General features: G+C 51.4%; 2 protein-coding genes across 4 annotated transcripts; one reads left to right on the forward strand and one right to left on the reverse strand.

Moving 5' to 3' along the window:
* The first annotated feature begins 6,190 nt into the window (after nucleotides 1-6,190).
* Nucleotides 6,191-30,950, forward strand: SLC5A10 (solute carrier family 5 member 10). 3 transcript variants are annotated; one of them, XM_033218283.1, is made up of 9 exons: nucleotides 6,212-6,387; nucleotides 13,083-13,154; nucleotides 13,520-13,624; nucleotides 13,987-14,046; nucleotides 14,870-14,974; nucleotides 23,866-23,971; nucleotides 24,156-24,236; nucleotides 25,830-26,035; nucleotides 30,835-30,950. In XM_033218283.1, exons 1-9 carry the CDS (start codon nucleotides 6,277-6,279, stop codon nucleotides 30,862-30,864), a joined length of 876 nt encoding a protein of 291 aa, XP_033074174.1. In that variant the 5' UTR covers nucleotides 6,212-6,276; the 3' UTR covers nucleotides 30,865-30,950. The 3 variants fall into 3 exon arrangements, with proteins under 3 accessions (XP_033074173.1, XP_033074172.1, XP_033074174.1); XM_033218281.1 differs by lacking the exon at nucleotides 30,835-30,950 and having other exon boundaries at nucleotides 6,203-6,387; nucleotides 25,830-26,334; XM_033218282.1 differs by lacking the exons at nucleotides 14,870-14,974; nucleotides 30,835-30,950 and having other exon boundaries at nucleotides 6,191-6,387; nucleotides 25,830-26,334.
* FAM83G (family with sequence similarity 83 member G) lies at nucleotides 23,589-41,908 on the reverse strand. Its single transcript, XM_033218280.1, has 4 exons — nucleotides 41,659-41,908; nucleotides 33,532-33,656; nucleotides 31,565-32,831; nucleotides 23,589-26,566 (listed from the first exon to the last, which is right to left on the reverse strand). Exons 1-4 carry the CDS (start codon nucleotides 41,809-41,811, stop codon nucleotides 26,261-26,263), a joined length of 1,851 nt encoding a protein of 616 aa, XP_033074171.1. The 5' UTR covers nucleotides 41,812-41,908; the 3' UTR covers nucleotides 23,589-26,260.
* Nucleotides 41,909-70,119: the final 28,211 nt, after the last annotated feature.

Raw genomic sequence — 70,119 nt, forward strand, 5'->3', positions numbered from 1 at the left:
AACCGTGAAAACATCCTAAGCGAAAGCACTCAGACACAAAAGACCATGTATCATGTGATTCCACTTACATAATATACCTGTTTCGGAAAAACTTCCAAACTGGGTTTTACCTTTGCTCTCCCACTGCAACAAATGCAGAAGACTTCTGTGACCAAATGTGGGGATGTCTCCCCACCAATAAACAAGCAATCAATTCTGCAGCAGACACCAGCAAGGTGCCCTCCAATTCAATTCTAACACAACATACCCAGGATGAGGGCTCAGTTCCCAAGGCTGACTCCTCCTTCCCACCAGACCGGGCCTCTGGAACTTCTGATCCACAAGCTTCAAGTTGGGTAACCACAACCCCCTCTTTGGATTCAATTATTTTGCTAGAGCGGCTCACAGAACTCAGTGTAACACTTAGGAGGCTTACTGGTTTATTGTGAAGGGTATTTTAAAGGATACAAAGACAGCCAGAGGAAGAGATACACAGGGTGAGGTCTGGAAGGGTCCTGAGCACAGGAGCTTCTGTCCCTGCAGTTGGGGAGTGCCACCCTCCCAGCATGGAGATGAGTTCTTGTTCACCTTCCTGCCTGCCTCCAGGGGTTCAGCCATCTGGCAGCTCTCTGGACCTAGTCTTCTTGGGCTTTTATGAAAGCTTCCTGAGATCAGCATTCCTTCCCCCAGGGTGTGGGGCAGGACCCACTCTGGAATGAGGATTGCATGACCCGCAATTAGAAAGGCAGGGGAAGATTAGAGGCCGCCTTGGGGCAGGTGAGAGGAGGGCAGGAGAAGGTCAGAGAGATTCTGTTTCCTGAGGCCTGACACGCCAGATGTGATAACAATAGAATGTAGTAAGGGCTATGGAGTTGAGTCAGGAACTCTGGGTGGAAACCTATGTATATACATAACACCACAACACCAGAGAAGGCAACTCCTACATACCTGTGATACCACAACACCAGAGAAGGGCAAATCCACAAAGAGGGAAAGTAGACTGGTGGCTGCCAGAGGCTTGGGGAGGGGGAATGAAGAGTGATGCTTAATTGGTACAGGTTTCATTGGAGGGGATGAAAAATGTTGGAACAGGCTGGGCGCGCTGCCTCATGCCTGTAGTCCCAGGACTTTGGGAGGCTGAGGTGGGTGGATCACCTGAGGTCAGGAGTTCAAGACCAGCCTGGCCAATACGGTGAAACCCTGTCTCTACTAAAAATACAAAAATTAGCCAGGTGTGGTGGTGCATGCTTGTAATTCCAGCTACTCGGGAGGCTGAGGCAGGAGAATTGATCGAACCCAGGAGGCGGAGGTTGCAGTGAGTCGAGATCACGCCAGTGCACTCCAGCCTGGGTGACAGAGCAAGACTGCATCTAGAAAAAATTAAATAAATAAAAAGAAAAATGTTGGAATAGGTAATGGCGACTTGTGCACAGCATTGTGAAGGTGCTGGAAGCCACAGACTTGTACACTTTAAAGGGGTTAAAATGACAGATTTTATGTTAAGTTCTCCCTCGATAATGATAAAAACATTATGTTAGTGTTCTCCCTTGATAATGATTAAAAAAAAAAAAAAAAAAGAATAGGCAGGCCAGGCACGGTGGCTCACGCCTGTAATCCCAGCACTTTGGGAGGCTGAGACAGGCAGATCACGAGGTCAGGAGATCGAGACCATCCTGGCTAACATGGTGAAACCCCATCTCCTGCAGTGATGTGGTGAGGGGAGACCCTGGGTCGGTCACCAGAGGAGCCAGGTGGCGGGGGGTGGGGGCAGATACTACTGTGTTGTGTGGTGGCACAGCCATAAGCCCAGCAGGGCCAGGGAGGCCCTGAAGAGGGAGGAGCCAAAGAAGCCTTCACAGAGACAGTGATGTCTCAGTTCCATCTTGAAGGATGAGTACCAGTTCACCAAGGAGACTGAGAGGTAGGGAGACTTGAGGACACCCAGGGAGGAACTGGGGGCAGCAGGAGCTGGAGCTGGGTGGGGGCAGGGCCAGGTCCAGGGCCCCTGGTGCGAAGCCCAAGGCCTTGCACTCAATCTCTGGAGCAGTAAAGGCCGTTGAAGGTAAGTTTCAAACAGGCGTGTCACGTCCAGGGTTAGGCTTTTAGGGTCTTCTGACATCCTGTGCTTGGTGGGTAGATTCAAAAGGATAAGACTGGAGGCCGGTGATCCGTCCCTCCCTGCCTGTGCTGGACGCCTGGTCTGCATCGGTTCCGTTACCTCCCAGCAGCCCTTCCCGGCTGCCTTCACTTCCCTCCACTCTGCTGCTCTGCTGGCTGAGCTCTGGGTTCTCCCATCCAGGTGCCCACTTGACCACTCCCCTCGAGGGCCTGAGGCTGGACAGTCCAACTTCCATCACTCCCCGCCCAAACCCACCCTCTCCCCAAGCTCACTGGGCTTGGCTGGGACCCCAGGATCTGAGGGCCGTGTCATTCATTCCCACTGAATACCTGTCATGAGCCATGCTGGGTGTTGGAGTTTAATATTAAAAGGGCAGATTCAAGAGCTGGACAATTTGGGTTCAAAGTCCTCCTCTGTCTCTTAGTTGCTGTGTGACCTCGAGCAAGTTCCTCTCTTTCTCTGTGCCTCAGATTTTCCATCCTTCAAAGAGTTGGGAGAGTTGAGGGTGGACCATGCGTGCACACATGGGACCGCTCAGTGGGCGTCCGTAACCATGGTAAAGATGAGGCTGTGGGCTAACCCCTGGGGTCCCAGCCGAGCCCACTGAGCTTTGGGAGGTCGGGGGTTGGATGGGGAGTGATGGAAGGTGGACTCTCAAACCTGAAGCCCTCAAGGGGAGTGGACAAGAGGGTACCTGGATGAGAGAACATGGTACTCGGCCAGCAGAGCAGTGGAGTGGAGGGAAGTGAAGGTCGCCTGGAAGGGCTGCTGGGAGGTGACCAACCAATGCAGATGCAGGTGCCCAGGACAGGTGGGCAGGTGAGCATTCAGGAAATGGTTGTCCAGGACCCACCACCCTTCACAAAGCACCTGGCAACACTCTCCTTGGGCCTCCCTATCAGTGGCAGGAAACTGCCTGACCTGGCTGGTGAGGGGAGCCCAGGCAGGGTCGGGGGCACCATTGGGGGTCAGCTTGCTGGTCTAAACCAAGGCCAAGGCCAGAGGTCGTACAAAAAAGCTCAACCCACACCAGAGCGTAAAAAGTGATAACTTGGGCCAGACACAGAGGTTCACGCCTGTAATCCCAGCACTTTGGAAGGTTGCTTGAGCCCAGGAGTTTGAGAACAGCCTGGGTAACACGGTGAGACCCTGTCTCTACAAAAAAACACAAAACTTTGCTGGCTATGGTGGTGCATGCTTGTGGTCCCAGCTCCTTGGGGGGCTGAGGTAGGAGGATCGCTTGAGCCCAGGAGGCTGAGACTGTGATTGCACCACTGCACTCCAGCCTGAGCAATAGAGCCAGACCTTGTCTCAAAAAAAAAAAAAAAAAAAAAAAGTGATAATTCTCCTTTCTCCTCTCCTTAGCAGTTTGGTGTGTGTCCTTCAAAACACTGTGACTGTTCAGCCCCTTACATTATACATAATGAGGGGATAAACATGGATATAGATCTATATTCTGTAGTTTGCTTTTTTCACTTACATCATCCTTCCATGCCATTATATAAAACCACCTCATCTTTTCAATGGTCATGGTGTTCCATGGTTTGGAGGTCTCATAATTCACTCACCACCTTCTCTGGGTGGTTATGTAGGAAATTTCCAAATTTTCTGGCTGCCCTGATCATCCTTGCCCTTGCAGCTTAGGACTGTTGGGGAGTGTTTCCATCAGGGCAGACAGGCAGACAATACTTAGCAGAAATGAATGATCAGTCTTATGCTTATTGCAAAAGCAGGAGCAACAGATAAGCTGGAACTAGACCTGGCAGGCAGGCAGAGAGAGGCCCTGGAGGGGTTCGCTGCAAGCTGCCACAGATGACTGTGGGCTCCCTTCACTCATGTGCGGTCCGTTCCAGTGCTGCCCAGCTCATCCCACGGTTGGTCATGCCTTGGTCACAATTCTGAAACACTTAAGAAAGAAACTCACAAACTCATAGATGTCCCCCATACACAAGATACAAATGGCTCCAGTCACCCTGCTTAGGCTCCGCTGACCCCTCCACATCCCGTTCCTGGTTCTTATGAGTCTGAGGGACTTCTTCTGGGGATGGAAGCGGCTTAAAGGGGGGTGGTACGGATGACTTCTCAGCTAGAACGGTCTCCATCTTTCTTGGGGTGAGTGAAAAGGTGACCCTGCTTGGTCAGGTGGGGTGGGAATGTGGGTGTGATTGGGTTCCAGGTGGCATTTCATTACAGACATGGCTGGGCTTGTCTGGTACTTCTCCCTCCATGTCCTCCGCCACCACCCTCCTCCTGTTCCCATCCTTCAGCAAATCAGTCTCAGGCCCTTAAGAGCACCTTTACTGGTGCTTTCTTTCCCTAGGCATTTTTTTCTCTTTTGTCATTTTTTTTTTTTCCCTTTAAACTCAGTGGCAAAAATCCCTAGGACTTTTGATCCAAAGACAGCAATTATCACTAAGTGGTTTATTTCCTTCTGAGACCTAGCCAAGGGTCTCAGAGCCTATGCTGCTGGTACAACTACTCTATCTTAATAAGATAGGTTGGATAAATGTGGATCCTTCCAGCTGGGTCCTTCTGATCAGTGCAAAGCAGTCTTTTATTTTATAACACATTTCAAACAATGGCTTGGGAAGTAAACACCATCTGAGACTGGCTGGCCGGAGGCAAGGGGAGATAGCAGGCAGTTGAGCTTGCCTGTGGGTTCTCTCAGCAATGACTTCCTTTTTCCCTTCCTTCTTCTGCCTAGCCCTGTATGTGAGGGGATTAATTGGGTTTTGTTGTTGTTGTTGTTTGTTTTGTGAGATGGTGTCTCCCTCTGTCACCCAGGCTGGAGTGCAATGGCGCAATCTTGGTTCGCTGCAACCTCTACCTCCTGAGTTCAAGCAATTCTCCTGTCTCAACCTCCCAAGTAGCTGGGATTACAGGCACATACCACCATGTCCGGCTAATTTTTGTAATTTTAGTAGAGACGGGGTTTCGCCATGTTGGCCAGGCTGATCTCAAACTCCTGACCTCAGGCGATCCACCCGTCTTGGCCTCCTAAAGGCATGAGCCCCCCAAAAGCATGAGCCACTGCGCCTGGCCGAGGGGATTAATTTTTACCTGCACCTCAGGGTTATCCAGTAACAGGCTGGCTGGGTTTGCAGGCCAGCATGTTCCTGGTGGCAGTCGCTCACTCATTAACACTTCTGGAAGTGCTGCTTGTCTGGTTAAACTGCAAATGCTTTGCAAAGTCATGTCACTGAGCAGAGGTGTGAGACTGCCAGCCAGCCCTGCTGTGTACACTGATAGAATTAGTAAGCAAGCATCCCACTCTGATGGAATCCAAATGGAACTGTCACTGTCACTGCGGTGGAGACGGTGGGGCCACATCTGCACTGAAACCTGCTCTGCACCTTCAACAGCTGTGTAACGGCAGATGGCCATTTCCTTGAGTGGGATGAGACATTGCCTACTTGGCGTGGCTGCTGTGAGCGTGAAATGGGATCATGTGCAGAACAGCCACACATGGTCCTTGGTGTGTGACAGACATTGGGTCCCTCTGTGGTCCCAGGCAGACACTGGGGGCGGAGTCAAATGGATGGTCAAGTTGAGGGGCTTGGGGCTGTTTCACTGGTCTAGAAAAAGACAGTAGAAACGTTGGCAGCAGGACTTTATTGTCCCACACGGGGCTGTCTCTGAGCCTGAGCTGTGTTGGTTGCAAGTGAGCCATAATGCGGGTGTCACCCTCCCAAGCCCTGCTCAGTCCACTCACAGCCCGATGGCCAAGGGAGGACATGGCTGCCCACCACGGCGGTGTCTGCAGAGGTGGGGCATTCGTCCCCATGCTCTATGCTTCTTATACAAATTAGATATAGGTGAAGCCACCCATTAAGCAACTCAGCCTTTCTGGGATTATTTGGGTTGCCTCTGGGTCCACTAAACCCAGTTAATTTTCCCCAAGCCCCCTCCGAGTTCAAGGAGGCTCCCTCCCCTCCTCCTCCCACACGCTTCTCCCAGCCTCCCTGACTCCTACGCTCTGGGATCTGCTCCCCACCATGGGGTGAGGAAACCGAATGGCATGGTGATGCAGCTGCCCTGCAAGCAGCCACATCATGGGCTGGAGATGCCACTGCCTGCTCGGTTTAATCATCAATTAGCTCCCTGCCAGGAAGTCCTTTCTGACCTGGTTTGCCCCTCAGTCCCTCGGGCTCGGACCTAGTGCCTGCGGCAGGACAGCCATGGGCGCCAACTCCACCAGCGACCTCCATGCTCCCGGCACACAGCTGAGTGTGGCTGACATCATTGTCATCACCATGTATTTTGCTCTGAATGTGGCCGTGGGCACATGGGTAAGGGGAACTGTGGTGGTGGCAGCCAACTGGGCTCTCAGGGTGGGTGCTTGGGATGGGAACCGGGGTCCAGCATGTCCCTGTGGTGTCAGCATTGGTCCCACCTGGTGGCCTGGTGATCCTTGTGGTCCTCCTCCCAGCCTGGGGCAGATTTGCTTGGAGACCTTGACCAAGCCCCTTTCTCTATTTGGGTAATGGTGTCTCCATCTGTAAAGTGAGGAGAAGGAAGGTCTCTGTAACAGGTAACTGGGCTTTTGTGCTGCTGCCCAGTTGGAGTCCTTGGGTGTGGCCATCAGCCTCCTGGTCCCAGTCTCCATGGTGTCAGTGACTCCCATCTGCTTGAACAACAGGCTCCCAGGGATTCCCTGGCTACACCCAGAGCTGCTAGATCAGAATCCAGAGGAAGGGAGGGCCCTGGGAGCTAGGGGTCTTTATTTTTAACAAGCTCCCTGGGATTATATCCTGTGGCCTAGCTCTAGATCGTAAGCCGGTTCTTTCTCCTTTTGTAAGAGTGAGAAGTGAACAGTGATCTGACCCCACGCACGGATTCCAGGGGCAGCGGGGCCCTTGGAGACAGGCTGTCTCATGTGCAGATGGAGAAGCCAAGGCTCTAGCCCTGCGGCGAGGGATGAGCTCCCCTTTGGTCTATCGTGGAAGCCTTCCAGAGGGAAGGTAGACACAGCCTGGTCCAGGTCACCTGCTCCACACTTAGTGCCTGGAGGTTGGGCTCCACTTCCTTAGTCTCAGAGGTCCCCAGGCCAGCATCCCTGAGCCCTGACAGTCTCCTGGGGAGAATGAATACTCCTTCTTTTTTTTTTTTTTTTAACTGAGATGGAGTCTAGCACTGTCACCCAGGCGGGAATGCAGTGGTGCCATCTTGGCTCACTGCAACCTCCACCTCCTGGGTTCAAACAATTCTCCTGCCTCAGCCTCCCAAGTAGCTGGGATTACAGGCATCCACCACCACGCCCAGGTAATTTTTTGTATTTTTAGTAGATACAGGGTTTCACTATGTTGGCCAGGCTGGTCTCGCACTCCTGACCTCATGATTTGACCGCCTTGTCCTCCGAAAGTGCTGGAATTACAGGCGAGAGCCACCGCACCTGGCTGAGTAACCCTTCTTATCTACCATAACCCCTGGCCTAAGCATGAAGTCCTGGCAAACAGGAGACTGATCACGTCCCCTCAGTTTTCTGGGCCTCAGTGTTCTGATCTGTGACATGGAGACACCACCTACCTGGGGTGAGGTCTGCTATCAAGAGGCCCGCACAGGACCAGACCTTGCTGCTGCCATTGGTTCTACAGTGGTGGTGGTGGTGGTTGTAGCAGTGGTGATTATAATAGTAGCAGCCGCAGTCACTAAAATTAATTATCACAGGTTGGATTTCAAGAATCTAAATCCCAAAATCTGAAACATTTTGAAACATCAACATGATACTCAAAACAAATGCTCACTGGAGCATCTCAGATTTTAGATTTTTGGGTTGGGGATGCTTCACTGGCAGGTATTCTGCAAATATCCCCAAATCTGAAAGAGTCTGAAATTCAAAACTCTTCTGGTTCCAAGTATTTCGGACCAGGGCTCCTCAACCTGTATGTGATTAAATATTAACTCACAAGTAGCCCAGTGCTGGCCATCGGCAAAGCCGAGTTCAAGTCTCGGCTCTGCTCTGTGTACTTAAGTCAAGTCACTTAACCTCTGTGGTCTTCAGTTTCCTCAAACACGCAGTGTGGGTTTCTGTGCAGCCCACATCTCAGGGCTGTTCCAAGGAGCAAGGGGCCAATGGAAGTGAAAATCTGTTGCAAACTGTAATGTGCTATATTCCTGTGGCTAGAATTCAGTGGAAGAGGTGCCCACATGGGGCAGAACAGGCAGTGGAGAGTTTCTGGATGAGGGGAGGTAAGGGCCAGGTAAGATCTGAGAGGGAAAGAGGAGGGGAGACAAGGCTGTCCTGGCTAGCACAGGTGGGGTATTTCGTCAGAAGTGCACATCTAAGAAAGTGCACATCAGGTTCTGGGCACCTGAGGCCAGGCCCTTTGTAGCCCAGTGACTTGGGCCACCAGCCCTTGTTGCCCACGACCCACCTTTCCTAGCTCAGCCTTGCTGTTTGCAGGTTGGTGCCCCTGGCAGTAGGGCTGTAGGAGTTCTGCCCTGTCCTTCCAAGCAGGCCAGGCTGGTCCAGTGGGGAATGGCTGGCCAAAGAACAGTGAGTACATCCAGAAAAGATCAGAACCAGACAGGGAGGATGCTGGAGCTGCATCCCACAGGGAGAAGCAGACAGAGCAAGCCAGGCAGGTGCAACCCTGCAAAGATGTTTAGATGATGGGCCTGGGAGAGTCTGCGGCACGAGCCTTTAAGGAAGAGATGTTCCTGGAGGAGGGGACTTTGAGATGAGCCTTTGCATTCATTAAAGTATCTGTTAACAAGTGACAGAAAACTACTTTCAAATGAGCTCTAAGATTATAGGAAATGTAGGGCAGACGCAGTGGCTCACTCCTGTAATTCCAGCACTTTGGGAGGCTGAGGCGGGCAGATCACGAGGTCAGGAGCTCGAGACCAGCCTGGCCAGCATGATGAAACTCCATCTCTACTAATAATGCAAAAATTAGTCGGGCACCTGTAATCCCAGCTACTCGGGAAGCTGAGGCAGGAGAATCACTTGAAACCTGAAGGCAGAGGTTGCAGTGAGCTGAAATCACGCCACTGCACTCCAGCATGGGCAAAAGAGTGAAAGTCTGTGTCAAAAAACAAGAATACAGGAAATGTAATTGTGTCCAGCAACAGAAAGGGCTTCAGGTGCAGTATGATCCAGGTTCACAGCATTATTAAGGATACAGCTACACCTCACTGTGGTTCTCTTAGCCTCCATCCATGTGTAGCTCTGTCCTAAGCCAGCTCCCCTCATTTCCTGATGTGAAATGACCAGCCTAGTGATTGAGCCTGAGTTAAAATCCAGGCTGTACCACTTGCTAGATGGGTGTGTTTTCATCTCTGAGACCATCAGGTTCCTCATTGGTAACGTGGCACCTACTTCATAGAGCTGTTGCGAGGACTAAGAACTCCACACAGGTCAAGCAGTTGAAGCCAACTCTGGCATAGGGGGTCCTCGGGGAGCCTTAAATGGGTATATGTGACCCCCAGCAACTGCCAGCAGCCCCCAGAGCCCTGGATATAAGAAGGCAACTGACAATGCCCACTATAGGCTTGAAAGATGAGAAGTGTTAGGAAAAAGCACTGGCTGTAACCATAGATGCTCTGAAGTTGTGCAGTGCACACCGTATACATCTGGATATGGCCATCCTGGCCAAGATGGTGAGCCTTCAGACTATGCCGCATTTAGTATAGCAAGATCACAGCACACAAAGAGAAAGTGGTGGGAGCTGGAGCTGGAGCGGGAGCTGGAGCTGGAGCTGGAGCTGGAGAGAAACAGGCAGGAGCCACATCAAAAGTTCTGAAATGGGTGTGGTGGTGTCCACGTGGTTCCTGCTACTCAGGAAGCTGAGATGGGGAGATCACATGAGCCCAGGAGTTCAAGACCAGCCTGGGCAACATAATGAGACCCTGTCTTAAAAGTAAAAATAAATAGGCTGGGTGCGGTGGCTCATGCCTGTAATCCCAGCCCTTTGGGAGGTCGAGGCAGGAGGATCACCTGAGTACACTTGGGAGTTCGGGACCAGCCTGACCAACATGGAGAAACTCTGTCTCTACTAAAAATACAAAATTAGCCGGGCGTGGTGGCACATGCCTATAATCCCAGCTACTAGGGAGACTAAGACAGGAGAATCGCTTGAACCCGGGAGGCAGAGGTTGCGGTGAGCCAAGATCACGCCATTACACTCCAGCCTGGGCAACGAGAGAGAAACTCTGTCTCAAAATAAATAAATAAATAAATAAATAAATAAATAATAAATAATAGATAAATAAAATTTTGAATGGTGAGTCCATACAATGAAGCCTAATCATTTTGAGTATAGGGCAGGGCAATTAATTCAGGAAGAAAGAGACCTGCATATTGATGGATATATTTTGTGATCCAGCCTTACGTATGTTCTGAAAAGAAATACAAAATATATGTCTAAATACCTGTCCTGTGCCCCTCTTTTCAAATTCTTCTGTTTTTTCCTTTTTTCTTTTTTTTCTTTTTTGAGACAGAGTCTTGCTCTGCAGCCCAGGCTGGAGGGCAGTGGCGCCATCGTGGCTCACTGCAGCCTTGACTTCCTGGGCTCAAGTGATCCCCCTACCTCAGCCTCTCTAGTAGCTGGCGTTACAAGCATGCACCACCATGTCCAACTAATTTTAAAACTTTTTATAGAGACGGAGTCCCACTATGTTGCCCAGGCTGGTCTTGAATCCCTGGCTTGAGCAACCCTCCTTCCTTGGCCTCCCAAAGTGTTGAGATTACAGACATGAGCCACCATGCCCAGACGATTTAACTTCAATTTCTCCCATCCAAATAGCACTAAGGAGGGGCTTGAAAAATCCATGTACCGGCCAGGCGCAGTGGCTCATGCCTGTAATCCCAGCACTTTGGGAGGCTGAGGTGGGCATATCACGAAGTCAGAAGATCGACACCATCCTGGCCAACATGGTGAAACCCCGTCTCTACTAAAAATACAAAAAATTAGCCGGGTGTGGTGGCAGGCGCCTGTGGTCCCAGCTACTCGGGAGGCTGAGGCAGGAGAATGGCATGAACCCAGGAGGCGGAGCTTGAAGTGAGCCGAGATCGCGCCACTGCACTCCAGCCTGGGTGACAGTGCAAGACTCCATCTCAAAAAAAAAAAGAAAAAAGAAAAATCCATGTATTCACTGAGCCTTATCAAACACTTACCAGATGCCAGGCACCATTCTCAGCATGCTACATGTATTAACCCACTAAAGCTCATAAAAACCCTTTGAGCGTTGGGAAGCCAACGCAGGCGGATCACATGAGGTCAGGAATTAGAGACCAGCCTGGCCAACATAGCGAAACTCCTCTCTACCAAAAACACAAAAAATTAGCCAGGTGAGGTGGTGTGCACCTGTAATCCTAGCTACTCTGGAGGCTGAGGCAGGAGAATCACTCGAACCCCGGAGGTGAACGTCGCCATGAGCTGAGATCCTGTCACTGCATTCCAGCCTGGGTGATGGAGTGAGACTCTGTCAAAATACAAAACAAAACAAAATTCATGAAGGAAGAACTTCTTAGGGCCACGTTACAGAGGAAGAAACCAAGGCACGTGCATTCAGTAACTCACCCAAGGTAACATGGCCAGGAAGCAGAGAAGACAGGATTTTACTCACAGACATTCTGATTGCAGATTTTTTATTCCATCTACATGGAGGACAAAATTCTACACTCCCCCGAAACCAAAGGCATGTGGGAATACGTGGGTAAGGAACTGACTGCTTCTGTTCTTTTTATAAAAGTTGAGGTGAAATTTACATAATATACAATTCATCATTTTAACAATTTTAATTAATTAATTAATTTAGTGACGGAGTCTCACTCTGTCGCCAGGCTGGAGTACAGTGGCGCGGTCTTGGCTCACTGCAACCTCCACTCCCGGGTTCAAGCAATTCTCCTGCCTCAGCCTCCCGAGTAGCTGGGACTACAGGCGCCTGCCACCTCACCCAGCTAATTTTTGTATTTTTAGTAGAGACAGGGTTTCACCATGTTGGCCAGGATGGTCTCGATCTCGACCTCATGATCCACTCGCCTCAGCCTCCCAAAGTGCTGGGATTACAGGCGTGAGACACCGCGCCTGCCCATTTTAACCATTTTAAAGTGTGCAATTCATGGCATTTCGTACATTTGCAATGTTGGGCAACCATTACCTGTAGCTAGCTCCAAAACATTTCATCATTCCAAATGAATACCCTGTCCCCATAAGCAGTCAAGCATCATTCTTCCTGTCCCCCAGCCCCTGGCAACCACTCATCTGCTTTCTATCTCTATAAATGTGCCTGTTCTGGACATGTCATATAAATGGAATCATACAATTCGTGGCCTTTTGTGTCTGTCTCTGTTGATGAAGCATTGTGTTGTCAAGGTCCATCAAAGTTGGGCATGCGTCAGAGCTTCATTCCCAAGATATCTGTTGTTTTTTGAGATAGGATTTCACTCTGTTGCTCAGGCTGGAGTGCAGTGGCACAGTCACTGCTCACTGCATCATCCACCTCCTGGGCTCAAGTGATTCTCCCACCTCAGCCTCCTAAGTAGCTGGGGCCACAGGCGTGTGCCACCACACCCTGCATTTTTTGTAGACCTGGGGTCTCACTATGTTGCCCAGTCTGGTCTCAAACTGCTCGGCTCAAGTGATCTGCTTGCCTCAGCCTCCCAAAGTGCTGGGATTACAGGCATGAGCTACGGCACTCAGCAGAACTTCATTCCTATTGAAGACTGAATAATATTCCTTTATATAGGATACACCACATTTTGTTTATTTACTCATCAGTCAACAGAAGTGTTGGTTGTTTTCACTTTTGGCTATCATGAATAATGCTGTTATGAACGTTCGTGTACAAGTTTTTGAGTGGATGTGTATTTTCAGTTCTCTTGGACATGTACCTAGGAGTGGAACTTCTGGGTCATATGGTGATTCTATGCGTAACTTTTTGAGGAGCTGCCACACCGTTTCCGCAGCAGCAGTCCCATTCTACTTCCCACCAGCAGTGCACGAGCTTCCAACTCCTGTCTCCTCTTTCTCTTCTTCAGTCCTCTTGTCGGGCCAGCAGGAACACGGTGAATGGCTACTTTCTAGCAGGCCGGGACATGACGTGGTGGCTGGTGAGTGCACCCTGACTTCTCACACACCCCACTTTGTCCGTGGAGCTGTGTCTGATCTCTAGGTCACCTGGCACCTGCATCTCTGAGCCAGTCCAATTCAGTGGAACAGGCCAGAGGCTGGCAGGAGGTCCCCAAGTGAGGGGCATAGGTCTGAGCTGCTAGAAATTGTGTAAGGAGCAGGGGCTTACATCCACTCCTTAGCTGTGCAGCTAGTCATGGGTAGAACTCACACCCTGGGCTCCTCATCCGTGAGGTGGGGCTAGGACCCCGCTTAGGTTTGTGAGGATGAAGGAGAAGCTGTCAGGCCCAGGATGGGGCCGGTGCAGGGAGCCTGCCGCTGATACATTTCCCTTTCTCTCCTCCAGATCAGAGCCTCCCTCTTCGCCAGCAGCGAGGGCTCTGGCCTCTTCATTGGACTGGCGGGCTCAGGTGCGGCAGGAGGTCTGGCCATGGCAGGCTTCGAGTGGAATGTGAGTCCTGGAGAACAGGCAGCCTGTGGGAGGGCCAGGGCACAGGGTGCGGCCACAGCCCTGGAAGGAGGCAGCTCCCAGTGGCTGGTGTCAGCCCATGTCGAGGTGGGCTCTGCGCAGTTCCCAGAGCCCACCTGGGCCAAATCCTGTCTTCAGAATACCAAGGTCCTGGATGGCACGACTGGCAGGGAGCTGTGGGCCTTTCCCCAGACTCAGAGAGGGGAAGGAGCCACCCAGGATCTCATGGCGAGTCAGGAGGGGTGGGGGGGAAGCCAGGCCTCCAGATGGCTCTGTCTGCTGTGTCTCTGGAGCAGAGCTGTGGGAGCTGCACCTGCAGTCCTCACCTGCCTCTGTCCCCACAGGCCACGTACGTGCTGCTGGCACTGGCATGGGTGTTCGTGCCCATCTACATCTCCTCAGAGGTGAGTCTACTCATGAGGCCTCCAACCGGGGGGCTGGGCCTTGGTCCAAGTTGATGGTAGTAATGGGTAGGACCACCATGGCCTCACATCAGGAGATGGTGAACTCTTAGGGCTGGGTTTGCTATTAGCCCAACTAACATTTCTATCAACCCACTAAGGTGGGTCCCCTCGGACCTCAGCCTGGGTGCTGTGTTGGCTGGTTTCCACGGCCCTGAGTGCTGCATCTCAGGAACAATGTCTCATCCAGCAGGGCACATAGGCTGCACACCTGGGCCACGCACCTGGTTTGCACACCTGGGTAGCATACCTGGGCTGTACACCTGGGTGGCATATCTGAATGGCACACCTGGTTGCACCATCTTCGACTCTGCCCAATCCTTCAGCCCTGGCCATGCAGCCACTAAGTCCAGTCAACTCCACTTCCCGAATGTCTCTCAGCCTGTCCCCAGCTCTGCCCCTCGCAGCCACCTCCCTCATCCAGCCTCATCATAGTACCCCTGGATTTGTCAAAACAGCCTCTAAACTTGTCCCTCTGTCTCCAGCCACGGCCCCTCCAATCCATTCCTCGTCTCAGCCCTAAAGAGCCAGTCTTGGGATCTCAGCCTGCCACTCCCCTTCCTGACACCCTTGGGACGCAGTTGGAGCAGCCTGGGATTCAAGACCAGGTGCTGAGGCTGTAAGGGGTCAGTGCCTGGGCCTTGCCCTTGAGAGGCTCACAGCTGCTTTGTGGCGGTGGGAGAGGCAGAGTGACTGAGACAGGCCCTGTCTGGAGCGCTGGGCATCGTCTGGGGGATGCTTAGCCCCTACCCATGTGCCTCCCCAGATCGTCACCTTACCTGAGTACATTCAGAAGCGTTATGGAGGCCAGCGGATCCGCATATACCTGTCTGTCCTGTCCCTGCTACTGTCTGTCTTCACCAAGATATCGGTGAGCTGCCCCCCGCTCCCTGCTGGCATAGCCTGGAACATCCCCAATCTGTGAGCCCCTCAAGTGGACCTGACATCTTCTCATTCATCTCTGTCTTGTTTAACAGCTGGGCAAACTGAGGCCCAGAGAGGGGCAATGACTTACCTGGGGTCAAGCAGAGAGTCTGGACAGGTGGTCCAGGGCCCCCAAGGTGAAGGCTCAGCAGCCAGCCCTAGTCAGGGACAGAACACAACCTAGTGACCTCTGCTTTGCCTCAGGTTCTAGACACAGAGTGTTAGGGTGGTTCTCGGTCTGAGGTCAGTACTGGGGCCGACACAGGGGTGAGCCAGGACCTCCCACTAGGGGGCGCCAAAAGCCCACGTGGTCTTGGCCCTGTCTGGTCTGCACTGAGCTGACCTGCCTCTCACCCCAAGGCTGATGGGCTCCATCACTGACACCTGTCCTTGGGGGCCTGGCCCTGCCCCACTGGCATATTAAGAGCGGGAGCACACCTCGAATGTCAGGGTCAGAAGAAGCATAGAGCTCATCTTGTCCAAGCCTCTGACTTTACAGAGAGGGAAACTAAGGCCCAGGAAGGGGAAGATTATCCCAACCCTCCTGGTGACCTTGTGGCAACACCAGGCCTTTCGCTCTCACTCCAAGTCCCTGGGGGCAGCCAGCTTCATCCAGCCCCAGGCTTCTGAAGGGGCTTGAGTCCTGGGGCTGCCTGATTCTGAGGTGGCCGACACTAGCCCCTGAGACCCTCAAGCCTCCCTGTGCCTTGAGCTCCTCCCTTGTAAGGAGGGGCAGCAGACCCTGTCTCCCAGGGTTCCTGTGAGGCCGGTGAGGGCTGCTATGTCTGTGGGAAGTGCTCTGTGAGGCCCAGCTTTCCCTCAGAGGCAAATGGCCTCCTGGGCCTTCTTCATTCAGCTCTGGGACTAGGAAAGCCCAGAAGAGGCACTGATTTAGTGGAGGGAATGGAGGCGCAGGAGAGGTAGAGGCCTCGCTGGTCAACCAGGAGCTGTGGGCAGGATTACCTGGAAAGAGGGCCCTGAAAGGGTCCATCCAGAGCCCCCACTGGGCCTCCATCTGCACTGGCGTTGCTGGGTGACTCTGAGGGGGTTCCCAGAGTGTCTCATCCTTCTTGTGGGCAGGTCTCGGCGGTGGCCAGCAGCAAACCCTGGGCCACAGTCTTTGCCAGATGCCCTTGGCTTACTGTAGGAGGTTTGCTTTCTCCGTGAGCCCTTTAGAGTCCGGAGGGACTTGGCCTTGGCCTGCCCTTAAGGCTGAGTTTAGAGTTTTCCACTCATATTCTCCCTTCCTCTCCCACATTTCTTGATCTCCACCCCACCCCATGCCAGCCACCTCCCTGGAAGCCAGAGATACAGAAATAAACAAGACCTGGCCCCGGCCTGCCAGGGGCTCGCACTGCAGTGAGCAATAGATGGATGCATGGGACAGGCATGAATTCAGCTCAGAAGAGGACACAGTGGGGCTTGCTGGGGGTGGCATTTGAGTTGGGCTCTGATGGAGACAGGGATGCCGATGGGGAGCAAATGACAAAGAGAGAGGTGAGAAGAGGCAGGATGTGTCTGGGGTTGGTCGGGTCTGGAGCCCTAGACTGTAGGGATCACTAAGTCAGACACATCCGGGGACCAGATAAAGAACAGTGTGGGGAGAAGCTGGGAGTGAGTAATAGGCAGTAGTGGGGACAAAGGCAAACCAGAGAACATACCTCAGCATTCACACACAACAGGCCCATTGCCACATTTGCCTCTCAGCTGCCAGTTTTCAGCGTCTGGCCTGCAGTGAGAGATGAGGTGAGGGAGGTCTGATCGTAAGAGGTTGAAGTATCCAGGGAGCCCGGGTGGAGCGGGGGTGGTGTTTAAGTAGGATAGTGATATGGTCGTGTTTGTACTTTGTGCTCTCTGGAATCTTCCAGAGGGTGGACTGGAGGGGAGAGAGACAAGAGGAGGCCAGGCCTGTGAGGAGGCCCCAGGTAGGTCTGGTGAGGCAGGGAGGCTGAGCCGCAGGCACAGGGTTTCACCCTGCTGGCTTCTCTGCGGTGGAGCTTATACCTCACACGGAGAGTCCTGAAAGTGGATGGCTTGGGCGGGACTTCTAGAAAGGCAGAGGGGGCCGGCACGGTGGCTGGTGCCTGTAATCCTAGCACTTTGGGAGGCTGATGTGGGCGGATTGCCTGAGTTCAGGAGTTAAAGACTAGCCTGGTTGGGAGGCTGAGGCGGGCGGATCACCTGAGGTCAGGAGTTCGAGACCAGCCTGACCAACACGGTGAAGCCCCTGTCTCTACTAAAAATACAAAATGAGCCAGTCATGGTGGCGCGCGCCTGTAATCCCAGCTATTCGGGAGGCTGAGGCAGGGGAATCGCTTGTACCCATGAGGTGGAGGTTGCGGTGAGCCAAGATCGTGCCATTGCACTCTAGCCTGGGCAACAAGAGCAACACTTAGTCTCAAAAAAAAAAAAAAAAAAAAAAAAGACTAGCCTGGGCAACACGATGAAACGCCATCTCTACTAAAATGCACAAAATTAGCCACATGTAGTGACGTGTGCCTGTAGTCCCAGATACTCAGGAGGCTGAGGCAGGAGAACTACTTGAACTGGGGAGGTGGAGGTTACAGTGAGCTGAGTCTCCAAAAAAAAAAAAAAATTAAAAAAGCAGAAAGAAGAGCTCAGTGAAGTGAGAGGATCTTAGGGACAATCTTGTCCGGCTCTCTGAGTTTACAGATGACACAACTGAGGTCCAGGTCACAACGAGTCAGGCAGGGACTATCTTGCCCGGCTCTCGAGTTTACAGATGACACAACTGAGGTCCAGGTCACAGCGAGTCAGGCAGGGACTACTGTTAGAATCCAGGCCTGTGCCTCCCGGCCAAGAGGCTGCCTGAAGCAGCCAGGACGTGGCCCTTCAAACTCCACTTTGTGATGGGAGTGATTCAGTTTACCCAACTATAAAGCAGTGAGCACCCACTCACATCAAGGCTGGGCTTCAGAACCAACGCTGGGGCTGCCTGGATGAAGCAGAGGACGAAGCTTGAGGAACGCTAATTGCTGGGCTTGGCTGCGAGAGGACTGGTACCCTGGCTGTTTGAAGTGCACATGCCCAGGCAGTCCCCAGAGGCCCTGACCTCACTGGGCTGTGCCCCAGGAATGCCTCATGTCCCAGCACCTGTCCCAGCCGCTGCCTGTGTAGACAGAGATCTTAGGGTACCTGCTGCCATCCCTCAGGCAGGGGCACTGGCCACAGGAGGACTCGCGATGGCAGGGCATGGAGAATCACCACCCTGACCCTCAGACGAAGGGACCCAAGTCCAGCTCCACCACTGTGGAGCTCTGGCCAGTCATTTAGCCTCTGGAACTGGGCGCGATGTCCCACGCCACTTGCAGTAAAGGTTCTCCACGGGGTCGCTTTGCGCCCTCACTGACCTCACCCCTCCCTCGCCCTGTTGCCCTCACCCGCTCCAGCCACACTGGCCTCTGCGCTTCCATGAACACACCAGGCATGTTCCTACCTCGAGGCCTTTGCATTTGCTGTGGCAGAAGGCCTGGAACCTTCTGCCTGGATATCCACGTGGCTCCCTCATGTCCTTCAAGTTTTCCCATTCTCTCCATCGTCACCCCCGGCCCCGCAGGCCAGCCCCCTACCTCGCTCTGCCCCCATGGGCTGGGAATTCCTGCTGGCTTGTGCTCTGTTGGTTCCCTTGCTCACTGGCGCATCCCCAGGGCGGCCCGCATGCCTCGTGGGTCTAGGTGAGAGAATCTATGCCAGGGGTCAGCTCTTTTCTTCTGCAAAGGGCCAGAGAGTAAATATTTTCAGCTTCACAGGCCACATGGTCTCTGTCCTCACTCCTCAACTCTGCCCCTGGGGCCTGAAAGTGCCTGCAGACAATACTGCAAGGCATGACTGGGCCTGGCCTGCGGGTTCTGGGCTGCCACTCCCTGCCCTATGGAAAGCACTACTTACTGTGCACCTACTGTGTGCCAGGCCCTGGGTGAGCCCCACACACCCATAGATGTTTTCTAGACATCTAGACAGAGAGGGTAAGGAAACAGACCACAGAAATCATAAGAAATGGTAAAAATGTGACAAAGAAGCAAACACGGTAGGGTGGTGGGGCAGAAATGGGGAGACAGGATCAGGGAGTGGGCTCACTGGAGACAGGGCAGTCTGGGGTGGAAATGCCAGCCTTGCTGCAGCCTTAGGGAAAGAGCTTGACAAGTCCAGGAGCGGGAAGCTGGTGGGGCTGGGGGTTCGTAGGGATATGGAGGGGCAGCGATGACCAAGAGCAGAGAGGCAATGGGGACCACTCAGAGCCTCTGGGCAGGGCCTCTGCTGGGTGGGGGTGCACCTTATTCCTAGAATGGTAGAAATGCAGAACCTGGCCAGGCACAGTGGCTCACACCTGTAATCCCAGCACTTTGGGAGGCCAAGGTGGTGGATCACCTGAGGTGAGGAGTTTGAGACCAGCCTGGCCAACATGGTTAAACCCTGTTTCTACTAAAAATACAAAAAGTTAGCCAGGCGTGGTGGCATACACCTGTAATCCCAGCTACTAGGGAGGCTGAGGCAGGAGAATCATTTGAACCTAGGAGGCAGAGGTTTTTTTAAAAACAAAAACAAAACAGAAATGCAGAGCCCCAGGTTTTCCTTGCACAAGCCAAGTGCAGGAGGGACCAGTGAGGGGCTGGCAAGGGGACTGGGCCTAGGATGGGGTCAGTAGAGGTTCCAGGGAGTGGGTGTGCGTTTTGGAGAGGGAATCCACAGTAGCGGCCTGTGGGTCACAGGCGGGGAGTGTGGCAAGGGGGAGTCCCAGAGGATGGTGATGGCCTCCATGGAAATGGGCAAGGCTCAGGGGCAGAGGACACCAAAAAGATTTGGGAGAAATCATAGTCAACTCCTAGTGTCAGTGCAGGGCTCAGACCAGCTTCTCTGCTGTCCCACCAAGGATGGGAGATACAAGTTCCATGTGGGGGCCGGGCTCAGTGGCTCACGCCTGTAATCCCAGCACTTTGGGAGGCCGAGACGGGCGGATCATGAGGTCAGGAGATCGAGACCATCCTGGCTAACACGGTGAAACCCCATCTCTACTAAAAAATACAAAAAACTAGCCAGGCGAGGTGGCGGGCACCTGTAGTCCCAGCTACTCGGGAGGCTGAGGCAGGAGAATGGCGTAAACCCGGGAGGCAGAGCTTGCAGTGAGCTGAGATCCGGCCACTGCACTCCAGCCTGGGTGACAGAGCGAGACTCCGTCTCAAAAAAAACCAAAAAAAACAAGTTCCATGTGGGAAGGTAGCCGAGACGGGGCAGGGCAGGGGCCCAGGACAGGGCAGCCGAAGCACCAGGACTGGTTTCCAGCCTTCTTCAGCCTCAGACATGTCCTGGAGTGAACGGTTTCCATCGACTGGGAGATGGAGTGAGGCTCCTTCATGCACATGGGGAGCTTGGGGTTCTCAGCTGTGCAGAGCCCACCAGATCAGCCCCATCCTGCACCACATGGCCCACACGTCCTCTTTCAGCCTTGCTCTCTCCCTGTGTATGGGGCTTCCACCCTTGCAAGCCCCCAGTGATGGCTAGATGGTGCCAGGAGAGGAGTGGCCTTCTGCCAACAGTGTGAGCTCTCTGGGAGGGCCCCTGCCATGAGGTTCCTCCCCAGGACCTCACAGGCCCTGGGGTCAGCCAGCAGGAAGGGCGCGTCCTTGGGCCCACCTCTTAGGATGGTGGGACTTTAACAAAGTCATTTCACTTCTCCATGGCCAGGTGCTCCCCACTGTGGAGTGGAGCGGATTATCACACCCACTGGGTAGGATGGGGGAGACCTGAAAGACACCAGGGCGGCATGTGGCCCAGAGGCACATTTGTCACTTGTCAAAAGTGGCCAGTCAGCAGGGCATCCTGGGGGACAACCAGGGCCGTGAAGGACCGGCAGGGTTTCTGGGTACAAGATGAAGGGAGGAACTGTGTGGGTCCTGCGTGGGGAGGAAGGAACAGGGCGGTGGAAAGGACACTTTGTGCAGGGTGAGGGTGGGGCCACATCACAGGAGCAGGCGGGCGCCTCTGAACAGAGCTGGGAGTGGACCAGTAGCTCCAGCCCCATGGGTGGCAGCCTAGAGTGAGGTCCTGGTTTGACCTGTGCCCCAGGAGTGGCTGTTCCCTAGGGATGCCGTTCCCTGGTGCAGTCTTGTTGATTTTGTTCCCAGTGTTTTGCCTCCATGGGCAAGTTCTTCTGCTCTTCGGGCCTTGACCTCCCCATCCGTGCCTTCTAGAAGCCGGAATAGACTCTGGGCCCGGCGCGGTGGCTCACGTCTGTAACCCCAGCACTTTGGGAGGCCGAGGTGGGTGGATCACCTGAGGTCAGGAGTTCGAGACCAGCCTGGCCAACATGGCAAAACCCCATCTCTACAAAAATATAAAATTAGCCGGGCGTGATGGCGCACACCTGTAGTCCCAGCTACTCAGGAGGCTGAGGCAGGAGAATCGCTTGAATCTGGGAGGCAGAGGTTGCAGTGAGCCGAGATCGCGCCACTGTACTCCAGCCTAGGCGATAGAGCAAGACTCCGTCTCAAAAAAAAAAAAAAGACTGCAGTTGGTCCTGGGTCACTGGGGAGGGAGGCACAGAGGAGAGGTGGCTATCTCAGACGGTCCCAGGGGGCATCCCGTGCCAGGGTGAGGGGGTGGAGGGGCTGCAGGGTGCCAGCAGGTATGGAGGGGCTGGGTGGCTGGCTATGTGTGCTCCACACCCACTTCCCCATGTCACAGATCAGGGGCACTGAGGTTCAGGGGGTAAAGTGACCTGCTCAAAGCCATGCAGCTGGGACACAGCAGACCAGGGACACAGAGCCAGGGCTGTGTGGCTCTTGGCATCTGTCAGGCTGAAGTTTGTCTGGGCCCACAGAGAAGAGTGCTCAGGCTGCAGGAGGGGTTGGATAGGGCTAGGTGATGTCTGACTTCCTCACCCGGGGGCTGCCTGGGAGTTGCAGGCAACTGCACACCTACTGGGCCTCTAGCAGCAGCAGCAGCAAACCTTCACTGGATGCCATGTAGGGTCCAGTCTATAGGGGAGACAGCAGTGAAAGGCCCACCCCACACCCTTGATCCTGCCATTCCTGCACCTGCGGGACTTCTCTTCAGTCTTAGGGGGCCTGCTGCCGTGGAAGGAAGGGCAGGAAGGAGGGAGGCAGGAGGGAGGGTGCATGAACAATAAACTCAAGGAGCAGAGGGGCTGGCACGGCTGTGTTTTGAAAGATGAGAAGCAGAGGCTGGAATGTTCCAGGGCAGAGGGAATCTGGTGAGCCGGTGAGCAAAACCAGGAAGCAGCTAAGTTCTGGGCATGGGATGAAGGGCCATATGTCTGGCGTGGCTAGAGCCAGAGGCCAGGCACACAGACCCGGGTTCTGTCCAGAGGCAGCCAGGGTCCAGCGGGAGTCTGGAGCAGTGACTTTAGGACAGAAGCTTGCAGGCTGCTGTAGTGGACCTTCTAGAAGTCTCCCGGTCCCTCTTGACCTTCCCTCTCCTGGCAACTCCGATCTCTGATACCTACTAGGGGCTGACTTTGGGCATGTCCTTTCCCTTCCTGGGGCCTCAGTATCTCCTCTAGTCTGATGGGGCAGGGGCTTGAAGAGTCCGTCCTGCTCTGATATTCAGCACCTCTGCACTTCTCTGCTTGGGCTGGAGGCAGATCAAGCCCCCACCCCCCACCACACCTTCCCCTGAACCACCTGCCCTTCCTATACACACACACACACACACACACACACACACAGAGAGAGAGAGAGAGAGAGAGAGAGAACCAAAGATAAGGACCAGAAGAAGGGGCCAAGGTTCTACTGAAAGCCCCTGGCCAGTTTCCAAACTGGCTGGTCTCTCTAAGACAGGTTGAGAGGCGCCTGGAGGGAGAGGTACAGGAAGCACAGGCTTTAGAGCCAGATCCTATCCCTCCTGGGCCCTGTGTCCCTGGGACTGGGGGAGGCAGTGATCCCTGCCTGGGGGAGCTCGAAGGGGCCTGGGGCCTGCACTTCCTGGGCCTCGTGCAGATGTGTCCCCACACTAGGAAGCGCAGGTCTCCAGCCTTCTCAGGAAGCTCCTGGCCCCAGAGGCTTTGTGTTGGCTCATCTCGCATCTCCTGAGTCAAAGCAGAATGGTAGATTTAGGAACTCGGGGTGGAACAAGATGAAGCCTGTTACCAGCCCATGTCCCAGACAACAGGGTCCTGCCCTCCCTCTCTGGGCCCCCACTGCCAGGTGGAGGGTGGGATTCTGGTCTGTGAGGCCCATGCCAGGCTGAGGTTGGCCTCCAGGCTAACACTCCTGCCTTTAGGAGGAGCAGTCCCAGGTTCTGTGAGGGCAGGGGCTGTGTTCAGTCAGTGTGGAGACCACCTTCAGCCTGAGACCCAGCCTCTGAGCCACCCCAGGCTTCAGTTCCAAACCAACCGGGGGGTGGGGGCAGGAAGCAAGGCTGACCCTCTGTTTCCTGGCCCGCCCAGTACACACTTTTCCTGAGGCCTACTGGTCTTCACGGACTCCTCACAAACTCCTCATCAAGGTCCCCCTGGGAACCGAGGGGACAGGGCTCCACCCTTTATCTCCTGGGGAAGGGGCCAGATTCAATAACAACGCTGCTTTCAGGAAGGGCATTGGCCACTGTGGACTTTATTAGTAACAGTAATGTCCCCTGACATCCACACAAGCTTGCAGCTTCTCCGTGGCCAGTTCTTCCCCCAACCTCACAATGGCCCCCGTAATGCAGGCAGATAGGCGAGTGGGGGTCTCCCTTCCTCATCCACAGGCCACTGAGGCCCAGAGAGGGCCTTGCCTGAGGTCACCTAGGGAGTGGCTTGCTGGAGCCCTGGGTCTAACAGCGACTTCAGCCACCCACACAAGGCTCTCTCCTCCGCAGCTGGACCTGTATGCAGGGGCTCTGTTTGTGCACATCTGCCTGGGCTGGAACTTCTACCTCTCCACCATTCTCACGTTCGGCATCACAGCCCTGTACACCATCGCAGGTATGGCGCCCACAGCAGGGAGATCCACCCAGGGGACGTGTAAAGGGGGCAGAAGGCCACCTCTCCCTACAGGCCTGAGGGAGCAGCCCAGGAAGTGGCCCCAGCAGGAACCCCAGAAGTTCCTCCCTGTGTCCTTCCTCCCTGGGGCCAGTGCCCCCTCCAGCAACCTTGCTTCCACTGGCAGGGGGCCTGGCCGCTGTAATCTACACGGATGCCCTGCAGACGCTCATCATGGTGGTGGGGGCTGTCATCCTGACAATCAAAGGTGAGGACAAGGTCTGTGGCCATGGCGGGGCTATCCCCACAGCAAGCCCTGTGGAGTCTGGCACTGCCCGGCACTCTGCAGGATTCATGCTGTTGGGGCTCTGGGTAGCATCACTGGGGGTGGGTGGGTTCAGGAGGTTGAGCCACTAGGCAGTCAGCCCCACTGCTGGCCCCTCAGTGACTGCCCTGGCTGGTAGAGACTGCCCACCCTACTGCCCCGCTGTTACCAGCTCTGGCCCTGGCAAGGAGCTGACTCAGGAACTCAGGACCAGCCACACCCACATTGGCTCAGCGCTCGATGGTGAGGTGGGGCTGGAAGCGGGTGTGAAAGCACACAATCAGGAGACCAGAAAACTGCCTGGGCGGCTTCTCCAATTGTTTAAAAGCATGTACAAAATCCCAAGAGGTGATGCTACCTCCTGCAGGACAAAGGCCAAGGAGGAAAGAAGAGAGCTTGGAGAGATTGGCGATACTAGTCTGGAACAGATAGGAAGCTCACAGGGCTGCCAGGGGAGAGACAGAGCTCACCATTCCTGGAAGGATGTAAGCAGAGCCAGGAGGATCCCGCAGAGAGTGAACAAATGTCTGAAGACTCTTCCAGACTCAGACCCTGGGACCCTGTGGTTGAGCAGTTTCTAACCCTTGAATGGCACTTGTTCATTTGCTCTGAGCCTCACATGAACCCTTGGTCTGAATACAGAGCCTGGCCTGAGCTCCATGGAAACGGTGATGCTGGGGGACCAGCATCCAGGCAGCAGGCTGCCTCTTCCATGTCCCACTTGGAAAAGGCTATGGAGTGGGGCCTGGGGTGGAAACTAGTTTCCTACATCCAGGCTTCTCCCTCTCAGACCAGGGGCTCTAGTGTCCCTAGGACCCACCTCATGAGAGGGATCCCAGCAGCCAGGCCCAGTCTGGAAGGGAGGGGAGTGACAGACACAGACAGGCCAGGGCTTGGCCATACCAGGCCCTGACCCCGAGGTAGACAGGAACAGTGAGGTGTTCTGGACTGGAGAGGAAAAGCCCCGGCTTGAGCCCACCAGATGGGCTGTGTGGTCTTGATGGAGGCCCCATCCCTCTCTGGACCTCTGTCTCCCTCTTCTCTGTGCCTCAGGGGGTTGGGGCCATGTCACCACCAGCCACTCTCAGCTCTGCTAAAATCACACCCTTCAGGTGATCAGGATGAACACTTTAGAAGCCTCAGGAAGGTCCTCAAATGTCAAGAAAAATTACTGTTGCTTCCTTGAATTGACAATCAGAAACCTGGCTGAGAACCTCTTGCCCAAGACTGATGGGTGTCCAGAGGCCAACAGTGACTCCTGCCGGGCCAGCAGGACACTGGGGTGCCCATGTGCAAAATGCTCACTTAATAGTATTATTTTAAATACAAATAAAATAGTCATTCAAATACACCTTTAAAAAAAAAGAAAAAAACCCTCTACCCTCACACCTTTCCAAACACTGGGAAAGATGAGGTGGAAAAAAACTCTAGTTTGGTGCATCAGGAAGTTTCCTGTGAGATGAAGGCAAGGGGTAGCCCGGGGAGTCAGGGCCCCCCAACCACCAAATTGTCCCTGTCCCACCCTGACCCCTCCAGCTTTTGACCAGATCGGCGGTTACGGGCAGCTGGAGGCAGCCTATGCCCGGGCCATTCCCTCCAGGACCATTGCCAACACCACCTGCCACCTGCCGCGTGCAGACGCCATGCACATGTTTCGAGACCCCCACACAGGGGACCTGCCGTGGACCGGAATGACCTTTGGCCTGACCATCATGGCCACCTGGTACTGGTGCACCGACCAGGTGAGTGCCAACGTCTCCCGCCCATCCCACCTTCCTGCCATCCCAGTGCGCTCTGGTAGGTCCGGGTGGCCCGTCTCTGCCCTCCGAATCATGAGTCTGGGCTGGGGCCTCAGAAGGTGTGGCTCCAGGCTGGGACAGGCTGCTAGGGGTCTTTGCGGTCCCGGGGGGCTTGAGCCCTCCGTTTAGAATCAGATGAGGCTCACTGGCTACCACCCGTCCTGGTCTTTAGGTGCTTCGACTGAGACAGTTTGGAGTATGGGATTCCGAAGGGACTCGAATGCTCCTCGGTGGCCTTGCCATCGGCCAACGGGCGGGCATTTCGGGCCAGTCTTGCGCTGCCAGGATCCGGCAGCAGGTGGGGTACCTGGCCTCCCTTGGCCTGCCAGTGGTGGGGGCCGGCCACGGCTGGGCCCGCGTTTCTGGTAGAGCTCTGGACACCATCAACAGCAGCGCGATACCTAGGGGTCCTGGGAAGCCGTCTTTATCCCTAGTCCCTGAGGCAGGGGCCCTGTGATGATGAAACTGCTGGGCCTGGAAGAGAGAGAGCAGAGAGTGAGGCTGAGCGAGAAGGGCCAACCCTGCCCCAGCACAGGACCCTGCTCAGGCACACAGGAGCCAGCAGGACCGGGTTTGCCTCCTGGCTCTGCCATTCACCAGCTAGTGGGCCTAGGCCAGTTGGTTTAATCACTCAATGCTTCAGTTCCCCTGTCTGTAATATGGAAATAATCCTGCCCTTTGTGGGTGTAGCAAGGCAGCTTCCTCCCAGCTCACCCCCACCAGCCTCCTCTATTTCGACACAAGCCTGGACGTGGTTGGAAATGGGCTGAATGGGGTTGTCGAAAGCAATGCAGGAGTTTCTGTTGAGAGCAGGGGGTGACTCTTGCCCTGCCCCCAAGACCCTGTCACCAGCCCTCCAGGTGACCTCAGATGAACTGCTTCCCGTCTCTGGGCAGAAGCAGATGGTGCCCTTGCTTTGCTTGTCCCAAAGGCCGTGGGCAGCTCCAGGGAGCATGTGCATGGGAAAAGGTCTGGGAAGCAGTGGGCACAGGCCCCACGACTGCCCATGCCTCTGGACCCAGCCCCAGGGGTCCACCATAGGACAAGGCAGCCACAGCCAGCCTCTGTGGAATGAACGATGACAGCGCTCACACAAGCCTTTCCCATGGGGCCTCCCCTGGGAGTAGGCCTGGCCAGCTCCATTCACAGGACAGAGCACTGAGGCCAAAGACAGAAACGAATCTGAACTCAGAGTGGAGTGACTTTTTCATGGTTCCCAACTCTGCTCTTCCTCTCCCAAGCAGCACGGGCTCCATCAGAATCTGCCCAGAGACCCTCCCTGGGTTCCAACAGTAAGAACGGACCCCAGCTGGGAGCTATCAGAAGCTCTGGAAGGCTGGGCCTCAGTTTCCCCATCTGTAACATGTGGTCCTCAAGCAAGGCCCCTTGTACTCCGGCATGCTGTGCTCACAAGCTGCTCACATCCTCCATGCCTCATGGGAGGGCTCTCCAGGGAACACGTGGGCTTACAGCACACATCTGCCCAGTTCTCCTGGGAGGGCTGAGGGCCAGCCCCAGTGGGCCAGGGGCTGGTGAAAGGTTGGCCGTGGAGAGCACAGTAGGCATGTGGTACCCTGCCAGGCTGGTACCCCTTTACAACTGCCACACCCCACTTCCTCCCAGCACAGCATGGGCCTGGCATGGCACGGGCATCTCTGGGTGGAACATCAGTCAGGAGATTTTCCCATCAAAGCCAAACGAATCTGCACACGTCCTGGCCTTGGGGTCAGTGTTGGGCGGGCCCCACTGCACAGATAAGGAGCCCGAGGCCCAGAGAGGATCACACAGGGAGGTGGAGGAGGGACACTGCTGACCCCAGGTGGTTCAGGGCACCAACCAGCATCGGGCTGTAGCCTGGCCTCTGCCCTACCTCCCTATCCTCCTCCCCTCGGGCTGGGTCTGCCTGCTGGATGCGGGGCCTCGGTCCAGAAGCCCAGGCACTAGTCCTGCTTGAGGTTCCTGGTCTCTGCGTGGCTCTCACTGACACTGGGGACTTTTAGGGGCACCTAGAGGTCTGACTCCACTTTGCTGTGGGGTCAGGGTAGCCCTCAAAGACACCCACGGTCTAGTCAGAAGGGAGGCAGCAGTTCTGTGTGCCAAGACCATAGGGGCGTTTTGCTTTTTATTTTTTTTGAGATGGAGTCTTGCTCTGTTGCCCAGGCTGGAGTACAGTGGTGCCATCTCGGCTTACTGCAACCTCCACCTCCTGGGGTCAAGCAATTCTCCTGCCTCAGCCTCCCGAGTAGCTGGGATTATAGGTGCGCACCACCATGCCCAGCTAATTTTTGTATTTTTAATAGAGTCGGGGTTTCACCATGTTGGCAAGGCTGGTCTCGATCTCCTGACCTCGTGATTCACCCGCCTCAGCCTCCCAAAATGCTGGTATTACAGGCATGAGCCACTGTGCCCAGCCAATTTTTGTATTTTTAGTAGAAACGGGTTTCACCATGTTGGCCAGGCTGGTCTTGAACTCCTGACCTCAAGTAATCCACCCACCTTGGCCTCCCAAAGTGCTGCGATACAGGCGTGAGCCGTTCACTATCTTCTGGCTCATCCATGACAAATGGGTGGCATTTTTCTAACCAGAAACAAAACCAGTAACAAAGGCAGAGGGTCCAGTGGACAGAGCCCTGGTCTGGGCTCCCATCTGGGTTCTGCCCCTGCCCCTCCCTGGGCCTTGGTGTCCCTGTCTGTGAAACAGGGTGGTGCACAGACCAGAAGGCCTCCCAGGGTCCTGCCAGCTCTGTCATCTGCTGATGCTGCAGCTCCAGGCCGGGTGCCCTCCCTTAGTCAGCAGCAGCCGCCTCAGTCATAACAGCAGCCACAGCTTTCGTGGGCAGCGTGCTGACTCCAATGGCCACACCCCAAAACTTACTCACTGAGAAAGGGAGCTCATATTCAACAGAGGCCCTTGAGGAGCCAGGGACAGGCTTGGCCAGCTACACTAGCAGCCTCACTTAAGTCATTGCAACAACTCTCCTCATTTTGCAGACGAGGAGTCCAAGGTGAAATGGCCACTCAGGGAGTGAGAGCTTCCTCAGGGAAGAGGGTCTGGCTGGGACTGGACACGAGTGCTGGGAGGTGGGGGTGAGCAGTGGCCTGCTGACATCTGAGTGAGGGGGCCAGCCTTGCTATCTGACAGTCAGGGGTGGGGAAAGCCCCTGCCCTATTCAGGGGGACTGGCAGGCCTCACAGCTCATGGAAATTCTGAGCCTCAGCTTCTCCACCTGGGGTGACAGCACCTATCCCAGGGCCAGCTGCCATAAGCACAGATGGAAATATAGAGGCAAATATCCCATCAATGGCAGAATGACATGCAGGGTCTTAGGGAAATGCTTCTCTCCCATGCACCTAGACAGAACCACCATCTAACTCTCTCATTGTCCAGATGGGACAGCTGAGGCCCAATCTGAGGCAAGGACTTCTCCCAAGTCACAGAAAACTGGCAGAGAAGCAGGAAGGACAGCAGCTTGCCCTGCATTCAGAGGCTGCAGCCCACAGACACTCCTAGCCTCTGTAATTAATGTTTCCATGACATCCACAGCTTAGGGGTAAATGCTGGGAGCTATCCGTTAAACTAGCAAGCTTGGAAAGTAAGCTAAAATCACAGAGGCTTCCTGCTGCTGAGTTGCAGGTGGTGACTTAAACTGTGGAACTGCAAAAGACGTTTCAGAGTCATAGGTCGTACAGCTTTGTGAACATACTAAAAACCATGGGAGTAGCCCGGCACGGTGGCTCAAGCCTGTAAGTCCAGCACTTTGGGAGGCTGAGATGGGCGGATCACGAGGTCAGGAGATCGAGACCATCCTGGCTAACACGGTGAAACCCCGTCTCTACTAAAAATACAAAAAACTAGCCAGACGAGGTGGCGGACGCCTGTAGTCCCAGCTACTCCGGAGGCTGAGGTGGGAGAATGGCGTAAACCTGGGAGGCGGAGCTTGCAGTGAGCTGAGATCCGGCCACTGCACTCCTCCGTCTCAACAAAAAAAAAAAAAAAAAAAAAAAAAAAAAAAAAACCATGGGAGTGTACACTGTGACTGGGTGAATTATATGGTCTGTGAATATCTCAATAAAGCTGTTTAAAAAGTAACTCTTTTGAAATAGAATCATAATATCAGTGCTGGGAGGGATCCCAGACATTATGGTTCCACATTACTGCTCCCTCCTCCCATTCTGCAAATCTGGAAAGGCCTGGTTAGGATTTGCTGAAGGCGCCCAGAAGGGCCGATGACCTCAGGTAGCTTCTAGCCTCCCTCTTCTACTGAACTGCAAGCTTGCCAAACCCCAGGTCTTAAAGCGCCTGAACTCTGCCAGCCATGCAAACACAGTTGGCACCAATGTCTGCTCCTGGCATCATGAATGTACCAGCTGCTGTCATGAGGGTCCAGGAGATGAGGGTAGGGGTGGTGTCCCCATACTACCCCACCCAGGGTCTCCTCCAGCCCTGACAATTGCCAGGGGTGGTGGGCTGGGCAGGATCCACACCTCCCCTATTGGCAGGTCATGGGACTGAGTCCCTGGGAATGAGTGTACCTTGGCTCTCGCTGCTTGGCCTGCTGAAGTGAGCTCTCCTGGTTGGTTGCTGACAGTATTGGGGCTTTGAGTGTGGCTGTTTTGGGCGGGTTGGGGGCTAATGGGACATCATCGTGCCTCATGCCCACTCCCTGAGGCCCACCAAGGACCAATCCTGACACAAGCGTCCCTCAGGCTTGGACTCACTCCGTCTCGCACTCTACCCCCAGGTCATCGTGCAGCGGTCACTGTCAGCCTGACACCTGAACCATGCCAAGGCGGGCTCCATCCTGGCCAGCTACCTCAAGATGCTCCCCATGGGCCTGATCATCATGCCGGGCATGATTAGCCGCGCACTGTTCCCAGGTAGGATGGGCTCCGGGCACTGAGCCCAGGCTGCAGGGCACCCAGGGTTCTGGGACCTTGTCCTGCAAAGGTCACCAGGAGGAGAGGCAAAGGATAGATGTGAACTGTTCCCCAACCTGGGGAGTGGGGAAGAGTGGTCTTCAGGGCCACAATCAAAGGGATTAACATGGATGTGGCTTGGTACAAGGTCTGGACAGGTATCACTTACTGCTGCGTGACCTCAAGGCTGTGAATGAATGTCCCTGTGCCCCGCCGTTTCCTCATCTGCAAACTAGGGACTGTGTCACCCACCTGGAAGGTGCCATCAAGATCCTCTAACTACAGGCATTGGAGACCTATGGGTGGGGAAACGTGCATTTCCTTAGGTTGCCTTTTCAGGACTCTGGGACCAAGAGTCTCCAGCATTAACGATGGCCTTCCATACAGCCCTGGATGGTTCCCACCCCTGCCTATTCATCAGTTTCCCCATCTGTAACAAGGGAATTGAAGTCATCAGACTCAGGCACACGGTAGCCCAGAAGACAGCAGCTCGGGCTCTCGGATGGCTGGCAGGGAGGGACTCATGATCCCTGATGTGCAGGGACCCTGACTCACCTGTGCCTCCTTGTCTGGGGAGCGCTGGGCCTGCATCCTCCTCGACACATCTGCTTCTTCTCTCCCCCGACTCTGGGCCCACGGGGAGCCACCCTGGAGTCCAGCAAAGGTCCCTCGGATTATATGGGGGGCACTCAGCTGCCGGCGTGGTGGTGGGGCTGGCCCGTTGGTCACTTGCACTGAGTGGCGCCTCCGGAGAGGGACTGAGTGCTCTCTCACCTCATAGTACTCCTCTGACACAGAGGAGGCCACTGAGGGCCGTCGGGGGCCAGGCCCACGGCCGGAGCTGCCTGAGTGGCTGTCCTGGTCACTGAGCATTATGTAGTCGTCATCATCTTCTTCTTCCGCCCCATCCAGCCCATTGGGGAGCCCCACCCCGAGTCTGTCAGGGTCATCCTGGGTCACAGATAGCTGCCCCTGGAGTGGGGTGTGGCCTGGGCCTGCCATCCTGGGTAGCCTATGGTCTGTCCCATTCTGGGGAGCCTCCTCTTTGGGGAGCTCCAGGGCCCAGCCAGTACCACTGCTGTCCTGGGCTAGTACATCTGCCACAAGGACTGTCCGGGGCTTGGGCACAGGGGGCAGTGACTCAGGGTCCCCCTGGGGGAGGCCATTCTCAGCTGGGACACCGTCCTGGGGGACACTGGGCTCTAGGGGAGGGCAAGGTTCTGGATGGGGCCTGCTGTCCTGGCTCTGCTTCCACAGCTGGTGCTGGGCGCTGGCCTGGGAGGTGTCACGGATCTTGATGCGGTTCATCTGGCTGGGCTGGGGGTTCCAGATGTTGGGGTCGATGATATTGATGTAGCCCAGGATGTCGCTGCCAGGCTCCGGGTCTGGCTCCACCCACGTGGGCAGGTACTCAAACATGTTGGCCCTCTCCAGGTGGAGCAGTCCTGGGTGGATGGGTGGCAGCAGCTCGGGGATGTCCCCTGGATGCTCGGCCAGCGCTGGGCCCTTCAGCCCCAGGGGCTTCTTGGCCTCCTGATTCTCAGAGGAGATCTTGGCAATCTCATCAACACTCTTGGCCTTGACCAGTGCGTACTTGGGGTTGACGAGCTTCTTGGCCACAGAGCCTACGGGCACCAGGGGGACCACAGAGGGCAGCACGATAGGCTCTGGCTCCGGCTCCTTCTCCATAGGGATGCCCTTGAGGCTCACACTGTGTGACATGAGGTACAGCTCCTGGAACTGCCGGTCAAACATCTCCACCACCTGGCCAGACAGCACGGAGATCACATTCCGGTCTGTCCGCGCGGCCGACCACGTGAAGCTGCAACAGAGGGAGGGGGTGCTGGTCAGGCACATGACCCTGCTTCCCCCAGCAGCCCCTGTGCACCCGCAGCTGCTGAGTCTCAGACTGTGGCCACAGGGCCCTGGGATCGAGAAGTGAATGGGGGCAGAGAACAGGTGCATGCTGTGGGGTCAGACTGAGTCTGGGATGTCAAGCAAGTTGGTGGCACCAAGCCTGTTCCCACCTCTGCAAATGGCACAGCACTGTGCTCCTCTCAGGCTGGTACAGGATTCACTAAGCAGCTCAGGAAGGCCTTGGACACCATGGGGGGTGCCGCACGTGGTGGCCACTGCTGCCATGTGTCTATGCTGCCACCAACCCCCATGTAACCATGGGCAGTGCCCACCCCATGCCACATGTGGTGGTGCCCACACAGCTGGTCCCATCCCTGAGGACAGCTCTCAGAGTGACCCCCATACGCTGCAGAAGCACATCCTAGCCACACCCCACCTCCAGGCCGGTGACATCTCCAAGCTGGAACAGCAGTGTCCTCAGACAAAGCCCTTCTCTGCCTGACTCCAGAGACAGACAGGCAGGTATGCTCCAGCCCTGCACACACAGCAGCCTTGGGATCAATGAACTGGAATAACCAGGGTATCGTAAGTTAGCATTAAGGACAGAAGCTGGTTGGGAACCAGAGGTACCTCTCCCACAACTTCCCTGAAAGCTGGAGAGTCACCTGTAGGAGCCGCACACAGCCCGGTCTCCATCCACAAACATGAACTTCTGGGCCAGAGCACCCTTGAACTTGGTTGCCGACCGCGTGAAGAACTCGGTTCCCCCGGTGCTCCGCACTCTGAGATTCTGTGTTGGGAACCAAGAGACAGAATTACATGACTGCAGCCCTGACCACACAGGGCGAGGGGAGGACGGCAGCTGCCCAGGGCTCAAAGGGGACTTTGGGGTAGTCAGGAGGGGGAAGGAAGAGGCTACAAGGCCTAGAGAAAGGAGCTGGTGTGTCTGGGACTGCAGGGCCCGGGGTAAGGAGGGAGCTGCTGAGCCGTGAAGCTGCAGAAGGGGCAGGCACTGGTACAAAGCGGGTGGGATTAGATGGTCTGAGCTTTGGCCCCAAAGGTGTCTGAAGAGCAGCATCAGGCAGGAAAAAGCTTGCACAGCCAGCCAGTTTGGGAAATGCTGCCATGGGTGGTGGATGCTGTGGTGGAGTCCTGAGCGGGAGGGTGATGTGCACATGTTTTAGAAGTGTCTTGTGCATGGCTAGGGGGTGATGCAGCCAGAGGAGGGCAGGAAGGGGGCCTGCCCTTCAGAATCTGGGCCTTACACTCCAATAAGTCTGTGGCCCTCCAGGGTGCGTGGCCCTACCAGGCCGCTCCCCTGTGCTTCTCAACACCCCAGTCTCTGCTGGGCTCTGCTCTGAAGGCAGGACTCACAGCAAACCTTTCTCCTTCCCCATGGCCAGGACACCACCCAGCACCCAGGCCAGGTCCTGTAAATGGTCAGAGATTCAATTCAGTGCCGGCTTACACTGTTTGGCCCAGGAGCAGACCAGGAAGGCCCTCAAGAGACTGTGGCAAAGGGAGATGTGACCCAAGAAGAAGAGGGCTCCTTGGGCATTAGGAGCACAGCGGGTCCCTCAACGGCCTCAGCTCCAAGGCCAGGCTGTCACCAGCCTTTTCCTGGACCCTGGCCACACAAGGGCCCTCTGTCCCAGTGTGGAGTCTCTGGAGCTGCCAAGGGCCTGTGTGTTGCAAGTTCCAGGTGCTGACTTCCCTTCCCCTGGTAGCAGGGCCTGCTGTGAGGGAGGAGCACATGGTAAAGGCTGGTGCTGGCCACGGCAGACCCCAGGAAGGGCAGGGCGAGCCTGGCTGAAACCCAGGTGTCGAGGATGGCCAAGGGCATCCCTGAGTAGAATCTCAGGTGTAAAGGGGATCTGGGGCTCATCTGGCCCGTGTCCAGGGCAGTTTGTAAGAAATGCTCCTGGGTGCCCTGAGGGTCTGACTCAGGAGACCTGCGGTCAGGCGGGGAATCTAGTTTTAACACCAACTCCAGGGATTCCTGACTGGTCTGCCTGCATGCCTCCTGTGATGGGAGGCTCACTCCCTCCCGAGGGGCTCTGTGCCGGCTGCTGGCTCTCGGCTATGACATGTTCTTTGTCAGGCTGAGCTGTGACTTACTGGTCTGTCCCCTCACCCACTCACTGGCCCCAGCTTATTCACCCCACTCATTCACACAGTCATCAGCCCCTGCCGAGGCCCCCAGCTGCAGACAGAGATGCCTGTGATGAGGATCCCCCTGGGAGGTGAAGGGGAGGCAGGGGGGTAAACGAAAACGAGCTGAATGCCCAGGATTGCAGAGGAGTAGCCCGAAGTGTGAAGGGCTGGCCGGGAGGCTCCCAGGAAAGGATGACATGGGTCACAGGGGGAGGTGGGGAAGCATTCCAGGGAAGGGACTCAAAAGCCAGGCATGAGAGGCCCTTTATACCAGAGCACCTCAGGGAAGGAGGGGTGGGTGACGGAGCCTGCAGAGCGAGCAGGGGCGGGCTTCTGGTAAAAGACCCTGCACCTTCTTAAGGGCCTGAGCTTGGCCCTGGGGCCAACAGGGAGCCATGGGAGGATTTAGAGCAAAAGCGATGGTGTTGGGTGTGCATCTCAGGAGCAGTTCTGGCATCAGGGAGTGGGTGTGTGAAGTGAATGCTATGGGAGAGGAGGGGAGCCTGAGAGAGCAGAGCCACCCGCCATGCCATCCAGCCTCCTGCCCTACCAGTCCTTTCTGTGTCCCAGACCCCTGGGGCTGGGGTGGCCCCAGGCCAGCAACCACAGAGGCGGGCAGGTGTGGGCCGTGGTTGAGTCCCTGTCTGATGCCCACCCGTGGGATAAACGATCACCTTGTCATAGGGCCCAGTGTAGAAGGCAGATAAGCTCTGCTCTGGGCCGCCCTCGCCGGCCCCCACCCCGCCCCGCAGGCTGCAGGTCTGCACACAGCCAGCTCAGCAGGAAGCTGGCCACAGCCCAGGACAATTAGCACTCGTGACTTTGTACCCAACACGGAGCACGCTCAGGGTTGAGAGGTCAGACAAAGATCCTGGAGGTGGTACAAGGCCTTCCCTGTCACTGAGCCCAACCAAACCCAGCTCCATCGCCTCCTGCAGGCTCCTGGCCCAGCCACAGGCCCCTCCTTAGCCTGGAAAATCGGCCACCAGCATCAGGACCCCTCTGGACAGTGTCCCCACCCATTCCAAACCTTGTCCTGATGAGGGCTCGGAGAGTCACCACTTCCATCTCAGAGTGACTCAGCCTCCATGTGAGGCACAGACCTTGGCTGGGCTGCTGACTCGCTGTGTGACTCGAAGCAAGTCCCGGGCCGTTGCTGGGCCTTAGTCTCCCTTAGCACACAGCAGGGCGGGTCTCCAACTCTTAGGCCCGTTCTATCTGGGGCTCAGCAACAGGTGGGGGCCTGCAGCAGAGCCCCCCACCTCCTGCCTCGTGACTGCTCCCCAGCTTGTGCCTGGATGGGCCCCACCCCACCGGGCCTGGCCTGGATGAGGTAACGTCTCAAGACTCTGGGCTCGCGTGTGCAGAGGTGGAGGATCCCACAAAGCCACATTGTCTCTGAGCTCCTGGGACACCCCCGGCAGAGAACAGCAAATGAGTGGAGGGACGCTGGGGCTGACCCAAGAGGGGTGCCCTGGGCAAGTCTTTGGACCCTCTGGGACCTCAGTTTCCTCATACATAAGAGAGGACGTCAAGGGCGAGTCACGGCAGGAGAGGATGGCCGGGCGGTGCTTCATCTGCTCTCAGAGGGTGGCAAGGTGGGGACTCCAGGGCTGGGGCAAACTACAGCACCCTGCCCCTAATCCCCGCAGGCCTCTAGGCCACATGTGCTTAAAGGACACGTGATCCAACTGTACCAAACCCGCCGGTGGGACGCAGAGGGGGCTGAGCCCAGGTGTCCCTGGAGCAGAGTGGGTCTAGGGTCTAGGCATTCCTGAGCTCCAGTCAAACAGGCTCCAGTCCTAGCACCAAATGGACGCTAACCAAGGCCATTCTTTCCACGCCTCAGTTTTCTCATCTATGAAAGGGACTACTCATCCTTGTGCTGCAAGTCTGCTGTGAGGACTGAATAGAGCCACAGTATAGGTGGGGCCCACCCAGGGAAAGTGTCTGGCTCCCAGTGGGTGCCCCATGAACTGGAAGTGGCACAGTGGGCTGTGGGGGACCAACACAGAGGACCACAAAACATTCAGGAAGGCACGGACTCCCCAGGGAGGCCAAGACTGTCAGCCATATGGGGTGGGTGGTTGGTGGGCTCAGGGAGGGGAAGTGACCTGCCCACTGTCTCCCAGTAGCCCTGGGCTGGGCCGGGACTGAGGACAGGGTTTCTTCATCACCCACCTCCTCAGGGCCCTGTCGGCATCTCCTGGCCCAGCAGAGGAGTGGGGAGGCCCAGAGATGCATCCTGACCAGGTCTGAGCTGGGAACATTGAGGCCAGGCCAGACCTAGTGTGAGGAATGCAAGGAACAGAGCCGAACATGGCAGCGGGAGCCTGGCTGCCTGAGGTGCTGGCCCCCAGCAGCCTCCCCTCTCCTCTACAGGGCCTGTCTCGATCTCTGTGGAGGGTGGGGAAGGGCGGTCAACACTCACCCTGGCCTTCTCCAGGCTGTTGTGAAGTTGGGGTGGTGGGCCCTTTGTGAACCACATTTGGCCCAAAGTATGTGACAGCATGAAGGGGCAGGGCCAGCCTAGCTCCAAGGCCCTGGTCTGAGGGGCTCCTCTCTCCCCTACGCCAGGGCTGCTCAGCCTCTGTGCAACTGATACACGTCCCCTTTTGTGTGGGACCTGTCCCCAGCAGTGTAGGATGTTTAACAACATCCTTGGCCACTCAATGCTGGTAGTACCCCTTAGGTATGACAGTTAAAAATGCCAAATGTCCCTCGGCAGAGTGAATACCCCCGTTTGAGAACCCCTGCCTTATACCGTGAATCCATCACAGACCCAGGCCCAAGTAGAGACAGCAAGACCCAGGCATCCCCGGGGACCGGGGGAACCTGGGCAGCATAAGGGCTGCGTCGGGCGTGTCCAGCGTGAGGCCTAAGCGGCAGTGATCCTCACGTCCTCACCGCGTGCCTTCCCATGGCTGATGTATCTTTGTTCATCAGAAACGGGAAACAGGTCTGGCCTTTGCCCAGGGGCTGCTTTTTCCAGTTTGGCTGTACGAAGCCAACTAGCTTTTCAGATGGCCCAGGCATCTCACGGCTCTTGTCTGTCCTAAGCTGGGAGCCTCAGGCCCAGCCTGTCTCCTGTTAGCCCGGGAGCATCCCCCCACACCCAGTATCACCCCCAAAAGCAGCCAAGTCATGCGGCCTGATCTTGTGACCCTAGGGGATGGCAGTGAAAGGTCTGGTCCTCTTCCCAAGGCCTGCTCCCCATTTGTCATTTGGGGTAATCATTTCCGTACTCCCACCTGGAAGGCCATCAGGGGCCGGCCAGGGCGACTGGCTGAGGTGCTCAGGAATGGCTGGGAGCTCCACACTTGGGGAGACACTGGTGCATGCTGCTGCCGCCTCACCTGGGGACCAGGAGTGGGCTCGGCCCAAGCAACAGGACAGAGTTTCGAGAGTGTGTTGGTGTGGGCTCCAAGCTCAGGAAGAAGGAGCTGAGTCAGGGTGAACCATGGCCAGACCCTGGCGCAGAGAGAAAGAAAGTCGCTTAGCACTCAGACCAGAGCTGCGTCTCACGGTGGGGCTGTGCCTGTCCCCAGCCAAAGACAGGATGGGAAGGCAGCTCATGACTGAAGGCCCACCACACAAATGGCCTCCTTCACTCTTCACAGCAGCCCCGACAAATACATGACCATATCCCCATTTTGCAGACAAGACAATGGAGGCCTAGAAAGATTCAGTGACTCTGCCCAAGGTTACCATGCAAGTGGCACAGCTGGGGCTCAGGACTGGCTCCTGCTATCACCCCCAAACTGGCACCTGACACCCCAAGGTCATAAGGATGACCTTACCAGAAAACCTGTACCCTGTGCCCGAAGGAGCTGGGGCAGGTTGGTGCAGAGCTGGGCAGGGGTGGCGGCAGCTGAAGGCAGGCCCAGGGATTATCAGCAACGGAAGTGCTCCTGGGACAGGTCTGGGCCCAGCTAGCCCAAGGCGAGGGAGGTAGGTGGGGAAGGTAGGCCCTCCGACAGGGTGACACTTGGCTGGGGCTGGGCTCTCAGGGCCTCTGGCCACCCGCCCAGGGCTGTGGAAGGACAAGCTCAGAGGCAAGAATGAGGAAGCCAGGGCACACTTTCACATGGAGGTGTCTAGCTCCTAGATACGTCACCCTACAGACCCTGGGGAAGCGAGACGGCCGAGCAGGGCAGGCTGGGCCACGGACCTGCAGTGCCAGCTGCCCTCCCCTGCCTGGCTGGTCACAGCCAGTGGAAGGGCTGGGGGTGGGACAGGGCAGGCCTCATACCCAAGCCCCTGCCCCAGTCCAGGGCTTGGGGTTTAGAATGTATGGTTCTTGCCAGCAGCTGTATAACTTTCCTCAGCACACAGAGCACTTTACAACCACCATCTCCTTTCATTTCACCCTCACACAACCCCGTGAGGTATCACTATGGCCATGGGGCACTCGAGGCCCAAGAGGTAGAACCACATGCCCAGGTCCCACGGCAGGTCAATGGCCAATGAGCCGTGCAGGCAGCACCAGGGCAGGCTGTGCTGACAGTTGGCTTTGATTTTATAATGGAAGCCAGTGATTACTTCCCCTGCCCATAGCGGGACGGCCATTCCTAGGTTTATTGATAGTTGAGCAGTTGGTGTGAATGAGTGGGGTGGGAGTCCTAGAAGATTGGCTCAGCCAATAAAAAGGATAAGAGAAATTAATACGAGGGATCAAGTTCATCCTTTGATGCTCTGCATTATTATTTGTAGTTATTGTTTATTATTTGCTGCTTGAGTACCAGGGATCTGCATCCTCCTTATCAGAGCTGATCTTTCACTACTGGCTTTTAGGCGCCACCCCTAAATTGTTGGGAATGGCTTTGGGCAAGGCATGGCCTCCCTCAGACCTCAGTTTCCCCATCTGTGTTGTGGGAGCCTCATCTGAATGACCTCAAGGCCCCTTCAGTCCCAGGCACTCCAGGCCCCCCACCTGCCCCATTGCCTCCGACTTCCTGGAAACTCAGAATTCTGCAAGCAGAGGAGCAGCCAGGGCTTCTCTGCTGAGAAGGGGCCTGGGGGCACTGGGTGGAAGGCGAGGTCTCTGGAGCAGCTGGTCCCAGGTTAGGGTCCCTGCTCCAAACAGATAGGCTTGCTCGCTGCCTGCGTCTGCACACTGGGGGAAGAGCAAAGCACTTGCTGGGCCTGGGGCAGGGGCACGGTGCTGGTGGGGCCCCATTGGGGTCCCTTCCTGGGCATCGAGCAGGGCCAGGCCTTCTGCAGTCAGGTTTCCAAAGTGGCCTTTCCACACTGTGGCTCTCTCGGGCATGAACTGTCTGCCACCAGAATCGATTCCCTGCGCTAATTACGTGGCAGGGAGTGAGGTGGGCGTGGGGCTTGGGGCCAATCCACCAGGGAGACCACATTAAAAATGTCCCAAGAGCTAGAGACTCACCACAGAGTGCTCACAACCACTTGAAAGGACTCAGCCGGAGGCGTTGGGGTTGGAGGGAGGGGGTGGGCGTGCTTGACAAGTGCTGACAAATTATAGTCGTGGAGCCCGGCCCCTTGTTAACCAGACTGGTGGTGCCCCTTCTCCTAGGACCACAAGCCTGAAACCTGCAGAATTCTGACCTGTCAGATGCTAGTGCTGAGCCCAAGGGTCTGGTGCTGGCCCCTACCTCACTATCTTTAACTTACTAGCGGTGACACAGGGTATGTGGCTCTATTCCCTCATCTGCAAAATGGGAACAACTCCCTATCCCACTAGGATGTTGTGAGGATTAAATTAACCAATGCAAAGTGCCTGTGACAGGGCCTGGCGCACCGTCAATGCAAAAGAAGTATTCACCATCATCACGCACGCTGATCTGCTCTCAGGGAAGTGCTCTGCACACAGCAGGTGCCAAGCGATGGCTGGCAGAAGGAGCGCTCCAGACACCAAACGCCAGGGTGTCTGGGCAGAAGAACGTTGGACCAATAAGATCCTGTAGCCCAGAGAAGGGAGGTGACATGCCCAAGGACACACAGCAAAGCAGTGCTGAACCACAGCCCACCCTGACCCCATCGGCAGCCTTCTCTGATCCACTTCTGTTCCGTGGTTTCCTCCACCCCAAAGGTTCTTTCTCCTCTGCTCTTGTGCCTCAAATTCACTTCAACTGTGCGGCCATCGAGGAAGCTTTCCCTGACTTCAGCCTCAGGGAGCTTCCTCCGTCTGAGTCAGATCCTAAAACAAGTAAATGGACATTCTAAGGAGACAGATTTTGGCTCAACCCAAGAAAGGACTTGGGAGTTGAAGCTCTTTCTGGGAGTTGAAGCTCTCTAGAAGGGCCACGAGCTACCTGAGGAGGGAGTGAGCACACTATCACCAGAGGTATGCAAGCAAACAGATAACCGATGTGGCATGGGCTGCTCTGAAATAACATGATGCAGCACTTGGCATGAGCTCCAGCACCTGGTCAGCAAGCACCTAATCAAGGCATATCTTATCTCTGCCACATTGGAGGTAGTGAGTATCCTGTCCCTCAGGGAATTCAAGCAGAGGCTAGGTGACTGCTTGGCAGGAGGCTCTAGAATTACTGGACTCTCAGTGCTTGGCATAGGACTCCGTCCTGGGCAGGAAGGTACTTCAAGTGTTTGTTGACAGACTGAATGACCCCTGTCCTCCAGCCACCCAGGCAAGTGAGGAGCCTGCTTACCTTGAGGTGTCCCAGGTGCATTCGGGCCCGCTCACACATGTGCAGGAAGTACTTGACGTTACTCTCATCCACAATGATGTACACAGCCACTTTCCTCTTGAAGCCAGCGTCTAGCAGGTCCTTGAAGATGTCCACGTCGGTGAACATGTCCATGACCACAGCTATCACCTGGGAGCAAGAAGAGAGACTGGGGCCTGTCAGACAGTGCAGCAGTGGGGATAGGGTGCCCTGACAGAACGCACAGCCCTGCCGTGCCACCAGCCTCTCACGGGTGCCCACTCTGGCCCCACTACTGGAGCCTCAGGCCCAGGCCCAGGGGCCTCTCTTGCCCTGAAGTTCTAGTTGCAGTCCCAGTTCTGGGCTCAGCCCAGGGGCCCTGTGTTGGTGCCTTCCCAGGCCAGGGCCGGCTACACTCTGCCCTCCTTGTAATACCTGGGGATGCTGAGATGAACCTGATGTGTCAATGACCGGAAGGGCAGCAGCTGGCGTGGCGGCTCCCTGGGGCCTCCCCTGCATTCCTGGGCTGGTGTGGACCTTGGCCAGTGCCTAAACCCAGGTGCTCTTCCTGTCAGCTGACAATATCTGTCCCCACAGCAGATGACCTGCTGGACCTGGCTCAGGGTGGGGCCTCAGTGGTCAGGGTATACCTACCTACCCCCAGCCCAGCCAAGCACCACCAACAGGGCAGGGAGCCTGGGTGGGTGAAGGTGTGAGGTGGAGCATGCAGAAGGACAGGATGAGGTGATATGGGCCCGGCCGCAGTGGGGCTCAGTGACTGTCAGGCCTCTCTCACACCTAGTCCCCTCCCTGTCCCTGGGCAGCAAGAAGAGGGAGTGAGGCCAGGGCCTGTGCCTGGCCACAGCTGCTCACACTGCTGATGCAGACATATGTCCCGCTTTTGGGCGGCCCCACCCCTGCCACCCTCCGAGGCTGGCACCACCATCCCTGTCCTAGATCTGAGGACCCCCTGGAGAGGAGGCAAGGGACCTGCCCTGGATCACACAGCAAGCTGGGGACAGAGTCAGGCTACAGATTACCCAGGTTTGCCAGGGAGCAGAAGTCAGCCTTGCTGGGATGCGGAGATTCAGGGTGATGGAGGCGGTCTGGAGCCTGCTGGGGATGTGTGTGCACGCCCCACAGTGAGCTCACCAGGCTGGCCCCTGCAGGCCCATCTGGGCTCCTCCTGGGCCTCAGGCCCCTGCTGACACCCATCGTTCATCTGGCACCAAAGCCCAAACTCCAGCAGAGGGGAGGGCTCCATACCTGCCCTGCCTCAGACTCACCGTGTGACCCTGAGCAAGACAGTTTTCTGGGTCCTTCTCTGGACCCAGTTTTCTCATCACTACATCAGGCTCCATCTCTCAGGAGAACTGAGCACATCTGAATACCGCAGCACCTGCAAAGAGCCCGACTGGAGGCAGTGGGGGGGCGCTTGGTGAAGCCTGTTTGCTGCCTTTCTCCCATAGTCACCCCGCACGTTACCGTTTACAGGGGGTCTTGTCAGTCTGACTCCTGCAGCCTCTCACAGGCACCATGGTGGTGACAGCCCAGCATGCAGCCGGGTAAACTGAGGCTCAATGAGGTCGTAAGGTTTGTTGGATGTCACACAGCAAGTTGGGCCAGGGCCTGGACCCACCTCCGAGTCAGGTCAGGGTTGATCTCCAGCCCTTTGCCTTGGATATTTAGTCTCGGAGGGCCTGGGAGACAGTGGTCCCCCCAGAGCAGAAGCGGAGGTGTGCAACCAGCTGAGACTCGCACAACTCCAAGGCCTAGGGTTCTCTCTGTCCTCTGCGGAGACGACTGCTGCTCCCTATCTCTCCGTTTCTGAAGGGCTGTTTTGAGGCAGAGGGAGTAGCTGGTTGATGCAGGGTCTACGACTGGCAGGGGAGGCAGATGTTGGCACCAGATGGGAAGAACTTGCTGCCCCTAGGGCTGCCCAAGGTTAGACAGGGATCTTGAGAGGGAGCTCACTCCCTGACCCAGGAGATGTTCAAGGAAGGCCAGAGACTGCTTGGAGAGGGGGTGGGTGAGAGGGCAGAGGAGACACGATGCGGGCTGGTCACCATGACCCTGGATTGAGCCACCAGTCAAGGGTGATGAGACACTGGGCAGGGGTGTGTGATGGTAGCAGGGTCCTCTCTGCCTGGGATCTCCCAGACCCAAAGCCACTGCAGCCCTGGAATCTCCTTGGTTAAGCCACTTCTGAGCAGGCAAACAGCCTCACGTGCCACCCTGGAAAAGAGCCTAATGAGGGCGCAGCAGGCATGCTTCTCCCTGGAGAGCTCCAGGGCTTGCCTACCATGGCAGATGGGGACTTGCCCTGGGCTTGGGTTGGGGGACGTGCCCCAGCAGGACCCGCGCCATGTGCGCCATTCCCCACGTTGCTCTCAGCCAGCAGGGTGCTTGATCCAGGGGACCTTCTGCTGTCAGGTTGGATTATGTTGGGGCCTGCACCCCAAAATGGATCCCCCCACATTGCTGGCTCTCCCCAGGCATTGGGCTCAGTGCCTGGCGTGGTCAGAGATGGGTTTGTAACAGATGCCAGCTTATGCTGGGGATGGGGAGGGGGTGCCTGGTGCTCCACAGGCAACCCCCAATAGCCTGGCCTGTCCATGGAGTCACAAAGGTTTCTTGGGGGCTCTTGAGTCCTGTCATGCCCTTTCCCATTTTATACACAGGAAAGCTGGGATCACAGTCCATGACTGAGGCTAGAACCCAGGGCCCTGCCCCACCCAGAGCACCTTCTGCACAAGAGACTGGGTATCAGTCCTGGGCCCTTGGGCTGCTTGATGGTTTATAAGGAGCCTTTATAACTGTTACCTTGTTCAGTCCTCACAAGCACACCGCGAGGCAGTGGTTCTTTTTCCCATCTTGCAGATAAAGAAACTGAGGCACAGAGGCATTCGCTACCTTGCGTAACTCTGTTGGGAGGCCCAGCTCACTCATGACACCGTGAGCTCAGCAAGAGCAGAGCCCTTGTCTGGGCCCAGGATGGGGCCTGGTTTAAGGAAGGTCTTAGAAAGCTGTTATCAACTGAGAACAAGACCAATTGGCTTGGTCTGGGAACGACTGCAGGAATCAGGGCACTTGGGACCGCAGCCCCTCCTGGGCCCTTGGTTTCCCCATCTGTCAAATGGGGATACGGGCCTGGCTTGCCCCTGTGGTTCCATCCAGTTCACACATTGGCAGAGCTGGCCCAAGTCAAGAAAAGTACCAGATGCTTCCCGCGGCCCCAAGCCCGCACGTCCTCTCAGAGGTCCTGGGCAGGGCAAGGGCTGTGGAAATGAGAGGGGAGGCTGACTCCAAAGACCAGCTCTGCCTGCTGTATGTCAGGGGCCATACCGGGTAGGAGGCGGGTGGCCTGGGTCCCAGCACTGAGCTTGTTCCGCTCCTGAGGCAGGAACCAGCCATGTCCATGTGAGCAGCTGGCATAGGGGCAGGCATGGCGGGCGGGCACGTGCGTGTCCTGCACCACAGGCCCCATTGTCAGAGCCGATGGGCAGCTCCCAGCCCAGCAGTCTGTAATCTGCGCAGGCCACACAGGCCAGCTCCCAGGTGAAGGAGGGAGCCCAGTGGTCCCTGTGCATCTTACTGATGGACAGGCCTCTGCTGGGCAGCCTTGAGGCCTCAAAGATGCAGCTGCAGAACCCAGGAGGCCCAATGCCCAAGACAACCATCTGGCTCCTGCCAGGGTGTGGGAGGATGACCCAAGATGGCAGGGTGTGGGAGGACGGCCACACCTTGGGGGCAGAGGCAGGCAGGCTGCACGTGCTGGGACACCAGCAGGGATGTGGGATGGGCACTGGGCTCCAGTGAGCCAAAAACGAGCCTGCGCCTGCCCCAGCCCAGGCCTCTCCCTGGGGGCTCCCTGGTGCCCAAACGCCTCCTGCATGTCTGTCCAGGGGTGTCCAGATGCGCAAGCCCTCCAGCGCCCCGCCCTATGAGCACCTCCTCCCATGCTGTACCCTCCCTGCCCAGTGGATCCGCCGGCCCTCTCCACCCTGTCTTCTGCCTGTATCTCAAATCCCCCATGTCCCTCTGTGTCCTTGGGACAGGTGAACATCTGCCTCCATGTGAGAGATGCAGAAACTGCGGCTGGGAGAGGGGAGGGCACTGGTCCCAGGTGGTGCTGCATGGGAATCCCCAATGTCCTGCCAGGAGCACCTCCATCACCCGGACAGTGACCGGAGCGGCTTGAGCTGGGGTGGAGGGGTGACAGCATCTCACACAAAGGAGTACCCCACCTGTGGCCACTGACCCCCAGCAGACACGGCCTGAAGCCCCATAACGCTGGCTGCAGGCACGGCGGGTGGGACAGGGCTTTAGGTCACAGAGGCAGGGAGCACAGGTATGCACCTCCTCAATCTCCCTCAGCCCCAGCCGGACCCCCCTGAGCAAGGGTGGAGCAGGCAGAGTGGGCCCAGCACCGGCGCCTGACCTCTAGGCTGGGCTTTGGGCAAGCCACACCTGCATTCTGGGTCTCAGTTTCTTCATCTGTCCAATGGAGAAGGTGGACAAGATGTCCAAGGCCCTTCATCTCTGATGTTCCTGCCGAGGGACCCCAACTCCTGTTCCCTGCCCGGTGCCCGGCAGAGCCTGTCTGGGCAGCTAGCACATCTCATTGCGCCCACGGGTCTGGGAGAGGAAGTGCTGGTGGCCGCACTCTCCCTGCCTCCCCACAGGGCTCCTGCCTCACAGGTGCCGACAACAGCCTATGGCTCCTGACACCCACAACAGCTGTTTCCTAGCATTCCTGTGACCACAGAATCACTCTTGAAGCAGAAGTGCCCTCGCAGGGTGAGTGGGGAGAACAGGTCTCCACACAGGTGCCTGGGGAGGAGGGAAGGGCAAGACGGGCTGGCCTGGTTCCGAACATGGTGGGAAACCACGGGTGCGCAGGCCTGGCTTCGGCAGCAGCACCTCTTCAGGGGGCCCTGACCAACGTGTCCTGACCCCTCTCCCCAATGCGTCCTGACCCCTCTCCCCGACGCGTCCTGCCTCAAGCCACCGTGTCTCCTACATGCTGTTCTCCTTGCCACCTGCCCATTTTGCATCTGCCTAGACGACTCCTACCTGTCGTTCAAATCGCAACTCCAGTGCAGCCCCAGTCTCCCGTGTCGTCACTCTGACCTGTCTGGGTTGAGCGTGTATCACTTGCGTATTTCTTCTCAGGCACAACAATGGAGTCTCCCCAAGGACTGAGTCCCAAGACTCGGGTAAGAGGGGACAGTTTCCAACCTGCACTTGACAAGCCTTACAAAGAGAGAGGAGAGAGGTGGCCATATTCTCCCTCCTCACTATGCTGCAGGCAGGTGGAGGGCAGATACCCCCAAGCCTGCCCCAGAGCCTGGAGCCCTGAAGCAGCCATAGACACTGTGCACACTGCAGACAAGTCCCTAGGCCTATCTGGGCCTCACTTTCCCACCTGAGAAGTGCAGGGGGTGAGAGAGTCTCTCATCTTGGGGTTCGTTATTCTCCAGCTCTGATGGCAGATTCCCAGAGAGTGGCAGTGCGGGCTCTGCACCCGCTGGTTCCAATCTCAGCTCCTCCTGGGAAGCTGCTCGGCCATGGGCAAGCACCTTCGTTTCCTCATGGGGACAGTAACAATCCCCACCCACAAGGTTGTTGGAAATTAAAGTGAATTCATGCAGGTGAAGCCCCAGCATGGGATGCACAAACGGCAGCTGCACGGACCCTCCTTGTCCTCCCACCAACCCAAGTCCCATCTCACCAGACCCACGGCTCCCTCTGGGGTGAACAGATCAGGAGCGTCTCACTTCCCTCCGGGCCAGCTGGAAGGCTGTAAGTGACGTGTCAGGGTTGCTCACAGGAATGCAGCAGACTGTCCTAAAGGTTGAGGTGGTGGCCATGATGACCTTGGATTCAACTTCCACTTACAGCCATAATGGAATGACAGAGATGGAATTTACCCTCCTGCCTTAGCAATAAAAAATCCGGATAAAATCTATGATGCCATGGACAACAGGCTTCAATCAGCACAGTGATCCCTGAGAGAAGAGGAACAAACCAGCTGAACCCTAGGATTGCCCCACTACTTCCAGGCTGCGGCACAGGGAGGGGCGCCCCCGTGGAGTCTTGTGGTCTCCCTGAGTTGAGGAGACAGGGTTCACTCTGAGTGTGGCAGCTAGGATTTGCAGGACGGAGTGCCGCAGGGGAGAGAGTTGCACAGAGTGAACTCCAGAGACCTGCAGAGGGTCGCCCCGGAGTCTTTGGCTGATGGCCGAGCAGCACCCGAACGTGAGGAAACTACTGAGGCTGAGAAGGGAACCACCTGAAAGGGGAAGCTGAGCAGAGAACCACCAGAAGGGGGCGGCTGGAACAATCGCTGGTGCTCACGCAGGACCAGGAGTAGTGTATGTGTCCCCAGCCAGAAGAGAAACCCCACCTAACACACAGGGCCTGCAGGGGGGTCCTCAGAAGGGTACTGCCTCAGCAGTGGACAAATAAGTCCTAGACCAGGCATAAGCAAACTTCCTAAAGAACCAGAGTGTAGATATGTGAGGCTTTGAGCGCCGTATGTTCTCTGCCACAACTACCCAAATCCGCTGGTGTAACAGAAAAGCAGCCAAAGAAAGTATATAAATAAATGTCTGTATTCTATTGTTTATAAAAGCCGGCAACAGGCTTCCTTTGGCCCAGGGTCCATAATTTGCAACTCCTACCCTAGAGTGAAGTCGACTCTGGACCTGCCTAATAAAGCTTGACAGGAAGCCACAAAAGCATTAAATGTTTCCAAGTAACGTAACTGCATCTCAGAACAAGGCTCCAAAATATTTAAAGGAGAAAACAAAATAAATAAAAACTATAAGCAGCCCACAACATAAAATCCAACATGCCTGGTATCCAATTAAAAATTACCAGACACGGCCGGGCGCGGTGGCTCAAGCCTGCATAAAGCACTTGGAATAGTGCCTGGCAAATAGTTGTGCAATATAAAATTTTACTAATATTATTATGTTAATTCACATGTAATTATCTTATCCCTGTATTTTTTATAATGTTCTTAAACTGGAAAGTCTTAATATCTACAAATATGAGAACTGGTTAGGTAAATGATGGTGTATGCAAATGATGGGACACTACAGATCCAGTAAAGCTGATGCTATAAATATTTGCTGACATTGGATGATTAATTGCTTGTGGTATAGTAATAAGTGAACAAAGTTTGAATTGATTGTATTTTTCTAAAAATTATATAAACAATGTATGGATATATATACACACATATATATTTAAAGCTATGTTTGCATATGAAATCATCCAGATAAAAATATGCTAAAATGTTAACAATGGTTCTCCTTATCTGTATGTTCCAAATATTTCACATAAATTATTACTTTTGTAATTAAAACAGGAAACATATTAAATACCTAAATTTCAATAATTTCATAAAACAGAAGACTATCAGCAAATATTCTGATATTGTAGGAAATTCTGATATCTATAGGAAAAGATTGCTTGAGAAAAATATTGAAAACAAAATTTAAAACTTCTGTAAGTCAAGAAACTACAAAGCTCAAATACAAATAGCTACCTTGGGAAAAACTAATCACAACACAAATAATAAAGTGTTAAAAAGCTCAATGTATCAAGTGTGCTAATTGATTAAAAAGAAGATTGATACCCAGTATAAAAATGGGCAAGGAATATACGATCCAGCTTTTCAGAAACAAAAATAAAATTTAAAATATGGACAATAATGTATGTATATCATCATTAGTAATCCAAGAAATGCAAATCAAAAGAATATATATATAATTTGTATTTATTAAATTGGCAAAGGAATAAGACTTTGTGTTAGTTAAGTAGGAGCAAAAATTAAACAAAACTAATTTTTTTTTGAGGCAGAGTCTTGCTCTGTTGGTCAGGCTGGAGTGCAGTGGCACAATCTCAGCTCAATCCAACCTCCACCTCCCAGGTTCAAGCAATTCTCCCACGTCAGCCTCCCAAGTAGCTGGGATTACAGGCGCGCACCACCACACCGGGCTAATTTTTGTATTTTAAGTAGAGACGGGGTTTCACCATGTTGGCCAGGCTGATCTGGATCTCCTGACCTTAGATGATCCACTCACCTCAGCCTCCCAAAGTGCTGGGATTACAGGCCTGAGCCACAGCGCCCCACCCCAAATTACAACATTTTTGAAAAGCTGTTTACTACATTGCTATTCAAAGTATGGCCCTTAGACAAACAGCATCAGCATCGCCTGTGAGCTACTTGGAAATGCAGAGTCTTGGGCCCCTCCGCAAACCTGAATCAGAATCTGCATGCTACCAAGAGCAAGGGTGATTCAGTTCACAACATAATGCTTGAGAAGGCTGCTTCTGGAAACAGACTGACACAAAGGTTCAGGGCAGAAATTTTACAATATATGTCAAAAACTTTCTACAATATTTATATATTAATACAGGAATTTTATTCTAGCCTGAGGAAATAATCAGAGGAACTAATAAATGAAGCCACAAAGGTCACTGAAATCATATATATATATATATATATATGTATGTGTATATAGCACTTGGAATAGTGCCTGGCAAATGTTTGTGCAATGTAAAGTTTTGCTAATATTATTATGTTAATTCACGTGTATATATATATATATATTAGGGTGTTTTTTTTTTTTTTTTGAGACGGAGTCTCACTCTGTCACCCAGGCTGGAGTGCAGTGGCCGGATCTCAGCTCACTGCAAGCTCCACTTCCCGGGTTCAAGCAATTCCCCTGCCTCAGCCTCCTGAGTAGCTGGGATTACAGGTGTGCACTACCACACCCGGCTAATTGTTTGTATTTTTAGTAGAGATGGGGTTTCACCTGTTGGCCAAGCTGGTTTGAACACCTGACCTCAAGTGATCTGCCACTTGGCCTGCCAAACTGCTAGGATTACAGGCGTGAGCCACTGTGCCCGGACTGAAATCACAGTTTGAATAGCCAAAATCTGGTAACTAGTTAAGTGTCCAGCAGTGGAATGTCAACTAGGTGGTGAAGTGATATGATGTGTTAAAAATTTAAAAATTATTGAATATTAACAGTTATGAAAACATTCGTGATGTGTTAAGAAAGAAGTATGCCAGTAATTTATGTACATGTAATTTTTCAAGAACAATTATTTTAAAACAAAATGTTTATATGCTTTTTTTTTTTTTTTGAGATGGAGTCCCGCTCTGTCGCCCAGGCTGGAGTGCAGTGGCCAGATCTCAGCTCACTGCAAGCTCCGCCTCCCGAGTTCCCGCCATTCTCCCGCCTCAGCCTCCCGAGTAGCTGGGACTACAGGCGCCCGCCACCTCGCCCAGCTAGTTTTTTGTATTTTTTAGTAGAGACGGGGTTTCACCGTGTGAGCCATATATGCATTTTAAACCTAGAAGGAAATATAATCTACTTTCTGTGAGTCTTAATTATTTTTTAAAATACTGTTGACTTTTCTACATACTATCATATTTCGACAGTCAATTTATGTTACTTTATAATCAGCTAAAAGTTATCAGAAAGGATTGAATTAACTTACATTAGCAATTATTTAGTTATTCACCCTACAGTCTGCTGGATTGTGTTTCATCATTATCTTTTAGATTTGCCGGTTTGGAAAAGTACAAAATGGCATCTCATTATTGTTTTTAATTTTGAATTACTTAAAATTGATGAGTTCTACATTTATTTTTAGAATCTGTCTTGGCACTGAATAATTTAACTACATTATTAAATAATGCGGCTCATATTCTAAAATAAAATGAATACGGTTGAGTTAATTTACCTTAACTTCAGAATATTACACTGTATGGGCTTGTTCAGGACAAAGGTTTGTGTATAACCTTTTTCCTACATTCACTGGTGTTTTAATCATTAATAACTTTTAAAACTATTATGGAAAAATTGAAACATACACAAAAGTAGATAGAAAAGTCTAATGAAGCCTATCTACTCATCAACAAACTTCAACCATTATCACTCATGTCCAATCTTGTTATTTTATACTCCAACCCACTTCTCCTACCTTTCCTGAATTATTTTGAAGCCAAATATATTATTTTCATCAATAATTTGGGTCTTAGCGATAAAGATAATAGTACTCTTAAAAACCCAAGATACAAACATTATCACACCTTAAAATATGACTCATTATTCTTAATATCAATCAAAGATATTCTCCCAGTTTTTTAAATTCAGGTCTCTCTCTCTCTCTGTCTCTCTCTGTCTCTCTGGTATGCTCTCTCTCTCTCTCCAGTTTTTTCTTTTTTTCTTTTTTTTTGAGACGGAGTCTCTCTCTGTCGCCAGGCTGGAGTGGCGCAATCTTGGCTCACTGCAACCTCCGCCTCCCGGGTTCATGCCATTCTCCTGCCTCAGCCTCCCAAGTAGCTGGGACTACAGGTGCCCGCCACCACGCCCTGCTAATTTTTGTATTTTTAGTAGAGATGGGGATTCACCATGTTGGTCAGGCTGGTCTTGGTCTGTTGACTTCATGATCTGCCTACCTTGGCCTCCCAAAGTGCTGGGCTTATAGGCATGAGTCCCCGTGCCTGGCAAATTATTTTTTTTTAAATAGGATACAAAAAATTCCACATACTGTCATATAACATGAACTTTTCAAAAAGAAATCAAAGACTTTTCTCTCAGTGTTCTTTTCCTTTATGTAGCAAAACGTGAAATTGCTTGCAAATGTCACCTCATTATATGACCTTTCTGATTACTATGGGGGGGGTCACCTTCATCCATTCCTCTTATTTCTTCCTTTCCCCAATTGTGGATGCATCATATGTCTCCTTCATTCCTCTCTTCCCCCCTTCTCACTCTTTCCATTTTGTTCTTTGTCAGTCATATTCACCCTTCTAGGTTCAATGCTCCACACAACACACATGATTCTGAAATTTCTTTTCCCCCCTGACAACACACCCTGGCTAATTCTTACTGATGGAAATGGATGCCTTTCTCTCTCGGTTGTCCTGGGTATCTGAGACTTGACTTTCCCAAACTGAATGAACTTGCCACTGTCCCTTCATATCAACTCCTCTTTCTCTCCCTCTTTCTGTCATTGATGTCACTCTCCCAGGACTCAGATGGCACCTCTCCCTATGCACACAGTGAGTGGTCAAGTCCAGCCACGTTCTCTCCTGCCAATCCCTCTCTTTCCACTCCTCTCTCATACAATAGCAAAGCCCTTGAAATAAGTTGCTTAGCTTCAAGCCTCAGTTCTGTCATTCATAAGCTGGTTAAACTGCCTATCCTTTGACCTCTTTATGATTTTTGGGTTTTTTTGTTGTTTGTTTGTTTGTTTGTTTGTTTTGAGATGGAGTCTCGCTCTCACCCAGGCTGGAGTGCAGTGGCGTGATCTCCGCTCACTGCAAGCTCCACCTCCCGGGTTCACACCATTCTCCTGACTCAGCCTCCCGAGTAGCTGGGACCACAGGCGCCCGCCACCATGCCTGGCTAATTTTTTTTTGTATTTTTAGTAGAGACGGGGTTTCACCGTGTTAGCCAGGATGGTCTTGATCTCCTCGCCTCGTGATGCGTCCTCCTCGGCCTCCCAAAGTGCTGGGATTACAGGCATGAGCCACTGCGCCCGGCTCTATGATTCTGGTTTTATTTTCACTTTTTAAATTGGGGAGACGAGACTTATCTTGCGGGATGAAAATTAAAGCAAATCTACAAAGAATAAATGACGGATGGCTTATCTTAAAAAATACAAATTAGTAGGGGCTGGGCAGGGTGGCTCATGCCTGTAATCTCAGGACTTTGCGAGGCCAAGGCAGGTGGATCACCTGAGGTCAGGAGTTCAAGACCAGCCTGGCCAACTTGGTGAAACCCTATCTCTGCTAAAAACACAAAAATTAGCCAGGTGTGTTGGTAGGCGCCTGTAGTCCCAGCTACTAGGGAAGCCGAGGCAGAAGAATTACTTGAACCCGAGAGGCAGAGCTTGCAGTGAGAAGAGATTGAGGCCCATGGGATCATTCTGGGCAGCAGCCAGGCCCTGTCTGGCTCAGTCCATGTGCTCAGCCCATCCGTTCTCACCCGGAGGGGTCCAGAATAGGACCTGATGGGGGGTCATGAGATGACCCCAGCAGGGGTGCTGAAGAACCCTTCCCCGGTGGAAATCAGCTCAGGAGGTCCTGAAGATAGGACTACTGGGGGTCTTGGGTTTCGTCCTGGGACGCCGCCCACGGCCCCCTCTCCACGTGGCCCCCTACCGGACCCCGGAACCAGCCGTTGCCAAAGCTGCTGCAGGAGAGCCCCTGACGCCAAGTCCAGCTGCCGCCATCCTTTAAAGTGGACGCAGCCTGAGTGCCCGCAGCGGAGCGCAGGGCGGCACAGCCAATGTGCATGCGCGAGGAGCAAGCGGGTGCTGGCGTCACAGTGGTTCCCACCGTTGTCACAGGAACCACGCCCTGAGGCCTGGCAAACAGGAGCCTTCCGTGGCAGTGCTTGGGTGTCGGGGCTCCCAGGCTCCAGCCTGACCTCTCCACGGGGTCCACAGGACTGTCCACAGGAGCTTCCGGGCCACAGGAGCTTCAGGGCGCCGGCTGGGGTCTCAGGACTCCGCTTCAGATCCGACTCTGGACCCCTCCGGGGGAGAACGCATGGGCTGAGCACATCTAGTGAGGCAGGCAGGCTCTCACTGCAGCCCACAATCATCCCACGGGCCTCAAGGTGTGCTGTCCACTGAAAGTTCACTGACCCATCAGAGCCCTCTGCCTCCCTCCTCTTTTGAAAGACAGGTCCTTGTCTTCTGGGACAGGTGCTGTCGCATATCTTCTGCACATCCAGTCTCATTTCTGAGAATGAGACTCCCCTCTGCTTCTGGGGGGACTGACCCCCTGAATCTTTCGGTCCGCTGCCAGATCCCAGGCGTTCTTTGACGTTCCCTGGCATTCATGGAAAGGTCACCTGTGGCCCCCTTCACCGGGCACATGCCTGGACAGCACGGTTTCTTCCGCCATCCCCCGTGTGCCCTCAGTGACACACGTTCACACCATCTGCTCTAGGGTACGCCACTGCCACGCATTGGCTCCACCTGGGAATCGCCCCTGGACCTGGTTACACGTGTCATGGAAAGCGGGATCAGCTTGAAGCAGCCTGAAGCCCTTCAGAATCACTGCAGGCCACTGCTCTTTCAAAGGAGGGAGGCAGAGGGCTCACGGCTCAGTGAACTTTCAGCTGACACCACGCCTTGAGGCCCAGGGGATCGTTCTGGGCTGCGGCCAGGCCCCGCCTGCCTCAGTCGATGTGCTCAGCCCATCCATTCTCACCCGGAGGGGTCCGGAATGGGATCTGATGGGGGTCGTGAGATGACCTCAGCAGGTGCCCTGAAGCTCCCCCTCCCCCGGTGGAAATCAGCTCAAGGAGGTCCTGAAGACAGGACTCCTGGGGGTCTTGGGTTTGGACCTGGGAAGCCGCCCGCGGCCCCTCTCCCACGCGGCCCCCTACCGGCCCCCGATCCAGCCGCTGGCAAGGCTGCAGCAGGAGAGCCGCTGGCGCCGATCGGCGGCCATCGTTTATTTATTTATTTATTTATTTATTTATTTTTTTTATTATACTTTAAGTTCTAGGGTACATGTGTATAACGTGCAGGTTTGTTACATATGTATACTTATGCCATGTTGGTGTGCTGCACCCATCAACTCGTCAGCACCCATCGTTTAAAGGGGACGCAGCCTGACTGCCCGCAGTGCTGCGCGGGGCGGCCCAGCCAATGCGCATGCGCGAGGCGCGAGCGGGTGCTCGCGTCACAGTGGTTCCCACGGTTGTCACAGAAACCACGCCCTGAGGCCTGGCAAACAGGAGCCCTCCGTGGCAGTGCTTGGGTGTCGGGGCTCCCAGGCTCCAGCCTGACCTCTCCACGGGGTCCACAGGACTGTCTCCGGATGCCAGGAGTCGTGGGGAAGGGCTGAGCAGGATGTTGAAAGCGCAGGCGGAGTCAGGGGGAGGCAGCGCGGCATCCCAGCCTCAGGCCCGCCCGGACGCTGTTCGGGTGAGTCGCTCCAGAAGTCGTGCCCCCGTGATCTCGAGGACGGGTCGGCCTGCAGGCCCGTGGGCTGCTCTCTCAGCCGAGGGTCCTTCTGGTCGACGAGCCGAACCCCGAACCCCGTAGCCTCAGCGGCTGCCTGGGGGTGTTTGTTTCTGCAGGGACATAAAATAGAGCTAGAAATGAGGCTACTATAAGAAAATGTACTAATAATTTTTTTTTTTTTTTTTTTTTAGACGGAGTCTTGCTCTGTCACCCAGGCTGGAGTGCAGTGTCGTGATCTCGGCTCACTGCAGGCTCCACCTCCCGGGTTCACGCCATTCTCCTGTCTCAGCCTTCCGAGTAGCTGGGACTACAGGCACATGCCACTGCCAAGCTGGATAAGTTTTTGTATTTTTAGTAGAGACGTGGTTTCACTGTGTTAACCAGGATGGTCTCCGTCTCCTGACCTTGTGATCCGCCCACCTCAACCTCCCAAAGTGCTGGGATTACAGGCATGAGCCACCGCGCCCCGCCAAGAAGTTTTTACATACTTGCTATTGATAGGGCATAAGTTTGTCTATAAGCTTTCCAACTGCCAGTTTTAAGTAGAAAACACAGTTGTTTAACATATTTCATCTATATTAGTCCCTTTTTGCACTTCCATAAAGAAGTACCTGGCCAGGAGTGGTGGCTCGGGAGGTCGAGGCAGGTGGATTGCTTGAGTTCAGGAATTTGAGACCAGTGGGGACAACATAGTGAAACCCTATCTCTACAAAAAATACAAAAATTAACCTGTCATGGTGGTGGCACATACCTGTAGTCCTAGCTACTTGGGAGGCTGAAGCGGGAGGATCATCTGAGCCCAGGAAGCAGAGGTTGCGGTGGACTGAGATTATACCACTGTGCTCCAGGCTGGGTGAGAGAGTGAGATCCTGTCAAAAAAAAAAAAAAAAAAAGATAGACTGGGTAATTTATAAAGAAAGGAGGTTGAATTCGCTTGTGGTTCTTCAGGCTATGTAGAAAGCATAGAGGCTTCTGCTTCTGGGGAGGCCTCAAGAAACTTACAATCATGACAGAAGGTGAAGGGAAAGCAGGCATGTCTCACACGGCGGAGCAGGCGGAAAAGAGAGAGTGCGAGGTGCTACACATTTTTAAACAGCTAGATCTCATGATAACTCACTCACTCACTGTCACAAGAACAGCACCGAAGGGGTGATGTTAAACCATTCAGGAAGAATCCACCTCCATAATCCAGTCACCTGCCACCAGGTGACTAACATTGGGGATTACAATTCAACATGAGATTTGAATGGGGACACAGAAACAAGCCATGTCCGTGAATAAGATATAGAAACAAATTAGTTCCTCAACCGAAGTTTTGGGGGCTAATAAGTAAGGCGAACTAATATGAGGGGAAGGTGAAAGAAATACTTTGCTATATCACTTGGAGTGAAGAGTATTAGAACCCAGAGTTCTTGCTTGAGGAAGAATAAATACACACTAACCTGCCCTTCAAGGCGGGCAGGCCTTCACAAATACCTTGTTTGCTGGGTAGAATATTCAGCTTTGGGGCCAGAGCTTAAGGGAGACTATGAATACCCTGGTGGTCTTTCCCATATTTCACTCAGCCTTCCTTCTAAATGAAAGTTGAATTTGAAGTTGCATTGTTTTCCCAGCCTGGGTAGAGAATCCACATTTCCATCCAGGCCTGTTTGATGGTAAATTTCTCCTGGCACAGGCCCTTCCTTGTGTCTCCCAGATAATCTGTTTATCGTGTCCGTGTTTAGTTTTCTAGTTTTTATTCTCCACTGATATTTGTTTCTGGGTCTCAGCCCTTTCAGGTTCCTATTACCCCTTTTTGTCACCCTACACATGTGGCTGAATGACCAACAACTAACTCTTTTCCTGAGTGGTACAACTTCATACTGGTTCTGTAAATCAAGGGGGTAGAATTGCCAAGGGGTGAATAATGTGCCCCTAGGAATTCTAGCAGAGTCAGGTTTTCTCGAGCCACATCGTGTGTTACTGGGCACTCTCTTCACTCAGCTTTTAATTTTTTGTTTTATTTTTTAGGTTGGGAGTTCTTTGGGAGAGCACTCCCCTGATTGGTTTTAATTTCAGGTGCTGGAAAGAACTCTCAGACCTGAGAGTCATGAGATTTGGTTTAGAAGGAGCTACATAACACTGAGCAAGTAATTCACTTTCCCACCTCATTTTATATTCACATCTGAAAACAAAAGAGTTGAAATAGAATAGTAGATTTAAACATTCTAAGATGCTATCTTCCAAAGAAATTTTAAAAGGCAACCCAATAGATGAAAAGAGAGTTGCTGTATTGAAAGTGGAGGTTTGGGTTGTGGTAGTGGTAGGTGCTAGCCCCTTCCCTTTACTCCCCATGGAAGTCACAGAGCACCCCTGTTGAACTGCTCCAACTTTAAAGAACAAAGTTGTGAAAAGAGAGATCTAGATCAAGGGCAAGAAATTTTTTTTTTTTTTCTGTAAAAGGCCATATAGTAATTATCTTTGATGTTGGGCAACATTTTGGGGCAAAATGGGTATTTTTTTTTAACTGTAGTGATGGTTTCACAACATACATATTTTTAAAATTACAAAATTTTACATTTTTTGAAAAATGATGGGTTCCTGCTATGTTGTCCAGGCTGGAGTACGGTGGCTATTCACTGGCATGATCACAGCCCACTGCAGCCTCAAACTCCTGGGCTCAAGCAGTCCTCCTGCCGCAACCTCCTGAATAGCTGGGACTACAGGCATGTGTGCCACATTTTCTTGGCTAAATTTTACATTTTAAACATGTGTGGTTTGTTGTATGTCAGTTATACCCGTTAAAAAGACCATAGTATTTGCAGAAATACTAGACTTTCGTAGATTTAAAAAAGGGAATAATTGGGATGTAAAAAAGGGAATAGAGGTACCTGTGGAAGGAGTCTCTGTACTCTCAGTTATAGAATTTAATTTAGGCTGTAGTGATTTTCAGTAGGACACAGACCTTTGGAATGGAATATGTAGTGAATCTCAATTTTTGTTGTTGTTGTTGTTCAGCTTTCCTTCTTTCTTTCTTCTGTTAACAGCATCCTTACTCCTTTCAAGAATCTTTCTCTTTATGGTTACCCATCTATGTGATTACAGTGAGACTGCCAGTCACATTGCCTTAGCAAAAGAGGTAATGGTGCCCTGTCCCCTTCCAATAGTTAGTGGTTCAATGAGTTGGTAAAAGACTCAGGCATTGAAAACCCATTCCTATTGAGAGGCTGAGGTGGGAGGATCACTTGAAGTTAGGAGTTCAAGACCAGCATGACCAACATGGCAAAACCCCATCTCTACTAAAAATACAAAAATTAGCTGGGCATGGTGATGCACACCTGTAATCCTAGCTACTCAGGAGGCTGAGGCAGGAGAATCACTTGATCCCGGGAGGTGGAGGTTGCAGTGAGCTGAGATCCCACCACTGCACTCCAGCCTAGGCAACAGAGGGAGACTCTGTCTAATTCAAGATGGATCAGAGACTTAAATATTAAACCTAAAACCATAAGAGCTCTAGAAGAAAACCTAGGCAATACCATTCAGGACATAGGCATGGGCAAGGACTTCATGTCTAAAACACCAAAAGCAATGGCAACAAAAGCCAAAATTTACAAATGGGATCTAATTAAACTAAACAGCTTCTGCACAGCAAAAGAAACTACCATCAGAGTGAACAGACAACCTACAGAATGGGAGAAAATTTTTGCAATATACTCATCTGACAAAGGACTAATATCCAGAACCTACAAACAACACAAACAAATTTACAAGAAAAAAACAAACAACCCCATCAAAAAGTGGGCAAAGAATATGAACAGACACTTCTCAAAAGAAGACATTTATGCAGCCAACAGACACATGAAAAAAATGCTCATCATCACTGGCCATCAGAGAAATGCAAATCAAAACCACAATGAGATACCATCTCACACCAGTTAGAATGGCAATCATTAAAAAGTCAGGAAACAACAGGTGTTGGAGAGGATGTGGAGAAATAGGAACACTTTTACACTGTTGGTAGGAATGTAAACTAGTTCAACCACTGTGGAAGACAGTGTGGTGATTCCCCAAGGATCTAGAACTAGAAATACCATTTGACCCAGCCATCCCATTACTGGGTATATACCCAAAGGATTATAAATCATGCTGCTATAAAGACACATGCACACGTATGTTTACTGCGGCACTATTCACAATAGCAAAGATTTGGAACCAACCCAAATGTCCATCAATGACAGAATGAATAAGAAAATGTGGCACATATACACCATGGAATATTATGCAGTCACAAAAAAGGATGACTTCGTGTCTTTTGTAGGGACATGGATGCAGCTGGAAACCATCAACAAATTATTGCAAGAACAGAAAACCAAACACTGCATGTTCTCACTCATAGGTGGGAATTGAACAGTGAGATCACTTGGACACAGGAAGGGGATCATCACACACTGGGGCCTGTTGTGGGGTGGAGGTAGGGGAAGGGGGAGGGATAGCATTAGGAGATATACCTAATGTAAATGACGAGTTAATGGGTGCAGCACACCAACATGGCACATGTATACATATGTAACAAACCTGCACATTGTGCACATGTACCCTAGAACATAAAGTATAATAAAAAAAGGGGGGGTAAAAACCTCATCCTGGAAGACATATATGTATATATATATATATATATATATATATTATTATGTATATGAATATGATTCGAGACATGGATAAAGATATACAGAGATCTAGAGGTTTACTGAAGACAAATGAGAGAAGACTTTTCTTGCCTTTGGGTTGAATATCTTAGTTTTAAAACCCAAGATATTGACTGCGGGTACCTATGTGAAAGAAACCTGAGGGTGTTAGGAAAGAACTTGCACATTCATTTATCTCATTGTGTATACATTTTATTGCATCCTTAGTATGTGTCAGTTAATGGTCAAGATGTTGGGAACAGTGGCAAATAGGCAGAAAGAGAGGCATACATGATGATGATTGAAAAGGAAGTCCAGGTGACATTGACTGGAATCTTAAATCCAGTCTCACCTGAGAACACATCCATTCTGCCTTCCACAATTATGTAAGGCTATGTGATTTTCTCTTTGCTGAAGATAGCTTGAACTGTTTCTGTCCCTTGCATGTGAAAGAATATAACCAATATAGAAGTTGAACAAGTGTCTTGGCAAGAATATGAAATGGGTCTGTGTAATTTGAAATGATATATTCAATAAATGTGCGTTATTATTCATGTATAATAATCAACAAATAGTTAAGCTGAAAGTATAATAATAAAGGTTTGTGTCCAGCTACTAGTGAGGAGATGGCGTACAGAGGCAGAGCTTGCAGTGAGCTATGTAGATGAGGAGTCTAAATGGCATATAATCACAAAAGTAGAGCTAAAGGTTTTGGCTAGTGGGATACAGGATACACATAATGTAGAGTGAGAGGGAATGTAAATTATTGTGTTTTTTCCCTGAAATAATAGTAATAGCATCATTTTTAAGGCACCTAGATATGCCAAATACTCCCAAACATATATTTTTCAATCTTCAAAACTTTACTTCAAGGAAGATAATAATAGTTGGTTAAGATCTTGAGAGGGTCAAATAAATAGCACCCCGTTTCTTTACCTAAGATCTAAATAACCTGAGAAATAAGACAGTGGAGAAGAGAGAAGCAAAATATCACTTTTATTACTGAAAAAGATTAAGTTAGATGACTTAGATTAACACAAGACCCAAATGCTGCTGCACTGAACTTACCTAGTCACTTGAATGCTGTACCAGTGTGGACTTCCCACTGTGGGAGCTGTCAAGGGAAGACTGAAAACACAGAAAAATAGTTCACTCCCAAGTGGGTAAGCTGAGCCAAGAACATTTATTTTCACCAAATTCACTAATCAGATAAGTCATTTCACCTCCCCTGCGATAGACAAATTATAAGGTAGAGAAAGGGTATAAGCACATCCCTATTTGAACCCCACCTACTAGAAAGGAAACTTCAAACGTGGGGAACTCTTTCCTCAACATAGTCTGATTTTACACATGATGAAAATGAAGCTCAGAAATGTTCAATGATTTGGCCAAGATCAGACATTTAATAAATGGCAGAACCAGGAATCAAGGTCAAGTTGACAACCAAGTTCTTCTCTTTCAACCACACTCTGCCTCTTGTCAACTTCTAAATGTTTGTGTGTAGCCCAGCACTGCCTCTGCTAGGAATTTAGCCATCTAGCTCATTAGTGCACAAAGATATATATAGAAACATATCTGCTATAGCATATTTTTAGTGGAAAAAATCAAAGAAACCCAAATTTCCTTCAAAGGGAATCATGAAATAAATTATGACACGTATGAAGAGTAGAATGCTTTGTAGCATTTTTTAAAAATGAGGACCAATTATCTGCATATCAAATGGGAACAAAATAACTTAGTGTAAAAAAGCATGTGACAGGACAGTGTGTAGACCTGTTCCTGTTTGGGCACATTCAAAAGTATCTATTCATATACTTAGAACATTTCTGTAAAAATACTTTTTAAAACTTATGGTTACCACTAGGTGTTCGAAGGAGCAGTGATCAGGGCATATTGAGTTTCTCCACTTCAAACATTGCGCTAGTGTTTTTCCCCTCTTTTTCTTTTTTTGAGCTATAATTAATATAGCATAAAACTTATGCCCTTACAGTACACAGTGTGGTTGGTCTTAGCATGTTTAGAGTGGTTGTGAAACTGTTACCACTCCCCTAATTCCAGAACATTTTCATCATCAAAAAGAAACCCTCATACCTATTATCCATCACTCCCTGTTCCTTCATGTCCCCAATCCTGGCAACCACTGATCTACTTTTTAGTATCTAAAGATTGCTATTCTGGACATTTGATATAAATTGAATCATATAGTATCTGGCTTCTTTCACTTAGTATAATGTTTTCAAGATTCACTCATGTAGTATTATTACTTTTTTATGACTCAGTGTATGTGTATAGCACATACATTGTAAATACATAAATAAATAAAAAAGTTTATTCTTTTTTATGACTCAATGTATGTATATAGCGCATTTTATTTATTCATTTTTCAGCAGCTGGATATTTAGGTTGTCTCTACTCTTTGTCTATTATAAAAATGCTGCTGTGAACACGCATTTACAAGTTTCTGTGTGGATATGCATTTTAAATTCTCTTGGGTATATACGGAAATGGAATTGCTGGGTCATTTAATAACTCTATGTTGAACCTTTGTTTTATTTATTTTTTCTTCTGATAAAAGGGATACATGTGCAGAAAGTGCAAGTTTGTAACATAGGTATACATGTGCCATGGCGGTTTGGCGCACCTATTGACCGTTCCTCTAAGTTCCCTCCCGTCATCCCACCCCCCACCCCCCCACTCAGCAGGCCGTGGTGTATGTTTGTATGTTTTTATCCTCTCTGTCTCCCTGTGTTCTCATTGTTCAACTCCCACTTATGAGTGAGAACATGCGGTGTTCGGTTTTCTGTTCCTGTGTTGTTTTGCTGAGGATGGTGGCTTCCAGTTTCATCCATGTCCCTGCAAAGAACATGATCTCATTCCTTTTTGTGGCTGCATAGTATTCCATGGTGTATATGTACCACATTTTCTTTATCCAGTTTATCATTGATGGGCATTTGGGTTGGTTCCAAGTCTTTGCTATTGTAAATAGTGCTGCAGTAAACATATGTGTGCATGTGTCTTTATAGTAGAATGATTTATATTCCTTTGGGTATATATCCAGTAATGGGATTTCTGGTTCTGCATCCTTGAGAAATCACCATACTATCTTCCACAATGGTTGAACTAATGTACATCCCGCCAATGGTGTAAGAGCATTCCTATTTCCCCACAGCCTTGCCAGCATCACTGCAACCTCTGCCTCCCAGGTTCAAATGATTCCCCCACCTCAGCCTCCTGCGTAGTTGGGACTACGGGCGCATGCCAATATGCCTGGGTAATTTTTGTATTTTCAGTAGAGATGGGGTTTCACCATGTTGGCCAGGCTGGTCTTGAACTCCTGACCTCAAGTGATCCACCCGCCTCGGCCTCCCCAAATGCTGGGATTACATGCGTGAGCTACTGCACCTGGCCTGTCCCTGTCTTTTAATAGTTTGATTATGATGTACCCACATATTTGTATCTCTTTGACTTTATCCAATTTCATTGTGTTTAGCTTCTTGGATACATAGGTTAATATTTTAAATTAAATTTGGAAGGTTTTGGCCATTTTTCCTTCAAATATTTTTTTCTGCCCCTTTCTTCTCACCTCTCCTTCTGAGACTTTCATTATACATATGTTGATATGGTTGATGATGTCCCATAGGTTTCTGAGGCTGTCTCTCTCCCTGTCTCTGTCTTTTTACATCTTTTCTTTCTGTTCCTCAGACTGGGTCATCTCAATAGTCTTCTTTTCAAGTTTGCTGGCTCATTCTTCTACAAGCTCAAATCTGTAATTAAGCCTCACTACTGACCTTTTCATTTTAATTATTGAACTTTTAAACTCCAAAATTTCTACGTATTTCTTTTTAATAGTCTCTATCCCTTCACTGATAGTCTCTATTTAGTGAGACATCATTCTCATACTTTCATTCTTTGAAAGTATTTTAAATAGCTAGTTTATATTCTTCGCTTACTGATTCCAATATCTGGGCTGGTTCAGCAATAGTTTACGTTGAATGCTTTTTGCTTCTGTGTATGAGCCAAACTTGTTTCTTCATATGTCTGGTGACTTTTTATTAAGAACTGGACATTTAAAAAGTAATGCTGTAACATTTGAAATAATATTTGTCCCTTCCCTAAGATTTGTAGTTGTTGTTTCTGCATGCTTGTTTAGTAACTTTCTTGAACTAATTTTGTAAAGTTTGTATTCTTTTAATTTTTGGCTAATAAAGTCTTTCCTTGGGTAGCTTAGTGGTTAGCTAATGATTGAACAAAAATTATTTTGAATGCCTGGAACTAGTAAGTCTCCCAACCTTTGCTCACTGGGTCTGTATGTGATTTGGAGAACACTGTTAAAAAGTAAGGCAGGCAGTTTTTAAACTCTGTCTTAGCCTTCACTTCCTGTTCTTCCTGTTTATGCAGAGCCTCAAGATTAGTTAGTAGTGAGAGCTTAGGGTGAGGCCTTTTGAGTTCTTTCTTGGGCATACACACAGCACTGGGCGTATGTACAACTTGACATATGAACATAGCTTTCTGAATGCCCAGGAATATCTCAGAGCCTTTTAATCACTGCCTACCCCCCCATGGAAATCTCATTCCCTATTTTTTCCTTTTAAGTTTTTCATTAGTTTCTAATTAGCCACAACTGTTTTTGCTATCCTAGACAACCGTGATGTTAAGCAATTGCCACTGATTGTTTTCAGCAAATACTCCCAGGGAAAAAGCTGTTTGAAATGAAAGAGTTCTGAGTCATGTCAAATACAGATAAGCCCCACAATTTGCCATTTCTAGGTAGCTGCTATATGAGTCAAATGATGACAATTCTCTAAGAAAGGTGTTTTGGGGCAACTTAAAACCCATGCTGCCACCTCCAGTGGTTGCTAGGCTGCTGTTTTTTACCGACTTTAGAGGGCCCTTTTTAAGACTGCTATGGTGCTAAGCAGAAGGGGGAGGGAATAGGGCAAATGAAATCACCACAAATCTTGCTGTTCTTACTAAGATTCAGCCATTTATTTTAATGAACACTTCCTGGATTATTGTCAGTATTTGGTTAATTTCCAGAGTTTTGGAATAAGTGATTTGACAACTTTTGCCAGTGTTCTTGTTGCTTTTATAGAGGAGCAAATTTTGGAGGTCTTTACTCCGTCATTCCGGCTGATGGTGTCCTCTGTAGTGTTTAATTGTTTTAAATCCATGATCGTGTATAGATTTTAAAATGAAACAAATAATACAGAAAATAAATGAGAAAAAACATAAAACAAGTTCCAAAATTTGTTTAAGTTTTGGAACTTTGAGAACACAACTGCTCTTCCTGTATAACTTGCGGGTAGGAAGAAAACTCTCATCTGTGGAGAGGTATGTGTAGACCCAAGTATACCACATGTAGGATTTTTAGGCAAAATACAGGATACCCAATTAAAATGGAATTTCAGATAAAAGCAAATAATATTCTAGTATATGTATGTCCCCAATATTTGATGGAATATGCTTATACTAAAATTTTATTTGTTATTTATCTGTAATTCAAATTAATTGGGGCATTCTAGGTTTATGTTGTTGTTTGTTTGTCTTTGCTAAATCTTGCAACCCTACCCACGAACAATACAAGTTCTGGCACTGCAAGAAACAGGAAGGCCTTCCCCTCCCATGTGTAGGCCTCTGGGAAGGCTTGCAGAGCACTTCTTAGCTGTCAGTGGAAGCCATGATGGAGGTAAAGAAGCTACTGATTGTACATAGGCCTGAGGGCAGATGAGTTTCCCTGCTGTGGGGGAGGAAAGGAACAATGCGAACGAGCTGTATTGTGAAACTGATTCTTCAGCCTTCATGCTCCCAGCATCCATTCACACCCCAAACAGAACTCCAGCCTGGGCATCTTTCCTGGGAAAGACCCTTGCTAGGAAAACCACATTCTCCAAGATTCCAGAGGTCCTCTCCTCTTTGCCTTTGTTTATCAAACTTCTGCAGTTTTCAGGTCTGCCCTTGGATTCTACATATTTTTTTGCCCTTTTTTAACTTTTATTTTTAATTGGCACATAATTGTAAATATATATGGGGTACAGTGATACATTGATATATATCTACAACGTGTAATGATCAAAAATGAATAATTAGGATATCTATCACTTCAAACATTTATTATTTCTTTGTGTTGGGAATATTGAAAATCTCTTCAAGCTATATAAAAATATACACTAAACTAATGTTAACTGTATTCATCGTACAGTGCTGTAGAACACTAGAATTTATTCCTGCTATCTAGCTATAATTTTTTTTTTTTTTTTGAGATGGAGTCTCAAAATGCAGTGACATGATCTTGGCTCACTGCAACCTCTGCCTCCTGGGTTCAAGCGATTCTCCTGTGTCAGCCTCCTAAGTAGTTGGGATTACAGGTGCCTGCCACCACACTTGGCTAATTTTTGCATTTTTAGTAGAGATGGGGTTTTACCATGTTGGCCAGACGGGTCTTGAACTCCTGACCTCACGTGATCCACCTGCCACGTACGGCCTCCCAATCTAGCTGTAATTTTTTAACCAATTTACCACTATCCTTCCCTCCACCTCCCCTTCCCAGACTCTAATGACCATAACTCCATTCTCTACTTTTATGATTTCAATTGTTTTTTAGCTCCCTCATATGACATGAACTCTCTATATTGTATTTTTGAAGAAGATCCCATGAATGTGGGTTGGTTATGAGCCCCAGTCAAAGCCCCATGTTCATTCAGTGTTAGGAAAAGTATAATGTCAACTCAAAATAACTAGTTTTGATCTAATTTATGTAATATATACACATATATATTATATACACATATATTATGTGTAATATATATGATATCTATCTTGATCTCTATCTGTATCTGTTTAAACTATTTTACAAATATGTATTTCTTAAAATTTTTTAATTGAAGTTTTATTGAAGTATAACATATATGCAGAAATCATTAGTATAAAGCCCAATAAATTCTCATGAATGAATCTTGAATTATGAATGCAACTTTAACCAAATTCAAGATGGAGCATCTAGACTGTTAAAGACTTTTTTCTCTCCTCTTTCCCAGTATCCTTACATGCGCATAGAGACCTAGTTGCCTCTCTAGCCCCAGGATTTCTGTCATCTAAAGCACTAAAGTATTTTGTTGTGTACCATTATGTATCAGCTGTCAAATTCTAGTTTGAATAATGATCTATCTTGATATGGATGTGCCCTGTGTCCTCAATTGTGTTGTGAGCTCCTTGATATAGGAACCAAGTACATTCCTCTTTATACCCCAACTCCTTAGCATTGTGCTGCACAGTTTAATGAGTTTTGAATAATAATGGTATGACTGGCATTGATGCATAATATATAGAATTAGCTCCAGAGGTAGCCCTTGGATTGTTCAATCTTGATTTTAGTTGAGTCAAAGAGAGAATTCTTTCTCAGTTCCTTTTAGCCCTAGGATTGTTTTCTGTCTTAATGAACAGAATTTCATTCTGTTCCAGCACACGAGGCAATACCATAGGTTTGAGTTGACCATAAAATACTTCCTATATTGTTTACAATGCCAATTTCCCATCATCCCCTAACCTCACATGGAAGATTGTTTCTGATGAAGTAATGGGCAATTTCCAAACCCTTGAGGCTTATTTAGAAAGCCTGTATCCAGGGCACTAAAAGCTGCCAATCAGTTGAAACTCTGGATAATGATGATTCCAAATCTTGTTTGATTTTTAAAAAGGTATTATTGCCTTTCAAACTTAGCCAGGAAACTAATGCAGTGCAATTTAAAATGATTCCAATAGGCTTTCTCATCACAGCATCCCAGTTTCTTTGGAAGATAAATAGCCCTAATTAAAATGTGTTAAGAAATTTTTGTCTTGAGCTTCTCAAGAGCATTCCTCATTTTTGGTTTATTTTTCATAAAAATTTACTCAAAACTCTATTTTATTTATTTATCATTAAATTCTTCATTTATAGCAATATGAAGACTAAGAATTGGATTATCACCATGACCCATGGGCATTTTAATTTTTAATGGAGGCCAGGGGTTTACCCCAATCTTGATTGTGCAAAATGTCTTCCCAACTTTGAATTGTGAAAGATGCCCAGGAATGAGCCATTTTCATTACAGCAATGCAGAGGCTCTTTTGCTGTTGTTCATAATCTATTACATGCCCCCTAGGCAGGAGCAATTTTCTTTCACAGAGCTCCTTACCTGGATACACATTTCCAATTTTTCATTTGTTTGTTTGTTTTTGAGACTGAGTCTCGCTCTGTTGCCCAAGCTGGAGTGCAGTGGTGCAATCTCGGCTCAGCTGACTCCAACCTCTGCCTTCTGGATTCAAGTGATGAATGTACCTCAACCTCGCAAGGATATACATTTCTATCAGCTTTATTTTATAAATTGGGGAGGCACATAATAGTAATAAGAAGATGGTTTTCTGAAGAGTTCTGTTTTTGGTTAAACCCCTCAATACCAGTTGAACCCAGAATGGCTTTTCTATAGAGAACATAAACACAAGTTGTATTTGTTTGAATCCTTTCAAGAGCAACAATACTTTCTTCATGTTCTCACAACCTCAGGAGTCAAGATTCCTGAATCCAAGCACATCTCTGGTACTTACCAGCTGTGTGTCCTTCTGGTAAATTGCTTAATCTCTTTTGTTTCCTCCTCTACAAAATGAGGATTATAATAGTACTGATTTCACAGAGGTGTAAAAAGGATTAAGTGAAAACAAAATTAGAGTGCTTAGCACACTCCACTCAGTAAAAGCTCAACAAATGTTAGCTATTGTTATTTCCACTGTATTGAGCTTTTTATTCAAATCCATGGAGTTTTTAGAGCCAGAAATTCAAAGAAATTCCGTAGTTACAGAGAACCACCATCAAATCTTTCAAACCTTTGCCCCCGGAAGTACTCATATTTCTATTAAGGCCTTGATGTTTTGCCAGCTAACTTCCTGTTGTTTCCTATCACTGGTATCCCACGAATAATACCATTCCCTTCTCCATTTGTTGTAACCAAGTATGGCAAAACCTCTCCAACAGAAAGCTAGGAACAGGGGGGGAAAGAGAACCAGAGCAAAATTAACTAAATATTCTTTGTCCCTTTTCCTAGTATTTCTGGCAACTTGAGACTAGTGCTAATACTAGTTATACTGAGTGTTTTCAGACATATGAGTAAATGCCTATCTTCACACAGAGTTGACATTTTCATCTCAGTAGGAGATATATATTGCACTGCGACATTAGGATGAGTTGTTGGTACTCTCCCAAGAGAGCCTTTATGTTGAAAGAAGCTGTGGAGTCATAGCAAATGCCTCTTTTATCTGCCTAGATTTCAGGCAAGATACACCCTAGGGGTGGATAGAAATACTCTGAGTCAAGGGACCGGGAAAAAAGTCTTCGTGTAACTACAGAAGTTAAATGCACCAACTGATATCATTAACAATAATGAATAAGCACCCTGGGAAAATTACCACAAAGATTACACAGATAAGTGGCAGAGCTTATGTCACACGACCCAGCATGTTGTCAAGCCCTGGGGCAGCAATTCCAGTTGAAGAAATCAATGGGAACCTGTAGCTTTTATATATTCATGTTTCTTAGGCAATGGGCCATGTTGTTCGCTTTTAGTATAATGAGATTCATTAACCCATTTGTCATTTCACATATATCTGTCTTCTTGAAAATTCTTTGTGAAGGGATGGCCAAGACTAAATGTGGTGAATTTTCCTCCTGGAATCCTTTTCCAATAGATGCTTTGTTTTTCCTTTGCTAGTTAATAAAATTTTGAGAAAGCAATGGAGTTGCTGGCTGTGACCTGTG

This window comes from Trachypithecus francoisi, unplaced genomic scaffold, assembly GCF_009764315.1.
Source record: "Trachypithecus francoisi isolate TF-2019V2 unplaced genomic scaffold, Tfra_2.0 Lachesis_group10, whole genome shotgun sequence".
NCBI classification, from domain to species: Eukaryota; Metazoa; Chordata; class Mammalia; order Primates; family Cercopithecidae; genus Trachypithecus; species Trachypithecus francoisi.

Bases quoted from the DNA above. Each gene is read 5' to 3' on its own strand.
- FAM83G (XM_033218280.1), bottom strand. From the start codon at position 41,811: ATGGACATGTTCACCGACGTGGACATCTTCAAGGACCTGCTAGACGCT. The intron at 32,832-33,531 runs GTGACTCTCCAG...CCTCTGTTGCAG, and splicing joins GCTGTGTGCGGCTCCTACAG to CTTCACGTGGTCGGCCGCGC. The intron at 26,567-31,564 runs GTGAGTCAGGGT...TCTCTCTTCCAG, and splicing joins CCCCAGACAAGGAGGCACAG to GCCCAGCAGTTTCATCATCA.
- SLC5A10 (XM_033218281.1), top strand. From the start codon at position 6,277: ATGGGCGCCAACTCCACCAGCGACCTCCATGCTCCCGGCACACAGCTG. The intron at 6,388-13,082 runs GTAAGGGGAACT...TCTCTTCTTCAG, and splicing joins ATGTGGCCGTGGGCACATGG to TCCTCTTGTCGGGCCAGCAG. The intron at 14,047-14,869 runs GTGAGTCTACTC...GTGCCTCCCCAG, and splicing joins CCATCTACATCTCCTCAGAG to ATCGTCACCTTACCTGAGTA.